The 71,445-nt window shown below is 32.9% G+C and overlaps 6 protein-coding genes and 1 long non-coding RNA gene across 16 annotated transcripts; 3 read left to right on the top strand and 4 right to left on the bottom strand.

Moving 5' to 3' along the window:
- Positions 1 to 7,179: 7,179 nt before the first annotated feature.
- On the bottom strand, positions 7,180 to 8,073 carry LOC105779282 (casparian strip membrane protein 3). Its single transcript, XM_012603040.2, has 3 exons — positions 7,872 to 8,073; positions 7,657 to 7,780; positions 7,180 to 7,516 (listed from the first exon to the last, which is right to left on the bottom strand). Exons 1-3 carry the CDS (start codon positions 8,069 to 8,071, stop codon positions 7,298 to 7,300), a joined length of 543 nt encoding a protein of 180 aa, XP_012458494.1. The 5' UTR covers positions 8,072 to 8,073; the 3' UTR covers positions 7,180 to 7,297.
- A 23,309-nt stretch (positions 8,074 to 31,382) lies between these two features.
- On the bottom strand, positions 31,383 to 36,592 carry LOC105779188 (KH domain-containing protein HEN4). 7 transcript variants are annotated; one of them, XM_052629680.1, is made up of 10 exons: positions 36,425 to 36,592; positions 35,179 to 35,771; positions 34,363 to 34,791; positions 34,009 to 34,266; positions 33,627 to 33,890; positions 33,426 to 33,493; positions 33,259 to 33,348; positions 33,083 to 33,145; positions 31,933 to 32,094; positions 31,383 to 31,591 (listed from the first exon to the last, which is right to left on the bottom strand). In XM_052629680.1, the coding sequence occupies exons 2-7, from the start codon at positions 35,749 to 35,751 to the stop codon at positions 33,330 to 33,332; spliced, it is 1,611 nt and encodes a 536-aa protein (XP_052485640.1). In that variant the 5' UTR covers positions 35,752 to 35,771; positions 36,425 to 36,592; the 3' UTR covers positions 31,383 to 31,591; positions 31,933 to 32,094; positions 33,083 to 33,145; positions 33,259 to 33,329. The 7 variants fall into 7 exon arrangements, with proteins under 7 accessions (XP_052485640.1, XP_052485637.1, XP_052485638.1 ...); XM_052629677.1 differs by lacking the exon at positions 33,259 to 33,348; XM_052629678.1 differs by lacking the exons at positions 31,383 to 31,591; positions 31,933 to 32,094 and adding an exon at positions 32,364 to 32,948.
- A 13,437-nt stretch (positions 36,593 to 50,029) lies between these two features.
- LOC105779190 (polypyrimidine tract-binding protein homolog 1) lies at positions 50,030 to 55,433 on the top strand. Of its 2 annotated transcripts, none has more exons than XM_052629676.1 (10): positions 50,030 to 50,308; positions 50,850 to 51,059; positions 51,817 to 51,879; positions 51,963 to 52,036; positions 52,201 to 52,296; positions 53,398 to 53,455; positions 53,529 to 53,633; positions 53,729 to 53,810; positions 54,446 to 54,511; positions 54,896 to 55,041. In XM_052629676.1, the coding sequence occupies exons 1-10, from the start codon at positions 50,126 to 50,128 to the stop codon at positions 54,904 to 54,906; spliced, it is 948 nt and encodes a 315-aa protein (XP_052485636.1). In that variant the 5' UTR covers positions 50,030 to 50,125; the 3' UTR covers positions 54,907 to 55,041. The 2 variants fall into 2 exon arrangements, with proteins under 2 accessions (XP_052485636.1, XP_012458404.1); XM_012602950.2 differs by having other exon boundaries at positions 50,032 to 50,308; positions 54,446 to 54,558; positions 54,896 to 55,433.
- A 1,965-nt stretch (positions 55,434 to 57,398) lies between these two features.
- On the top strand, positions 57,399 to 58,516 carry LOC128040585 (uncharacterized). The gene is made up of 2 exons (XR_008195355.1): positions 57,399 to 57,905; positions 58,006 to 58,516. It is a non-coding gene; the product is annotated as an uncharacterized LOC128040585 (long non-coding RNA).
- A 91-nt stretch (positions 58,517 to 58,607) lies between these two features.
- LOC105779197 (54S ribosomal protein L51, mitochondrial) lies at positions 58,608 to 61,255 on the bottom strand. Its single transcript, XM_012602959.2, has 4 exons — positions 61,089 to 61,255; positions 60,295 to 60,374; positions 59,063 to 59,169; positions 58,608 to 58,964 (listed from the first exon to the last, which is right to left on the bottom strand). The coding sequence occupies exons 2-4, from the start codon at positions 60,372 to 60,374 to the stop codon at positions 58,792 to 58,794; spliced, it is 360 nt and encodes a 119-aa protein (XP_012458413.1). The 5' UTR covers positions 61,089 to 61,255; the 3' UTR covers positions 58,608 to 58,791.
- A 5,684-nt stretch (positions 61,256 to 66,939) lies between these two features.
- LOC105779191 (putative F-box/LRR-repeat protein At3g28410) lies at positions 66,940 to 68,838 on the top strand. 3 transcript variants are annotated; one of them, XM_052629675.1, is made up of 3 exons: positions 66,940 to 67,316; positions 67,988 to 68,146; positions 68,358 to 68,838. In XM_052629675.1, exons 1-3 carry the CDS (start codon positions 66,987 to 66,989, stop codon positions 68,730 to 68,732), a joined length of 864 nt encoding a protein of 287 aa, XP_052485635.1. In that variant the 5' UTR covers positions 66,940 to 66,986; the 3' UTR covers positions 68,733 to 68,838. The 3 variants fall into 3 exon arrangements, with proteins under 3 accessions (XP_052485635.1, XP_012458405.1, XP_052485633.1); XM_012602951.2 differs by having other exon boundaries at positions 66,940 to 67,874; positions 67,988 to 68,047; XM_052629673.1 differs by having other exon boundaries at positions 66,940 to 67,874.
- Positions 68,839 to 68,911: 73 nt separating this feature from the next.
- On the bottom strand, positions 68,912 to 69,760 carry LOC105779195 (probable calcium-binding protein CML46). Its single transcript, XM_012602957.2, has one exon. The coding sequence runs from the start codon at positions 69,499 to 69,501 to the stop codon at positions 68,965 to 68,967; it is 537 nt and encodes a 178-aa protein (XP_012458411.1). The 5' UTR covers positions 69,502 to 69,760; the 3' UTR covers positions 68,912 to 68,964.
- Between the last annotated feature and the right edge of the window lie 1,685 nt (positions 69,761 to 71,445).

Raw genomic sequence — 71,445 nt, 5'->3', positions numbered from 1 at the left:
TTATGTTTCTAAAGAACGTTTTTGTTCTACAAATAAGTCACTGCTGGTACTTTAATGGCACAACGCACAATCATAAAGTATGATGGGTCGAGGGAAATACAAGAACATATCATCAAAATTACTAATATTACAACAATGTTAAAGACCTTAGGGATGATAGTGGATGGCTCTTTCCTAGTGCAATTCATATTGAACTTACTACCTCCGAATTATGGGATATTTCAAATTGACTATAACTGTAGCACCCCACACCCAACCTGATTGTCAGGTTTTAATACGAAACATCACATTCGTTGCCGGAGCAACTTGAACTAGCTCTTCTTTTAATAAAAACTCAAGCTTCAGACATTTATCATATTATTTACATCATTCATTTCAAATATAACAAGTTAAAGCAACCAAACATCTTAAAACTACTTGAAAACAAGTTTAAGAATATCAATTAAAAACAACTAATATTAGTTCCTATTCAACATCAATGCAATGTTATATTATTACCATAACTTACAATCATTCTTATTGATTCAAATTAGTTTCAAGTCAATTAAATCATGTTCAAAATATTTTCAAACAAGTTCTAGGTGTTCGGGGATGATCGAGACCAAATTCGGGTCTCTGGGGGTTTAAAATAAGTTAAAAAGGGGGAAGGCCCTGCTTTAAATACTTGTATCGGTAGAAGTCCCTGCAACTATTCATTTTTTACTACTAACTTACTTGTACTGATACATCTGACCACTTGTATGGGTAGAAGTTTGCCAAAACCCAAAAATGAATAATAAAAAACACGCTTAGTTTGACCCAAATACGATATCATATCCAAACATTACAAGACATATTTATCAAGTTCTAGACACCATTTTGAGCATGTTAACACCCTAAATCACCTATTTACAAGTATGATCAAAACCTTACTAACATCAAGCGTCGAATTCACTCTTAGCAAACAAGCAATGTCTTAAGCATAGTGTAAACATAGTAGATTATGCATGCATCCCAATCCCTAGTGCAACATATATATGAACACCAAACATATATGATTATGTTCATATTACAAGACATTAACATATTAAGCACCATAATATCAAAATAAGCTCAAAGACTAATCTATGATGCTAAGTACATGTCAAGTTGTTTAAAAAACATATCAAAAGCTATACAAACTTTGTTGAGTCGAGAATTAAGTCCTAGATGCTGTCACACTTCTCACATCCTCAAGATTTAATATTACCTGCGCACAAAAATAAACAAACTGTACGCTAAGCATTAGGGCTCAATGGTGCTAACATGATTTGAAACAAACTAAACAACTATAATCAAAAAAATTTAAGCATATACATTTATATGTATTTCAAATGCAGATCATAAAATGTCTACATATCTTGTTTCATGCCTTATTTATCATGCTTTCATGCTTGATTAGCATACCACATGTTGTTACTTTGGAATTCAACTATTATACCTTTTCAGTTACATGTATCTTTAAGCATATCATTTACACATATTCATTTAATATACTTGTATCATATCATCTCAATCATATGTATCATTTGGCATTTCATAATAATATATTCATTTTTTCTCATTTCATAATCAAACCCATTGATTTGTTTTATAACCATATCGACCCTTAAGGGCTTAGATTATCCAAATCGTATGATCTTTCACATGCTATCTTTCAATGCTTAAACATACATATGCTCAATGGAGTCACCAGAACACTTACTGGCATATGACATGTACCAAAATTGAAGACGAATTTGATTTCGTTGAGTACTCTTGATTCAAAAGGGCACAAGTACATAACTGAAAGTGGGGTTTTGAAGATTAGCAAGGGTTCTCTCATTGTGATGAAAAGGCAGAAAAAGACTACCAAGTTATATGTTTTGCAAGGTTCAACTATTACTGGTGATGCAGCCGTTACTTCCTCTTCCTTGTCACATGATGATGTTACTAGACTTTGGCATATGCGTCTAGGGTATATGAGTGAGAACGACATAGCGAAATTAAGCAAGCTAGGACTTCTTGATGGTCAAGGCATTAGCAAACTATAGTTCGGTGAGCACTGTATTTTTGAGAAGCAAAAAAGAGTTCGATTCACTATTGGAATCCATAATACGAAGGGAATGTTGGATTATATTCATTTTGATCTTTGTGGACATTTAGAGTGCCTTTGAGGGGTGGCGTTAATTCTATGCTGAAAATCATTTATGATTTTTCCAGAAAGATTTAGGTATTCTTCTTGAATAAGAAAAATGATGTGTTTTTCGCGTTTAAGGCTTGGAAAACTATGATCGAGAAACAGATAGGAAAATAGATAAAACACATCTGCACAGATAGCAACTTGGAATTTTGCTCTGATGAGTTTAATGAATTGTACAAATTAGAAGGGATCGTGAGACACTTGACAATTCGTCATACTACACAGCAAAATGGCGTTGTGGAATGAATGAATAGAACAATCATAGAAAAGGTTCGATATATGTTTTTTGATTAACTGGCCTTTGCCCATTGCCATTAAGAAAAAAAAACTCCACAAAAGGTATGGTCTGGTAATCTTGTTGATTATTCTGATTTGAAGATTTTGGGTGTCTTGCGTATGCTTATGTTGATAATGAGAAATTAGAACCTAGATCCATTAAATGTGTTTTTCTTGGTTATAAGGTTATTGTTAAAGGATATAAGTTATGGTGTCTTGAAAATGGAAAAGTTGTTAGCAAAGATGTTATTTTTTATGAAATTGTTATGCTGCCTAACTTATCTCTTAAAGACTTTTCCAATAAACACCAAAAAAGTCCAAGAACACATGTGAAGTAGGTAGAGCTATTGATTGATTCAAAATCTACAACAAAGTCTACTCCTCATGTTAGTACAAAAACTCAGAATAGAGTTGCTTCTTCACCACGATATTCTATTGCTAAGAATAAACCTAGAAGAGAAATTAAACCTCCAAAGAGGTACACCGAGACTAATCTAGTTGCTTATGCTTTAAACGTGACTAAAGATATAGATGCAAATCGAGAGTCATCTACTTATTCGGAGATAGTTAACTATGAAGATTCAGGAAAGTGGATGTTTTTCATGTAAGAAAAGATAAAATCGCTCCATAAGAACAAAACATGGGATCTAGTGAAGCTTCCTAAGGGTAAAAAGGTTGTTCGTTGTAAATGGGTGTTCAAGAAGAAAGAAGTGAGCCTAGGAATTGAAAAACTCATATATAAAGCAAGGCTGGTATTGTGGTCATGTGTGATTTGGAGCTTGAGCAGTTAGATGTAAAAATAGCGTTCTTACATGGAGAATTTGAGAAAGATATTTACATGTAACAACTAGAGAGTTTTATAGTCTCGGAAAATAAGAACTATGTTTGCTTGTTGAAAAAGTCCATTTATGGCTTGAAACAATCACCAAGGTAGTGGTACAAGAGGTTAGATTCTTTTATGACTACTCATGATTTCAAAAGAAGCAACTTTGACAGTTGTGTTTATTTTAAGAAAAATAATGACAGTTCTTTTGTTTATCTACTCATATTTGTTGATAACATATTAATAGCAGCCAAAGATGGAGAGATAAGTAAGGTCAAAATCCAGCTTAGTAAAGAATTTGAGATGAAAGATTTGGGAGTAGTAAAGAAGATATTAAGTCAGAAATGGTACATTGAGAAAGTTTTTCGTAGGTTCAATATGCAAAATGCCAAGCCTGTTAGCACTCCATTAGTAACCCGCTCCAGACTTTCATCAGCTTTGTCTCCGCAAATGATGCGATTGACTACATGGCATGTGTTCCATATTCTAGTGCAGTGGGATCTCTCATGTATGCTATGGTTTGCTCACGTCCAGATTTATCATATATAGTTAGTACAGTTAGTAGATACATGACGAATCCCGATAAAGAACACTGGAAAGCCATTTAGTGGATTTTCAGATACTTACAAGGTACTGCCAATGTTTGCTTACAGTTTGGAAAAAATAGAGATGGAGTCATTGGGTATGTTGATTCTGATTTTGTTGGAGACCTTGATAAAAGAAGATCTCTCACTGGGTATGTCTTTACTATTGGGGGTTGTGCAATCAGTTGGAAAGTCACTTTGCAAACTACAATTGCTTTGTCTACTACTAAAGTTGAGTACATGAAAATTACCAAGGCTTATAAAGAAGCTATTTGGTTAAAGGGACTCTTTAGTGAACTTAGTAAAGACCTTCAGATCAGTACAGTGTTTTGTGATAGTCAGAGTGTCATCTTCCTTACGAATGATCAAATATTTCATGAGAGAACAAAGCACATTGACGTTCAGTATCATTTTATGCATGATATTATTGCTCGTGGTGATATTGTTGTGAGCAAATTTAGTACTCATGATAATCCTGCAGATATGATGACTAAGTCACTTCCTAAAACCAAGTTTGAGTATTGCTTGGACTTGGTTGGTGTTCATTGTTAAAGAATACCCTTAAGGGGTTTCATGTAAGAGGTGGAGAACTTGTTTGTTGAGAGTTCATGGAGGAGAACATGTTCATTGAGAATTCGTGTAAATGTGGAGATTATTAGAGTTGTGTGATCTAAATTCTAAGAGATTGCTTGTAAGTCAAGTTAAAATACAAAATATATTTTCTTTCTAAAAGATTTAGTATTTATTAATATAATATATTTGACACTGATTAGAATTAGGTTTTTTCAACCTATAAATAGATATAGTTGAAACTCCTCTTGTATAATTTCAATTCGACATTAGTGAATTTTCTTTTCCTTTGCCCGTAGTTTTTTTCCAGAAAGAATTTTCACGTAAAATTCGTGTGTTCTATTTTTTTTTCTTTTTCTTTGCTATTTTTTTACATTGTCATTATTGACGTTCAATTTTTAACAGATAGCTTAGTTTCTTGCAAGTTGACAATGTGATCATTGAGTTTGATTGCCTCAATGTCATTTTTGGGCTCAACGGTGTCTCTACGTCTTATACTGAGATTGGACTGATTATTGCAGATTGTGTAGTCTTAAAATCTCATTTTTTTAAGTTTTGTCCTTCAATTGGACAGGTAGAATCATTAATAGCGCAGCTCATTTGTTAGCTCCAATAGCCTTTTGCTATGCGAATCCTTGTATCTAAGATAGTATTCCAAATTGCATCTCTCATGTTACTATTTCGAATACGTTTTTGTCTTCCACAACTCAGGTTTCAAACAATTAGGGCTAGATGTACCAGATAAGTCTATTGATTTGGGTCTTAAATATTTGATTGTCGATTGAGTTTTAACTTGATTGATATTGACATTGTTGTTAATATAGAAGAACATGCGTTGAAATGTATTATCCTCTTATTTAAGGGTTGGAAAATGACTACGAATAGTTCTAAACATTGTATCAAAAAAACATATATGGTAAAAACTTATAATAAAATCAATGTTAAAAAAATAATTATATGGCATAACAATATCTTTTAATTCAAATATTTAGCATACGAAGAACAATTCCTACTTTAATGATCTCATATTGATTGGAATGATTTTAAAATTAATTTAATATTTTTCGTCTTTTAATAACTTTTAGAATATATTTTTTTTGGTGAATTACAATAACAAGGCAAAGCCCGAATAACAAACGCGACTTGTGCGGTTCAAATTAGAGGTGTTCATGGGCTAGGCGGCCCGGCCCGGCCCGACGGCCCGCCCAAAATATGGGAGGGTTCGGATAAAAATATAGGCTCAAAATATGGGTTTGGGCAAAAAAACGAGGCCCGTTTAGAAAACGGGCCGGGCCTCGGGCACCACTTTTTTGCCCGGGCCAGGCCGAATATAATAAATATATTTTTCTATTTTTAAAATATTTTTTTGGTGTTTATTAAAAAAATGGGTCGGGCTCGGGATTAGGAATTTTTTCCTAGGCCGGGCCTGGACAAAATTTCAGGCCAATATTTCGGGCCGAACCGGGCTCGGGCCTAGGACGCATGCCAAAATTTTTTTTGGGCTCGGCCCGACCCATGAACACTTCTAGTTCAAACCCAAATCACATCTGGGGAAGTGAACACCCTTAACCATCAAGTCATCAAATGGGGTTCAACTTTTAGAATATATTTAATGGACACAACTTTTTCTTTTTAAATTAAAAATATTTTAAATTTAATGTTACTATATAAATATAATTTATATAAATTAAAATATTGTAATAACATTTTAAATACTTGTTATTAATAATAGGGCCCATGTATTTTATTTACGATAAAATAATACCGTGTGATTAAAGAGGTGATCCACTTGTCACAAATTGATTTGCAAGAACCACTTGTCACAATTTTAACTACTCCATATAAGATATATTTTATATTTGCTTCCAAACCTTACTATAGTATAATATAGAGAGAGAGAGAGAGAGATAAGATTAAGACGATTTTAATTAAATTAAAAAATCATTTTCAAACAAATAATTGTATGTTTTATAGTTATTGGTTGCTATTTTAAATTTCGAAAAATTAATTAAAATTATGATTAGTAATTCGGACTTAATTTATAATTAAAAGAGAAAATATTTAATACACTATTATTAGAATTTAAAACTTTCACAAATAAGATTGGGTTGATGACAAGTGTCTATAAAGTAAAATAAAAGATTTTAAAAAATAAGACATGTGGCAACTTTATAACTCTACATACAACCAATATATAAATAGCCACCTTAACTAAAAATGCTAAATTCACTAGAGTCTAAATAAAGAAGAATTAAACCATGAGGTTTCGGATAATATGTGCATAGCTCAAAAATAATGAAAATGAACACAAGTATCAGTGTTCCGTTATAGATTTATGTGCATGACCCACGGCATCTTGATACAACTTATACAGTGATTTATTCACAAAATCCAATGACAGAATACGAGTCCATCAAGTCAAGCTCAACTTATAAGAAGTTTAAATTTGAGTTAAAATTAGAGACTCAAAGCTCAACCAAGTTTCACTTAAGAAGCTTTGATTAGATTCCATCAATCTGATTTACATACTAATTTAATAAATGTATATATGAAAATAAAAAATTCAGCTAGGCACATGAAATTTGAATCAACCTTAAATATCTTTTGGGTGGAAACCTTAATCACTTGAGGTTTCCCTTGTACCAAATAAAAGAACCGTGGTCCTCAAATTCAGAAGATTCCATAAGCTTTTTAGTCATTATAAACGAAACCCAGGAAACTAAAAGTTACGCATAAAAGATGAGTCACACTGCTCATATTCATACATTCTTGCAAACACATACATACAACACATTGGAAAACAAGGCAAATACATATTCCAAATCACACCCATAATCAAAGGATCTAAGGACGTCGAGCAAGGGCGACACCTGCTAATATAATCACCAGTGTCATAAAGATGACTGCTACAAAGGATCCAATTAAAGAACCCGAAGAACGCTCGCAAAAGGAGTGGAATTGTCTGCAGAATGAGAACCAATTCCAATTGGGGTTCCCTATATGTGCTAAGTACACAATCGCTGCCGCCGCGGAGGCTCCCGCTGTCAAAATAACCAACATTGCCTACATCACACAATCACCTTCTTCCCATTAGAAAACTTAAGATATCCGACGGATGATATTATTTAATCTGAACTCCAATAGAAATGCTCGGTTATTCAGAAAGTAAATTAATATGTATCTCTAAAAGTTCAAAACATTACCATGTCGAAGAACATCAAGATGAGCCTAGTCCTTTGAGCACTGCTCCTTAGGATGTGGAAGAATGAGAAAGGGAGAGAAAGCAGAAGATAGGCGCTTACAATTCCATTGGCAGCCACAAAGAAACTGACATAAGAGACACCATAAATGTTATAAATTTCAGACACATAAACAAAACATGTTATTGATGCCTGATTGAAACAGAAAAGCCACACACATGAATGCTGGTATGTCTCTGTATCTGGCTTTGAACTGAGTAAAACTATTAAAGAAGGGCAGCCTTTGGTTAGTTGTGGCCATTGCAAATGCACTCCCCAAGGTTCCTATAAGTGCCAGTATCCTGAAAATCAAGTCCATTACTGATACACCTTTTTGCACTGCATGACTCTTTCGCTCAACACCATTACCCTTCGCCATTTTTTTTTTTTTGTTGCTGTTGTGGGGGGGGGGGGAGGTATATCAACTTTGGAATTTGGAAGTGTTTTTTGAGTTTGTAAGTATTGAAGTTGATGAACTTAGGGAGATATAAAGCTAGGGTATTTATAGATGCATGTCTTGAAAATGTGGTACTAGTAGTGTCATTGTCCTTAAATTAAGAGAAGTTATGTAAAACCAATGTGAGGAATAAAATTATGGAGTTACTTGTATTAAGAGTCAATTTTCATTTTGCCTTTCTATTTAAAAATGGGTAAATTAATTTTTGTATATTAGATTAAAGAGTAAATTATCATTTTAATAAAAATTTCATTCATTCATACTATTAAAATTGGCGTGAATAACAAAATAACTAAAGACAAGGACATTTGGTATGCCATATGTATTTCATGTTAGCATACGAGATCAATTTTTAATAGTAGAAATAAATAAAATTTGTAATAAAATGACCAATTTACTCTTTGATCTAATGTATAGGAATAATTTATTTATTTTTAAATAGAAAAATAAAATATAATTTAACTCATAATATAAAAATTTTATGATAATTTTTGATGTCACATTTTAGATTGATGTGAAAACTAATATTTAAAATGTGAGTGAATTTTGAAGGCACTAACTATATGTATGACAGTATGAGAAAGGTAAATCTTGTTGACTGAGAGAGAATGTCATGGTTTTAAGGAAAACTCACAAATCTCACATTAGCTATATATTAAAAGATGGTTTATTTGATTCACCAAAAAAATGGTTTATTTGAATATATATATATATATATATATCGTATTTAACTGTGAGCTATGATGAATTAAAATTAATACTTTTCAGCCAAACTTTTTAAACTTTGACATCCGTCTTTCTAAACATTTTAATTAATTAAATATTATAAAATGTATTTAAATTTTTTGTAATATATTTTTAAAAATTTATCCATAGAAAATTTTAAGGGTAAGTTAGCAATATATGCCGTTTTTAGAAAATAATTAGGGTTTTAGGTCGATTTTTTTAATATTTAGAGAAATAGGCTGATTTTGAAAAGAAATAGAAAACGCATCTTGTAAAACACGTTTTCAATTGAGATGGCAAAAAAACGCCCTACAAGATGCACTTTCAGCGCCCCTGTTGCCACCTCAGTTGAAAACGCGACCTACAAAATGCGTTTTTAGGCAACAGTAACTTTTCTCCAACAGTAAAAAAAATCCAACAGCAATATTATTTCCAACAGCTTGTTTATTTGCTATATAAACCAAGCCATTTTCTTCATTTTGCATTCAAATCTCATTTTCCTAATTCTCTCAATTCTCTCAACTTTTTAGTTCTGAATTTTTCATTCAATTTCTCTCAAAGAATTGTTCTTTTAATTTTACATTTCGTAATTTCTTTATTTTTAATTGATTTTTATACTAGCAATTTCGCTTATTCGTTTGGATGAAAAATATATTTTCGGCATCCAATTGCAAATGGTAAGAAAATATTAAATTTTTTAATTTTTAATTTTTCTATGTTTATATAATTAGGCCGAAGATTGAATTTTAGAGACGTACATACATAATTTAACTGCGAGGGCACCGTGTGTTATTAAACAACACTTGCAAGAGGCGGGATTCTTGCACGTGTCTCGTATGCTCGGGGGGACTAAATTGGATCTTGCACTTATCAGCGCTTTGGTGGAAACATGGAAACCCGAGACATACACCTTCCATCTTCCATGTAGTGAATGTACAATTAGACTCGAGGACATAGCTTTACAACTCGATTTACCGATAGATGGGCTAGTCGTTATGGAGGCAGTAGGCGTTGGCAATTAGAGCACGATTTGTGAGCAACTATTACAAAAGGTGTCAAACAAATCTTTTGGTAGCTGGATAGAGATGAAATGGTTGAAAGAAGATTTCAATTATATCGACAATTTCGCGAGTGTCGTTGAAAGAGAACAATATGCCTGAGCATTCATATTAAGGTTAAGTAAGGGTCTTCTGATGCCGATAAATCTTGAAATCTGGTACATTGAAGGTGGTTACTACAACTTGTCGACTTGAAAGAAACGGGCAACTTAGTTGTGGATCAACTATGTTAGCGATATCATATCGAGAGATGTGTCGAGCGATGCAACCACAAAAAAATTAAAATCAATGGTTGTATACTCCTTCAGTCATGGGCATGGTACCGACTACCATTTTTACGTCCCCAAGTAAATGCCCATCACTCTTTCCCACTCATAAGAAGGTAAAATTCATTTGATAATATAGTTATCATAATATTCTTTTCATTATTATATTTTTGAAACAACATATTATTTGAATAGGTGGAAAAATAAGGCGAGTCATATAGGTATAGCGAACGAGTTCGAAGATATTCGACTACTGCTAAATCAACGATTGGAAGCTGGTGTTAGTTTTTGAAATTTTAAATTATAAAATATTTACGTGAGGATTTGAAATTTAATATTAGGTACTTAATAAAATTTATAAATTTGTACTATAGTTTGAATTGATGTCATACATTGATCCGAGAATTGAAGAATGCATCTCGACTGAATTTTTTACCAATTGTAATATCTGACGCGTCAAGGTGCCATTAATAGTTTTCACGATGGTCGAGATGCACAAATCTGGTCGAGTGATGTGCCAGTTCGAATTTAGGCAAAATAATCTGTTGTCACCCTAGGACATCGAATAACTACATAAAGTCGGCTTGCGAGGGAGAATCGATGAAGATTGGAAGAAATTCCACGCCAAATATATCCACCTTTGGGAGCATAGGTATGATTTCATTCCTATGAGTGAACCAATTCTCACATCAGATTTGGCGACCTCTCTAGATTATATGACATGGTGTAGACATCACAGTAAGTCATATATATTGCCAGAGGAGGAAAGAACTAGACAAAGTTATTGTAGGAGGCCAAGGCGAACCCACATGAATCTTAGGTTGGGAGTACATGCCTTGATAGAGTCATCATCAGCTCTAACCCTACATGAGGTACCAAGGGGTGCACCACCTCCCAATCAGTATGGTTGATATTATTCTGGAGCTTTCACTAACCCCATTTTTTACACAAGCACCACAATATGCACCACCGTACCATGTATCAATACCTTTCACAAGTGTATTTTTTGCACCACCTCAATCTCTAGCACCATATAGAATGTCAATGTCGACAACAACACTGACGTATCTACTATCTCCAACAATTCCAACATTTTATTCACACTTAGGTTATGTGATACCATACACTTACCCGTCAATAATGTCTCAAACACCCTCAACATCATTATTCTACTAAGGTGGCTCATCTTCACAACCACATATTAGTACAATCAATGATATACGATGGCAACCTAGGGCGACACGACACTCAAAGACGGAAAACGAGATGAAGATGAAGAAGATGAGGAGTCGAAACCCCAACTATGAAGAAATCCTCCTCGCAACCAACACCTACTGGGTTGTGGTACACATTCGGCCCAACGATGCCGATGATTTTTTTTTTTTGTCATGTAAATCATCATTTACTTTGTTAACTAACCATTTGTATTGTATTACATTTTTTTCCATCCATAATGTACTTATTCCAATTATATAAAAAAGTTGATCTATTTTTTTTACATCAATAATATACTTAATTACAATTTAAGAAAAAAATTAAAAATTTGAGCTCTTGTATTTTTCATATCAATAGTATATACTTATTTATTTACAATTTACGAGAAAATGAAAAAACTATTTATATTATATTCTATTGTATTTTACATCAATAATATATCCATATTTACAATTTCCCAAAAAATGTGAAGCAATGAAAAATGAACAAATTGTTTGTTTGTTTCTTTCTTTTTCATATGTCTATCAAAAATATGAATAAATGTGTTAATCAGGTCTTGTCCTCAATGTTTCCCTAAGTTTGGATGTGTTGACTTAGTACGCCTTGGATTCCTACCATAACTGCATAACCTCGATTGGTCTATCCTCTCCTGAATATCCATATTGTCGCATATCCGAGTAGATTTCGCTCAACTTTTTGGCTTGCGACGCAACCTGATACTCATTACCAACTTGAATGGAGCGCTCAATACAGACAGCCACATACTTTCAATTGGGATCGGTGGGAATTGAAATTTCTATACTTTATATATGTGTTTTAGTTTGTACACTTTGTCAACATAGCTCATGCAATTTAGACATGTTGAGTCACATGCAGAAATTGCATGTGCTCATGAAAAACAAAGTGCTTGAAATCTTTCACTGTCACAAGTCCTTTATCCAAGGTATCACGGTATAATCCTCCAATAATACCATCATTGGGTCTATAGAACTCTATAACCTCGAAATATTTGATTTGGACGCGAGTGACACACTATAGACATAGAATTCGTTCTTTTTGTATTTTTTCTAATTTCTTTCATCACTTCCTCACACCAAACATGACTGTCATTTATTTGTCCAACATATTTTTTCGTTCACTTTGGAAATAAAGCTGCTAAGAGGAAATATGTTTCTTTGACCATTGAGGTTATCAACAAATGATGCGTCCCCTTCAATGTGAAATTTATGCATTCTGCTAGGCTCGTTGTCATATGCCCATATCGCAGACCTCCATCATATGATTGAATCCACAACACCTTAGGTATCCCATCAAGGTATGTTACCCCGTGATTATTTATAGCTCACAAGTTCTCCAACATTTTTTGGAAATGATGTTGAGTGAGCTTGTACTCTGTCGAAGAAAATAAATAGTATATCCATGCATACAAATATTGTATGTGTTAAAGAATGATATAGAAAATAATTGCAACTACATACCCATGTTAATAACATGTTTCCGCTCAGCATCCTTATGATATTGACCCATATAGTTAAACCCTATATATCGTACATAATACCTATAGTGTGCACAGCCTCAAAGGCTTTCACACCGTTCAATTGTGACCTGTATTTTGGGTCCCCTATTGGAAATGACGTATATATCGAGTTGCGGCACAACATGCCTTCTCAATTTAGTCAAGAAGAAATCTCAATTATCAATGAATTCTTCTCATGTTACTACAAAAGCTATTGGTAGGAGTTTTTATATTACCATTTTGTGTAATAGCCAATGATAATTGATACTCATATCTCTCATACATGAAAGTGCCATCAATTTGTAATAATGGCTTACAATATCGAAATGTTACGATGCATAGCTTGAATGTAAAAAATGATAGGAAACTCTTTTCCCTTGGACAGATCGATCGAGGAAATGTGTATGCTTCATTTGTAGATCGATTACGGTACTTGGGACGTATTGATTCAGTACTTAACACCATTGCCACAAATCAATATGATTTACCCCACTTGTTATGCATATTTTCCATAGCCTTCTATCTTGAGACTCATGCCTTGTTCTACGACACGGTGTAATCGTACTAACTACAAATATTGACAATCAAAACTAGCGAAGGAATCCTAGGACTCGCTTTCACCTTAGGTAAGATAATGTTAGATATCATGTCAGATATACAATTTGGGATGATCCTATGACATACCTACAACAACACAAGTATTTCAAAATGAGTAAGATAATGTTAGAGATCAGGTCAGAATCCAATCTCGGTTGATCATGTACGTACCTACGATAACACAAGTATGTAGAGGGTTATATTTTTTAATTGTCCATAACTCCGTCTTCTTTCTTACAGATGTCATAATTTTTCATGGACATCTGTTGTCACGCATTACGTACTTGGCCTCAAATTTTTCTAATTGGGATTTTGTAACATGGAAGTTGATCTCATGCTTTATGTTATACCGTTTCACTAAAGCAATAAAAGCATCTTTCAAGGAAAACTGAATTCTAACTTGTAAATCACCGACATTTAACGAAGAACTTGCATAACCTGGTCTTTATAAGGAAGTTTTGGAAATTCTAACCCACATTTAGCTTGGAGGTCGACATTATGCATGTGGGGTAGAGGTGTATATGGTGTGCAATCTGGATGGGTTCCTCTAGTATTGTTCGAACCTTCACCATCAAAACCACTCCCTTTTAGTTCAGTAGGAATCAGCTCTAGTTTAGAAAATAATGTAATTTTTGAGCCATCAATCCTGGCCTCCCAGATTGGGCCAGTATCGATTACAGATACCTTTTCGCTCTCAGCTCCCTATTCATTATCAACCCCAGTTGCATGCCTAGGGCTGGAAGTCATTTCACAGGTGCAGGTAGTAAGGAGTACATCATTCATTCTTGTAAACCCTACGTTAAAACCAAAATCACTTGTGGATTTCCTATTGGCGTAACTTGATGGCATACTCGTATAAGTGTTTCTAGCATAGAACATCAACGTTTGGAAGTTGAAATCAAAACCACTTACAAAATGTCGTGTCGAGGTGTCGAAGTTTGGGTTAGCAACTAACCTCAACTACTAGATGGGCTATGCGCCAAAGTTAAAATCGATGGTTGAAATTGATGAATGTCTTCCCATTAATGATTCAGGTATTTCATGATAGGAGCTTTGCAACAATGCTGTGAACCCATCGCACAATCATGTGGTTGGACTTTCTACTTCTTGTTCTATTCTAGGCATTAGCTAGACTTGTTGTCGAACTCAGAGCACCTTTATCGACGTCAAAAAAGTGGGCATATAACTCTATTATAGCTGATCCACTAGAGCAATATGAATCGAGCATCATCTTGACCTCTATGTTGCCTCTAAGCTCAATATCATATCTAATGAGGTTCAGTGACATTAGATATTTATATTTCAAGCTCGAAATTATTTTCCGGCTTGAACTTGCCATTTTTCTCTTAATTTTTTTACCGAAGCTCGTGGAATTTTATGCTCTATTTGAAAGCCAGTTCTGTAGATTGGGATAATGTAAAACTGACCCTAATTTTGGTGTTACAAATTTGATCGTCGTAATAGATAATTGCTGTATTTTGTCTACTCATCTTCAACCAAATAACTTATTTCACATGTTTAAAATGAAAATATTATATAGAAAAAAAGTATGAATTATCTAAAAACAATAACAACAAAACTTACTTGAACTAATTTACTTTTTTGGGTCGATTTTTGAAATCCAGGTCTTTAACATAAACAATCTTCTTCTTATGCAAATCTCTTTATGAAAACAATCTGCTCAAAATTTCAATATGAAAGTTCTCCAACAGAATGATGGCTCATTTTATAGCAAATATTACCCCCGGATATCAACCATAACTTCAAAATGTTGGAAAAGGTTAGACATGACAAGTTTGAAAAACATTTTTAACAACAAGTGTTTTCTTGAAAAGTCTAATAGTTTTTAAAATCATGTCTTATTAGAAGCATTTTTAAAAAAATTGGAATGTGATGTCTGAATTTTATTCGGGATTCTCTGGTTTGAGAATCTCTGGTTTAGGGTTAGGTTTACAGTTTTAAATCTCTGTAGAACGCGTTTTTAGCTGAGGTGGCAAAATTGATGTTGCTTTTAGCCTGCATAGCAGCCACCTCAACTAAAAACGCATCCTATAAGGCGCACTTTTAGAGTCCCTTCTGTCACCTCAGCTGAAAATGCCTTCGTCTTTCCTCCTATTTTCAACCCTAACCCTAACTCGTGAAAAAATTCAAAACTCGAGAATTCTGAGATAATTTTCAGACATTCCAAGACTCCCGGGATAATTTCAGACATTCTATCCTAGGAATCCTGGTCATGGGCTCCCATGTTTTTTTTATTTTTTCTCCTGAGTTACCTATATAAAGGGGGTTTGTTCCCCCTATTCCATCAACTCTCTTAGTCACCGTCCCTTGCAAAATAAAAAATTCTCTTCTAAATTAATTTTTTTTGTTGACTGTTGAAATTTTTGTATGAAAATTTTATTTGTGTTTGTGTTTGAGGGGGACAGTGTGATAGTTTTAAGGTGTGTTTAAATTCACGGTGATGCGGTGGCACTCAGAGACCCTCAAATTTCATCTTTTGTGTGGGGATCGAATCATCACCTCAGAAGTCCAGCGCATTGCAACTCTGGCTTCCAGCTCACGGTGGTTATACGGTCACGGGTTGAAGTATAACTAGGGCTCCTGGTTAATGGTAATTATACGGTCACGAGTTAAAGTATAACTGGGGACCCCAGTTGATGGTGGTTATGTGGTCATGGGTTCAAGTTTAATGCCACCAAAAGAGGATGTTTCATAAACCCCATGCATACGTTTGATACAATAATCATAGGGAAAAACTAATGGGTTTTCAAGTATAATCAACTTCTTCTTTTTATCCATCTCCACCAAATCAGTATCTTTAACCTCATTGTTCGAAACCTATAACAGAGTTGGGGCAAAAGGACTTCCAGCGGGAGGAGTGACTGTGGCGCTAAAGAAAAGCTGAAAGTCCTTTCGAGGTGGCAGTGGTTGTTGTGATTAAAAAACTCATTAATAACTACAACCGCTATCACCCCAACTCGAGTTTTAGTTTTCTCTCCATCGCCACAGTCACCCCCCTTGAAAAACCTCTTGCCCTCAACTTTGTCACAAGTTTCAGACAACTAGGTTAATGATACTTTTTTAGTGAAGATGGAAAGAAAGAATAAATTTATTATACTGGAAAATACCTTTGTTTTTCCCCATAATTATGCTCTCAAACTTATGTATGGGGTTTATAAAGCATCCTCTTCTGATATCATGAAACTTGAACTCGTGATCGCATAACCACCGTCAACTAGGCTCCCGAGTTATACTCCAACTTGTGATAACATAACCACTGTCAACTAAGAGCACTAGTTATACTTTAACCCGTGACCATATAACCACTGTGAACTAGGAGCCTGAGTTGCAATGCGATGGGCTTCTGAGGTGATAGTTCCATCCCGACACAACAGATGAAATGTGTGGGCTCCAAGCGCTATCACATCACCGTGAATTCAAATATACCTTAAAACTATCACAATGTCTACCTCAAATACAAATAAATTTTTCTCCTCAAATTTCCAACACCAAACACACACAAAAATTGGAGAGAGAAACAAAAAACATGTCCTAAATATGGAAAAAAAATTATCTAAAACCCTAAATATTTTTTAAAATAGGCATTTTTATCAAATTTGCCCAAATTTTAAAGAATAAAAAGGTAATGTTGAAAATTTCCAACCCAAGTTAGAAAGTGTCAAATTTAAAGGGATGAATAGACTATTATGGACGGCAAAAAATAGTATATAAAATAGTTTAAAACAATTAGTTATAAGTGTAGAGAAATAATCATAAAACAATTTATGTTGGGTTAAATTCTACTATTAGTTTTTATACTTTACGAAAGGTTCGGATTTAGTCCTTGTACTTTAATTTGGTCATTTTCAAGGTTTTCATAATCAAATTGGTGGTTGAGCTTATTAGGTCACTAGTTCATTGGTCCGACCAGTTTGTCTGGTTCAATCGGTTCAACTACTCAATTCAATTGGTCCATACCACTTCTTAGGTCAGTTGATTCAAAGCCCCTCTCCAGACTGGCACCTCGACCAGTTCCCTTCCAAATCGGTCCAACTGACCGGTCCGGTCGAATTCAAACAATCATGGTCATTTTTAATCCCTATCCTTTTCGATTTTATAAAATTCTAGTTATCACCAAACTAAAACTATTTAATTCATTAAGTTATGTTATTTCCAAAATTTGATGCGGTAAACATATTTTCATTTGTGGAATGTCATGTCATCTTGTTATTTCCACATATTACTCACTAAAAATTTAATTAATTGTCTAATGACTATCATTTGCGTCAAAAGTTAAAAATTTTCAAATTTGAAAAGTATAGCTGCTACTATTTGGGTGACGACTAAAATTTCAAGTTTTGGAAAGTAAAGGGACTAAACTTGATCAAATTACAATATAGGAACTAAATTCACAAACTTTGCAAAAGTATAGGGACTAATAGCATAATTTAATCATTTATGTTGCACGTAATGTTTTGGTAACTGCTTCATTACTAAAGCTGAAAGAAAGCAGCAGCTGTCGTAGTAGCTCTAACGTCATATGTTTAGTTTAATTGAAATTATCAACCAAACCAAAGAGTATATAATTATACCAAAAATGGTGAATAAAAAACTAAATCATTGAAGAGAATCTCCGCACCCCATTGGTGAGGAGCTAAGGAACCGACCAACAAAACAGGATTCATTTTGGGGCAGTTGAACTTGAATCTAAGAGTTGAGTTGGGAGCTTTTCTGAATCACTGAACCAATCCACTTCTTTCTCTTCCTCGTTTTTAAAAAATATTATCATCCGCGAAAAGGTGACAGCCTTGTTCTTTCTTTCTTTCTTAACTGTTGTTGGTTTTGTTTTGAGTTCAAATTACATTCCCTCAGATAAATATTAATTAATGTTATTCATTTTCTAACACTAAATTAACTCTATTTAATAATATTTTAACATTAGTTATCGGTGATTAATTAAATAATAACAGTAAGGTTTATGGTTTTATTTTTGATTTAGAATTTTAAAGTTTATGATTTTAGGGAAGTGTTAGATTAGAGTTTAAGGTTGAGTACAATTTAGAGTTTAAGGTTTTAAAAGTTTATAAAAAACAGGTTAAATCCCAACATTTAGTCTTAGAAAAAGGTAGTCAATTGGAATTTGGTTGTAAATTTTATCATTGAGACTTAGAGACCATGAGAGTAGACGAAAGCTTTAGGTATTTGATTTTATTTGTTTGTTTTTACAAGTTAAAAAAATGGAAAAGTTAAGCATATCTTCAAAAGTAATTAAGGAAATAGGTTTTTTGTTTTAAATTTAAAGAAATAGGTCGATTTTGGTACAAGTAGCAAAAAAGCTCCCTATAGGAAGCATTTTCTGCTAGCGTGGCAAGAGAGAGGGCAAGACGCGCTCCAACAAAAACACTAACTATATTCATTTGATTAAACTTAAAAGAAAAATAAAAGAAAATTTTGAAGGCAAGAAGTGTTGGAAAAAATTCAATTTAAAAACAGTTCCTTCTCAGCAGAAATTTAAAATTTTGAAAACTGAGCCGATTTTTTATATTTATAGTAATAATTTTTTCCCAAAAAGTATATGTGCTTTGTACAAGACAAATCTTTGACGTTCTCAGCTTTCAACCAAATGACATCTGCTATTTTCATACCACGAATCGCTTCGAGCATGCGCTCGAACAATCACGAATCAAACACAGAATTAGAAATGATTTTCTTTACTTTCAGAATCAGAAATGATTTTCTTACTTTCAGTAGGAAAGTAAATCTCACTTTATAGAAACTGGTAGAATTGTTATTCTCAGAAAATAGAATTTATACTTAGGAAATAAATTCTCACGATTTTTTAGTAGAACAAAAATATCTCAAAGTTGTGTATAACTTCTTGTATTTTTAGCTCTACCAATACCATCTTATTTATAGGAAAAGATAAAAGAATCTTGGTTGAATTAGTAGAATATAAATAATACTTATCTGATAGAAAAAAATAGTCCCTTAATACAACTAGGAGAGAGGGATGGCAAACCCTAATTATATATACTAGGGTTACTGCCCCTCATACATATTATGAGGGGTTTGGGGCCTCTCCTGTACTGGGTCCAATAATATGTGCTTCTTGAATTTTTAACCTAGCACTTTATAATCTCATCCAACCAAGTATAAGTTTTTCTATTTTCCAAAATAAATATTATTTATTAAATTAATTAATTTCCAAGTAAATAATTTTCTCAACCCAATTCTAATTCCGTTAAAGTCATGGCAACTTTACCGTAAAAGAGACTATGAGAAAATATATTTAATTTTCATATTCAACGGATTCACAATGTCCAATTAATTTAATTCTATTTTTGAACTTTAATTATTTAATTAAATAATAATTGAAAAACTTAAATTAATTCTTAGGCCATTTCCATACTTATGAGAGACCACATTCATTTCTGAATGTAACCCATTTCTCTAACTTATCATTTCCATTCCATTTTTGTTCATTTGATTCTACATGCAATTCATTTTTTATTTCAACGAACTAGCAGAGATTGGACATATATAATTAAGGCTCAAATGATTCATAGTTAAGTTCCAACTTTTCATCTATTAATTATAAACTCATTTAGTCACGATGTCATTCCACTATAGTATCGTGACTGAGCTCTTCTCAATTACATGACATTACAAAAGCTACTCGATCAGTGCTCGTCCAATGACCTCATCATAAGTGTGTTACCCTTATAAGATATTCTTAATCTCTTAGAGATAAATTCGTTCTCCCAATATGATCCTATTTTATCTCATAGTAACAATTACATTTTCCTTCATGAAAAGTCAATCAATATCAAAATCGTAATTAAGTCATTTATCACAAAGACAAACGACTCATAACCACATTTACTTTTCATCTATCATGTAATGTTAATGAGAGGACATCATTTACCCATTTCTTGGGCTGTGAATTTCACTATTGTGAATGATGCTACATGCTGCAGAAGTTATATATCTAATGCACCAGCCTTCAATTCCTTATCTATTTGAACTCAAGCTTTTACTTACATCAAAGTATATGAGTCACGCATACATAGTCCACCATCCACCAAAGATTAAGGTATGTCACACTATGAATGTCACAAGTGAATAAATTCATAAACAGATTCAAGATCTATTCTACTTGGGTCATGTCTGATGTATTGTCAATCCAATCAATCACATCTATGTCTCTCTATCTATTAGGAGTCATCTGCTCCGATGCTCAAGACAAAGCATCTCCCCAACTGGAATTGATAGATGGAATATTAATCTTTCAATTGGTTTGCTCATTTCCAATTAGACTAAGGACATCTTTAGGTTCATCTACTAATATAAGTTGTCTTTCTGTATTACAATCCAACCAAGTAATACCAATTAGTATTAGTTAAACATTAGATAATTAGTGAGCCAACATTTGCTTCCATTTTCCTTTGCATGTAAAAAAATTGAAGACAATATATAGATGGTATTAATGTAATTTATATTACACCAATATGTTTCAAAATATACACGTGTACATAGATGAAAATACTACACTTAGGTCATTAAATCTAACGAGAATCTCCCAAAAGGTGGACCTCATGGTGAGACCGTCAAGCTAATGTTCCTCAACCAATGGGTTGCCACTCTACAACCTTACATTGGCAGATTCACGAAGCAACAAGGGTGGGATGTCCCGTAGTAACCGATGAATATCTACCCTGCATTTTAGTAAGGGGGTGAGAAAGGAGAAGAAGATGCCCCGATGCCCCCATTTTGACTACTTCAAAAAGGCATTTGAAAAGACGTTTATTCCTTCTTGTGAATATACATCATATCTGCATAGCTTATTTTGATGGAATAATATGAAGTATAATGCTTTTCTATGATTTCCTCTATGTTTATTTATTTTGTAACTTTGTGAACTAGGTTGATTAGTTTTCAGATTTCTGAATTCACGATTCATCATTCTTAAGTTGTATAGTAGAAGAATTTGTTTCGCTAATTGATTGTCGTGTCTCACAATTGTTCAAGAGTCGTCTAGTACAAGCAAAGACTTAAATGTGGGGGAGTTTGATTTGTCGTAATCTGATATATCAAATTAGGCTCTCTCGAACACTTGATGAGTTTATCTTTTTTAATGCTTTTTGTTAATTGTTTTCAGTTTCTAGTGTTAATGGTAGTTTTTCTTACCTTTTGATCCTTTTAAGACCTAAATTGTCAAAATTATGCCATTAGAAGTCTAATGGCTTACTTGAGCGTATGTAGGGAAATAACTATATCCAAACCTTGAGGAAAACATCAACTCCTTTGAGTGTCATGACACCGATGCATGTGTGTTGCGACACTGACCCTCCATCACCTCAAGGGAGCAAAACATCAATGAAAAACCAACCTGGAGCAGTCTGCCAAGGATGTCATGACACTAGGTGTGTTATGTCGCGACATTAAGCCCCAATGTCTCAACTTCAAGCCTTCAGGCCCGCAACTCCAAGTTGATTGTTGAAGTGAAGGAGCCCAGGCTAAGCTAGCCCGTGTTGCGACATTAAGAACCTCCAAGCCAATATTGTGCCTACTATCGAGGATGTCATGATACCAAAGCTTGAACGTTGCGACACAGAAGTATGACGGGATGAAAAATACTACAAGGGCAATTTTATGTCAAACACCAACTCAAGTCAACTCATGCACTCCAAGGGCATTTTGGTCAAATTTTAGGGTTGTAAAATAGGTTTTATTAAAGGCATACTTGACGCCAAACATAAAAGGGCCTCATTTATGATATTTTTAGTTCTCTCTTTTATTCCTTTCACCATTTTTAGGTTTTCAGTTTTTTCGTTCCTAGCTTAGTTAGTTAGTAGTTGTTAGTTGTTCCTTTTTACCGTAGCTTTAACCTTCTTTAAAATAGACACAAAAAATTATCTTGTTATTTTGATTTCTCCTTAAAGTGTTCAATAGATTTTCTATTTGTGAACTTTCAAAAGTGTAAAAATCTCAACTTTGGTTTGCTTTCCTTACTTATATTAATGTTATCATCTTCATCAAAGACTCCTCCAAAGTCCCTAAGAACTCCTCAACTTTGCATTTTTATGTTTTCTTTGATAAGTCATTTAAGCATGAACTTGGCGGATATTTGTATGTCGATGATGAATATGCACTAAATCTTATAATCATTTGTTGACTGAAATGTTGCATGGCTAGTTTTTGGGTTAGGAACTAAATCGTAAAAATTAGACTAAATTAAAAACCAAGAATCGATACTTCTAAATGAACATTTAAATAGGTGAGAGCGAGAAGAAAGTCTATTGCAAACCTATTTGATTGTGTCGATTTAGTTTAGTGAAGTCGAAAGATAAATCGAACTAAACTATCTAATTAGGTAAAATGGTGGTTGAATGGAAAAATTAGACCAATTAGGAGTTTGAGCAATATAGATCCCTAATCCAATAATTAACTAGAAACATAGATATCAGCCAACCACTTTATCTCATTGAATTGATATTTGGACACTTTTGTCTGTTATTCGATTTAGTCATCCTAGGTGTACTTTAGTGTAATTACTCTTTGACAGTGATTTTTCATAATATAATGCTTAGTGATTAGCTAGCTACACTTCTTAGTTGCATATGTTATCACTACTAGTAACCTCATCCCCCGATCTCTCTTTGGTTCAATCCTCAGAATACTCTATATTCCATTATAACATATAAATATTACAACTACCTTGTCACACTTTTGTCAAGCCACTTTAATTTCTGATATTTTATGTTGATTCTCTACTCTGCGTTCGTAAGTTGTGTTGTGGTAAAAAATATAAGAAGCCCGGGATAAAAATTACAATTTGCCTCATTTTTTCGTGGTACATTTTACCATAAGAATATGAATCTTGGAAATTTTGTGATTCATGTCCGATCTTTTCCAACATTTTGAAAACTGTTTTATATTTGGTGGTAGAGTTTTCTATAAAATGAAGATTGATATGGAAAGGTTTTCACAGTTAAATTTCAAGCAGAATATTTGCATGTTGAAGAGAAGATTGTTGATGTTAAAAATCTAAAGTTGAAAAGTCGACCCAACAAAATAAATTAGTTCAAGTAAATATGGTGTCGTTGTTTGAATTTGGTTAATGAGTATTTTTTTTGTATAATATTTTCGTTTTAAATGAATATTAAGCATGTGAAACAAGTTTGGTTGGTGAAGATGAGTAGACAAATTAGAGTCGTTATTTATTACGATGGTCAAATTTGCGACATCAAAATTGGAGTCACTTTTGTATTAGCCCAATCTATAGAATTGACTTTCAATCGAAGCATCAAATTGAACAAGCTTCTGTTAAGAATTGAAAGGAAATTCTCGACTTCAAGTTAGAGGAGAATTTTGAGTTTGAAATACAGATGTCTAACATCAATGAACCCTGTTAGATATGATACATTTGAGCTCAAAGGCATCACGGCTATTGAGTTAATGCTTGATACACATTACTCAACTGGATGTTATACTAGATTTATATGCCTAGTTTGTTGATGCAGAAGAAGGTGGTCTGAGTTTGACAATAGTTCTAGTTAATTTGTTTAAGGAATAGGAAGCAAAAAGTACAACCACATGGTTGTGCGATGGTTTCACTATGTTGTTGGGAAGGTCGTATTAGGGAATGTTGGAATCATTAATGGGGATGCATTCCTCAATTCCAGTCTTCTCTTTCAACTTTGGTGTACAATTGGGGTTAGTTTGTAACCCGAACGCAGAAACCCCGGCATGATATTTTGTGAGTGCCTTTGATTTCAACTTCAAAATATTGATGTCCTATGCAAAAAAAAACTGGTATTATAATACCCCAAACCCAACCTAGACATTACGGCCAGATTATGAAGGTTACATCGTTACATAAAAACATTATCGATTAATTTTTGAAAACATAAGTATTCAGAAAATTATGTGTATCCTTTGACAAAAACTGCTTTTTATTTATTTTCTTAAAATAGACCCAATTGCTTAACCACTTGCTTCGTAAGACATTGTATCCAATTTCCAAAATCTTGTAGCAAAAAACATTTTAGTATTCCTAATTTATAAAATCTTAGTATTTCGTTAGTTATGTCGTCTTTGTTTAAAGATACCAATTATAAGTAATAAATTTGCAAAAAAGAACAAAATAATTACAAAAACCAAAATTAATGTCCCAAAACAAAGTTAACAATCTAAAAGTCCATAATTAAATCCCAAAACATGCTTAAACTGAAAAGTCTAAACCGAGCTCCGGAATCGCCGCCCAATCCTTAGTCTGAGGATCACCTGAAATGAATCAAAACAAACGAGTTAGCAAGAAGCCTAGTGTGTGACTTGGCCTACATGCAGAATGTTATAATGTTTACATACGCGAACATTAGAACAGAATTTTCATATTTTCAGAAACACCTATATCATATCAGAGCATATCCTACTCTTATCTGCTACACACCATCTCTGTCCATTCAATCACACCAATTAGGACTATAAGAGTCCATCCATCCAATCACACTGGTATGTGGTAGTATGCCACTCATAAAAGTGCAACAGAGCTGCCAAACAAAAATTACGGTTTAACCATTAGAATTGCAGTAATACTACCAGAATATACTTCATTCATCAAATCAAAACCCACCCCAATGTAGATGAAAAATCTTAATAACATACATATAAATCACATGAATTACATGGCATGCATACCTAAACATACTTTCACAGATAATACCATATCACATAACTTATTCAAAATTAAGCCTACTCAACATGCTTTCTAAGCATACCCATGTGTAACATACCGAATTTTACAATTTTATAGGCCTAAGAAAGCCCAAAGATCCAATTTTAGAGTCCCTTAATCGGCCCCTATTGAGCCTTCAAAATGGCCAAAAAGGGCCCACACAGCCTACCTATTCAGGCTGTGAAATCACACACGCTCATGTGCTCCACATTGTCTGGTACACAGCCAACCACATAGCCATGTGGTGCACACGACCTATTACATGACCTACTACACGACCATGTGATACTGGAAAGTTTTAAAAATAGCCCCTATTTTCGGGTTTTTCTGAGTTTCAGTCAAGGTTTCAGGTTAGTTTCACACACCTATTTATAGTTCTGATAAATCACATAATAGCACACTCCAAGTCCTACATATAGTACCAAAAACATATCAATTACAAACATAAATTAACCCAAAATTTCACTTAAATACACTCTTTTTCCTAAAAGAAAACAATCCCAAAATGACATTCGAGTACTTACTTCACAGAAACAGCATCCAAATCAGCAATTACTCTGCTGAAGGATTTCGATTCTCACACCCTTCACCTAATCAAAAACCACACGAACACTTATCACAATACAAAACGAGAATAACACTAACACAACCCCACCTTGCTCAAAGAATGGATTAAAAAAAGAAAATCAAAAAAATAATTCGACAAAACTTACACTACATTCAAACCACAATCCAAAAGCAAATACCAAGTACAAACACTAAAAGAAAGTGGACGGAAGCAAGTAAAAATTAACAACAAAAGGAAACTCAAAGAAGAGAGAAAATAAGATAGTATAGAAAAAACAATAGAAGGAAAAGAAACATGAAAAAAGTGGGGGTGAGTTGGATGGTTGGAGTTGAGAGTAAAATTAGGGATTTTTTTAATAATTCCAAAAATATAATAAGAATAACTTATGCACATCCTAACCCACCGGATATTATAAAATTCAAATTGAATTCCAACTCCAACAAATAGCAAATAACAAAAATATTTCACATTTGTACATAGCAAGATTCGAGCACAAGACTTAAAGGTAATTTGAAGCCTTACCACTAAACCAGCAGGCTTATTCTTATCAACAAACTCGCAAAATCAAAAGGTAAGCCCTAAAGCTCAAGTTGGGCATAATCCAAAATTAATAAGGAAAATCCAAAACAAGGGAATCGAACTCAAATCCTAAAGCAAACACCTAAAGCACTTAACCACCAAACCAAATCAATTTACTTAACATACTTTAACAATCCAAATTTAAGAAAAATTAGAGCATTACAGGTATGCCATCAAGTTACACAAGTGGGAAATCCATAAATAATATTGGTTTTAATGTAGGGTTGACAAGAACAGATTATGTTCTCCTTACAACCTGTACTCACGAAGGGACATCCAATCTGGTATACGAAATCGGAACTAGGGTTGAAAACAGAGATAAAGTTGAAACCAATTATGATCTAATATGGAAGTCAGGCCCAATGGTAGAAATTGCATTATTTTCTAAACCAATGGCAATTCCTACTGAACAAAATGGAAGTGGTTCTAACAGTAAAGGTCCAAAAAATAGTGGAGGAACCCAACCAGATTTTATGGCATATCAACCCTCACCCTATATGATTCATGTCGACATTAATGCTCAAGATGGGTCAGAATTTTTAGAACTTCTTCATAGAAGATTGGGCCATGCAAGTTTTTCTACAAATTTCAGCGATTTACAAGTTGAAATGGAGTTTTCCTCCAAAGATGTTGTTGCAGTGAAACGGTATAGCATAAAGCATAAGGTTTTTTTCCATGTTACAAAATCACAAGCGAAAAATCATGAGGCAAAATGTGCAATGCGTGGTAGTAGATGTCCCTAGAAAATCATGACATTGGCAAGAAAGAAGATGGGATTCTAGACAGTAAAGAAATGTGACGCTCCATATACTTGTGTTGTTGCAAGTATGTCATAGGATCATCCGGAATTGGATTCTGGCATTGTCTTACCTATGGTGAAAGCAAATTCTGGGATTCTTGTAATGATTTTGATTGTTAATTTTTATAGTTAGTACAATTACAATGTGTCAAACTACAATGCATTGATTGCAAAATAGAAGGCAATGGAAAAAATGCATAACGAGTGGGATAAAACATATAATGATATGTGGCAATGGTTGAAGGTATTGAATTAATACGTCCTAGGTACCATCATTGATTTGTAAACAAAACCTGCATATCATGGAAATCGAATGGTCCAAGGAAAAAGAATTTTCCATCGTCATTTCTGGACATTTAAGCCATGTATTGAAGCATTTCGGTACTGTAAACCATTAGTCTAAATTGATGGTACTTTCAAGTATAGGAGATATAAGCATCACTTTTTGTTGGTCGTTACACAGGACAATAATAACAAAATCATGCTTATAGCTTTTTCAATTGTTTAACAAGAAATTGTGGATGCCTTGGACTTCTTCTTAACTAACTTGAGAAGGCATGTCATGCCACAACCCTGTTGGATCTGATGCCCTAAGTGTAGCATTTTCATCTAAGTACACTTGTAATTTTTTTTGAACAGATTGGTTAATAAAATTATTCATGAATTACATTAATACTTTGTATATTTTCCTCACATGGTTTTTGCACGTAAAGCAAAATGGAAGCAATGTTGCTTATTGGTTGTCTAATGTTTAACTAATACTAAATGGTATTACGTGGTCGAATCGTAATACAAAAAAATAGCTTGTATTAGTAGACGAACCTAAACATGTCCTTAGTCTAATCAGAAATGAGAAAAACGATTAAAAGACTGATATGTCATCTATCAAGTCCAATTGGGGAGATGTTTTGTCTTGGGCATCAGAGTGAATGACTTTTAGAAGATAGAGACATAAATGTAACTGACTAGACTTACAGTATATCGAACAGTACCCAAGCAAAATAGATCTTGAATCCGTTTTTGGATTTATTCACTTGTGATGTTCATAGTGTACCATACCTAAATTCGCAGTGGTTGGCAGACTACGTATGTGTGACCCGTACACTTTGATGTAACTAAAAGCCTAAGTTCAAATAGATAGGAACCAAAAGTTGGTGCATTGGGTGTACGACTATTGTAGTATGTAACGATATTCACAACAGTGGAATTCATAGCTCAAAACATGGGTAAATGATATCCTCTATTTGGCATTACATAGTTGATGAAAAGTAAACGTGGTCACGTGTTGTCCGTCTTTGTGACGGATTCGAGAACTTAATTATGGATAACTTGATCACTATTTGATATGTCCAATTGGTCCCTCCGTTATTTGATTTATAATTAAGTTCCTGATTTTTGCCTTTATAATTAATAGGCAAAAATCAGGAACTTAATTATAAATCATTTAAGGCTTAACTACATATGTGCAATCGGTCTCTTCGCTAGCTTGTTAAAACCAGAAATGAATTGCATGTTAAAATAGAAATGAACGGAATGAATAGAAAAAGAGAAATGGGAAACATTCAGAAATAATTATGGTTTTCTCCAAAATGGAGAAATGAAATCATTTGGAAATAAATGTAGGTTTCTAAAAATGGAAATGGAAATGGAAATGGAAACTTGTAATCCTATAGGATTACTTAAAAAATGATGGAAGAATTAGTTTATGTTTTTGGACTGTTTTGAAACCCGAAAATGAAAATAAATCATTCAGTCATAGTGAACATGTTGAGTTGTGACATATTAAACAAAATTTCTCGAAATTTTACCGGGGGTAAAATCATCAAAATTTTACCGGGATAAAATTGTCAAAAATTTTAATGGAAAAATTTTACTGGAGTAAAATTGGGATGAGAAAATTATTTAATATGTAAATATTAAAGTTTATTTTTGGAAATAGAAAACTAAATTAGGTTGGATCGTATTACATAGTATTGGGTTAAAAAGGCCTAAGAAGTACTTGTAATTGGACCCGATGTGAGAGAGGCACAAAACCCCTCATATAAATTGAAAGGGGCGGCAACCCTAGTAAAAATACAAGGGTGGGTTGTTCACTCTTCTCCTACTCAAAGTAAGATGTTATTTTTCTATTTAAAATAAACCTATACAAATCTACAAGAGTTCTACCTTCTCTTCCTATAAATAGATAGCACTGGTAGAGTTATTTACACAACTTTTGAGACATTGTTATTCTGCCGAAAAATAGTGAGAATTTATTCTCAACTTTTAAATATATTTTTCAAGAATAAGAATTTTGTCGGTTTCTTTTAAAGAAGAGATAATTCTCATTTTCACCCTAAAAAAAACTTTTTCTAATTCTATGTTTTGGTTAAATTGGTTTGAGCCCACATTCGAAGTTGTTCGTGGTACGAGAATAGCAGAAAAGATCGTTTGGTTGAAAGCCGAAAAACATTAAGGATTCGCTTGTCAAAAAATACAGATGCGTATTCAGTTAAGGTTTATTGTTATAAATATCACAAATCGGATCGATTTTCAAAATTTTAATTTTCTACTATGCAAGAAAACCGTTTTTAAATCGGGTTTTTTCCAATAAACTCAATATATGCATCACTTCTAATAGGGCACCTGAAATACAGGTTGCAATTGGTCAACATGAAAGCCTATGGAATCGTACAAACTATAGGGATTGTATACATCGTATCATGGCAAATTACATGGGTCAATTCCACAAAGATGAGGAACGATGATATGTTATTAAAGTGGGTATGTAGTAAATATTCATTTTTTAGCATATACATTGTTTGCATTCATGGATATTCTTTATTTTCTTCGACAAGATACGAGCTAGTCCAACATCTATTCCATGAAATGTTGAAGAATTGGCAGGCAATAAACACAAAAGGTATTGATTGCCTCGATGAGATACCTAAGGAACAATGGACTTAATCATATGATGGAGGTCTATGATACGGGCATATAATAAAGAACCTAGTGGAATGCATAAATTCCTTATTGAATGGGGGGACGTGTCATTTGCCGATAACATCGGTGGTGAAAGAAACATTTGTTAGATAAAGGGTTGACACATTTGGTGCGAGGAAAGATATGGTAGAAAATGCAACAAGGGTGGACACTATGATGGTAGTGTGTCACTCGCATCCAAATGAAATATTTCATGTTACAACACTTCATTTTCTATGCACACATGCAATTGCTACACGTCTCGGAATATAATCTAAGTATGGTCTCTTGAGGAGATTTTGTCCCCACACTAAAAGCCATGTACAATTCATGAATGGGAAGGCGTCTCAACCGTACTTGGATGTATGGCCACCGGCCACCCACCAAAAGGCAATGTGAACAATCTCAACCTTGGTGGGATTCGAACCCATAACCTATGCCATATAGATCAATAGTTGGAGTATATGGTACCACTTATCGTCATATTGTCAATATGATGTAATATGTTATTATTCAATTACTTTTAAAGGCTAAAAACAAATTGCACTTTGTGTATATTTTTTTCCAAATAAAACTCTTTCGTCTTGGTAATCAGAATAAGGTTTGTTTCTGGTTAGAATCGAATTGCACTAAACGGTACAATCAAGAATTGGGAGACTAATCCATTCGATACATTATATGAAACCGTTTATTAATTGAATGGGTAGATTTTAGGGGTAAAATTAAAAAGAAAAACCTATTTAGTTTATACTCTTAATATTTTTAACAGGACGAAATATGAATCTTTGGCCTTATAGTCTCATGTTAAAGACAATCAAATCAAATTATATACTTACTATTATCATCTTACCCAATATCATAGTTTTTACTCAAAATAAGTAATACTGAATAGAATACTCATTAGTTTAGTGTGCACAGCGATGTATAAATGATTTTACTCCAAACAAAACGTAAATATTTAATAATAAAATAATTTAAATTTAAATTAAATTAAGATACTTTTTTATTTATATTTTTATAGATAAACGTTAAAATTAATAATTAATAAATATATATCGACCATTTATATCTATATCATCATTGCCGTCCACATCCAAATACTTACTACTGATAACAATTAAAACGTTCACAACATTCTTCAGTTCACCATTGAAACCAATCTCACCATCACAACATTCTTCTGTTGACCATCGAAACCAACACTAACTAGATTGAATAAGAATAGGGTACAAGTTCAGATTATTGAACAGCTCCACCAAACTGTTTTATATAAATGTTAGATTTAAACACAATACACACTACCAACCATAAATGCATGTATTTCTCGCAGGTTCAAATCTCTCTTCCCCACAACTAAAAATAAAATGTTTTATATCTTAAGTTCATCAACTCTCCAGCTTAGCAGGCATGTGCCCAGAACCTGCCACCAGGCCCGTTCTCATAAGAATATAAACACACTAAGCAGCGGAAAAAATGTAATAAACAATAACATTGGGAGATAAAAGCCATATCACTTAACCATAAAAAATTCATTAACTTATGTTACCCGGACTCTTCATTTTCACTAAAATATCCATCTCCTACATTTATTTGGACATGGTAGAGTATGACCCTTCAATTTATAGAAAGCTTTTTTTAAAAATTGGGTCTACCCAAGTCGGAAACAAACAAACATCCAACACTCACCCAAGTCCAGGTAACATAGACACAAGCTCCGTTTTCTCGAGTTACAAACAACAAGCAAAAACTTTAAGCTCTTACCTTCCTCTTGAGATCATTGCGCATGCCAAAATCCAAAAATCTACGGATTGCAGAAGACAAACAAGACATAGCCCTTTCTCATGCTTATGATCATTCTGCATCCAGCTCTGCAACTCCCTGAACTAGCAATTTTCCTAGAAACATTGCTATATACATATACCACTGAAAACCAATATGAGTCAACACCGTAACGGTAGACAACTCGATGCATCAATTCCCAGCATCATTAAGATAGTGCGTGCCAAAACTAGCCATACATTATTATACAATGAAGTTGTTACATGATTAAAAGGAAATGCACCATTGGCAGTCCATTTCTCTGAGGATTAAGCTGAGGGAAAGTTCTGTATTTCATTTTGAAGTTCTTTTTAGAGATGTTTTCCGAGGTATTCCCTCGAGAATTTTAAGTAGGAAAGCAAATGACAACTTGATTAATAAACATTAATCAGCTCAAGGACTACTGAGATGCTTTAGATGTTAATAACATATAATAAAAATGCCTGCAAACCAGATTGTCTTCTGCAATACTTTTCAGGGTAAACTGGTTAAGTTCAGGATAAGATCCAACCATAAATTCAGACAACTGAACAATTAAGAGAAAGCAGAAGACAAATTATAAACCAGGCACTAGGTACAACAGTCAGTGGATGGAAGAAGCAACAAGGTTTTGAACGACTAAACAAATGCAAAACTACTCAGCAGAAAAGACATCAAACAAAAAAGGAACTGTAAGGCAGCAACAGGCATTTCCGGCTAGCAAGGTTCTTGGGAGCACATATTATAGAGCTTGGTATTTTGGTGGCATGGACATGGCAAATTTCAAAGAGAATAGTAATATCTCCACATATATTTGGTCCTTCTAGGTAGTAGCATCAAGGTGGGCCCTGGTTCATCTGGTCTTCCGGTTTAGGCAGGCTTCATCAAAGTAGGCACTAGGCGGGCTTCAGGCATCGTAAATCTCAGCTGTTTTAATGGGAATGGATAGGCAACAAAGGGAAAACAAGTGCATCAGAACCCTAAATATGGAGATCGGAGAGGCTATGTTATCCAACTGTCATACACTAACATGTACCGGTCCAATCAGAGAATTGCCAGTTATAATAATAGACATAACAGAACCAAAGTAAAACTATAGTCTGTCAGCACGTACCAATCAAAAAGAATTTAGTAACCATAGTTTTTGCGCCGGGAAACAGAGTTATGGCTGGATAACCTGGTAAGAAAAGTTGGTGAGGATTGTTGCTGAATCCTAAGAGAGTAATCATATCTAATCAAAACCAAGCATGTCATAGACATGCTTGGGGAAGGATAAAGTGGCATTGTTACCCTTGAAGAAAACTTTTAAGTCATGTAGTTCACATATTTAAATATGATGCTTATAATAGTGCAATGCTCACTCATCTCAAAGCATTTCTCCTGTAGTAGATGATAGTCATGAATAGTAATATAGGCAACAACAAAGACGTTCCTTTTGAGGAAAGAAAATTTCTCACCCAGAGGGACCACTGCGTCCTGATGAATAACCTCCATAAGCTCCATAAGCACTGTTACTAACACCAATCTAGAAATATATAAAGAATCATTATTACTCATGAGCAGTGCAGTAAGAGGAGCAATAGGGCAGTCACAAGAGAACTAATAAAAGGATGACGTGAACAAGGCTCATGAAACAGTTACGTCCTCAAAAGAAATACCTGGGGAGCACCATAAGTTCCATAGCTTTCACTAGGAGCTAAATCACTGCTGCCATAACCACCAGAATAGGTATGCCCCCGTCCATGCCTCTTGCTCTCTCTACTTTCATAACTCAAACTATCTGTTCCCTCAGTTGGCATAGGGAGATATGGTAAAACTGGCACTAATGGAGAAACAACACCTTCCCTATCAAAAAAATTTGCTCTTAGCCGTGTTGTTATTTGTACAAGGGCATCCTTCGCAACATCAAGGTCTCCAGCAATCTGATAATAAAAAAACAGAGATGTTCACTTTATGCAAGTATTAACTAAAACAACTATGAACCAACAAATACAAAGTAATGATTAAGATAATACTGTCAAAACTATAGAAGTACTTCACCTGGACCATCTCATCATCTTCAGATGCAATCTTAGGAAGGTTTTCCTTAGACAAGATACGAATGTTAGCTTTTGTCATCCGCCTCATCTCAGTTACAATAGATCCTCCTTTACCAATAAGGCAGCCAATACGTGAGGTTGGCACAAGTAAACGGGTTGTGAATGATATAATTCCGGAGTCTCTTTCAACCTTCTCACTGCATCTTGGTTGCAACCTTGCAGCAGCTTCAATAGTAGGTGAAAATGTATCCTCAAAAAACTAATACATCACAAATTTTGGAACACTGTCACAAGCCTAGCACAAGGCATAACATAGAGGATTTCTAAAGAAATATAATCAAAGTTAAAAGCTGACCTCCTTGGCTGATATTGTTATTAAGCAATCATCTCCATCGCTGCTTGAGCTATCAACTTTAATGACTGCACCAGATTCCTGCCTGATCTGGTTGATTATTGCACCACCTTTGCCAATTACACCTCCAATATTAGCATTCGGACAAACTATACGAAGGGAAAATTCTTTTGATGATCTCTCATCTCTTGGAGCAGAGTACAATGAGCGTGGCCATTCTCCAGCATCACCTTTGTATCCTCCGTAAGGACCCACCAATGAAGCTAATGGTACAATCGGAGCACCAGCAGCAGGACCAAGCAGTGCACCACCAGCAGTATATGCATTGGACATGGCAGAAGCAAGCAAGTGCTGAGATCGTGAAGGATTCTCATGAAGGCGAGATGCAATTTGATGCAGAGCCTTCTTCACAACTGCAGCTTCCCCAGATATCTAAAGCCAAAAATACATATATAAATATCCAACTGTAAGAGAACATCATAAACAGTATAACCAAACAAACTAAAACAGAAATTAACTACAAAAAAATTGAAAAGAAACAAAAACTTGGAACATATTAGAATTATCTAGACATCCCAAAGAATAGGGACAAAAGACTTCAGTACTAAAGGCTGAAGTTTAAAGTGTTGAATTTTTCAACTCCGTTACCGGAAATGTTTACAGGCCCCTGCAGCCCTGCCACAGTAAAAACTCCTTGTAAATGCCCTCAATATCAATGTACAACTATGGCCCAAGCTTTGTTTTAGAGGGAAGGGGGGATTGCATAACAAATCAGAATTATCTAAAAATGCAACCTCAACTATCAAAAAGTAAAATTACCTGTACAAGTTCATCCGTGGGCAAGGCACAAGAAGGTAAATCATCCTTAAGAATGCGGATCTGAGCACCAGTTTCACTGCGTATGTTCTGAACAATCTGCCCACCCTTTCCTATGATACATCCAATCTGATCAGAAGACACAAGAAGCCGAGCAGTGATTGGGTGGCCTTCTGATTCTTCATCACCATGCAAATCTTCTGCAACAACTTTGTCATGCACCCGGAATAAAGCATCTTGAGCAGGAGAAACAAAACTGTCACCATCTTCAACAGCATTTGTCTCATCCCGTGAGCTGTAGATAGTAACCACTCGCTCCTCAGAACCAGGAACTGTCTCACCAATTCTAATCTTTGATTTAGTGTCTACTCTTAATTGCTTCACGATCTCCCCTCCCCTTCCAATAATGCTTCCTATCTTTCTTACAGGGCATAAATACCGATAAACAGTATCTTCCGAATCAACAATAAATTGCTCCCTGTCATCACCAGCATTTCTCCTTTTATTTGCTCCATTATCGGGATAGTCAAACTGAGAACGAGCCCGCTTCCCATAACTATTTCTCTGACCAGCCATATTATCAGCAGAACAATTACCTGTTTCAAAGTCTATCAAAAGCTTATTTTCACAAAATAAATTATGTTTGAATAAATACTAGAATTCAACCATTTGATCATTTTTAGTCAAATAGGATTTTTTTCAGAAAATTCAAGTGAAAGCAAATAGTAAAACTATATTGAAAACAGTGCAATTAAATAAATCCTTAACACCCCCAACAACTTAGCATTTCAACTACACAAATGCAAATGTGACCTACTAATTCCAACTTCGACCTACAAATTTATATTCTATAACAAACTAAACTCCTGCTTCTAATAACCCATCCTTAATATGACATATAATGAGGAAAAAGCAATATCTCATAGATTCTATAACATAAAAAAGAATATCAAATCAAACCCAAAAATTTCAACACCACGCATATAAATGGTCTTCTAAAATTGACCAGGAAAAAAGAAAACATTTTATCTCTTCAAACCCAATAACTTGAACCCAAAATCACCCCCTCCCCCCCCCCCCTCCCAAAAAAAAAGATTGCATGCAAAGAGATTATAAATAACAGCAGAAAAAACACAGATCTGATAAAAAAAGACTCGAAGTAAAAATAAAAATAAAAAGAACAGAAAAATCAGCAGGCAATAATGTAAATAAAGGGGAAATAATAATAGGCTAAGGATGGAGGTTTTACCTGACAAATGAAATCGATTCTCAGAGAAGACTATGAGTGTTTAGACACGAAAAAAAGAAAATATTTGTTACGCCTAGCGTCTCCTCTATTTTTGATTGATTCTAGGGTTTTGGTTGACCCATTCTTGCTTTTATTCTGTTTTCTATATGCGTTTAAATAATTAAAAAGAAGCTAGTTTCCACATCGTATGATGCACGGTTAATCCTGTCGTGTGCTATTGAAAATATGTTTTTTTTGGGTAAACAACTGAATTAGTAGCTATATCTTTACCGTGCTTTTATTTTAGTCATTCAACTATGTAAATTTTAATTTAATCACTAAATTATTTAAGTTCAATTTTTAGTCGTGTCTAAAACAGCTGGATAATGTGACTTGTTATTTCTTAGATAAATTACATGAATGGTCATTCAATTATGAGAGTGTTTTATTTTGATCACTCAATTATAAAAAATTTTAATTTAATCATTAAAGCTTTTAAAATTAGAATTTTAGTCACTATATCGTTAAGTTGATAACATTAGTTTGACCTAGTCCTTTTATTTATTAAATATTAAGTTTAGCTCTTTAACATTTATATCTTCTATCAATTTAGTCTTAACTCTAAAATGCCAACAAATTTAACTCAACATCTACAAAATTTGTCAATTTTATCATAATTATTGGTTTTTTTCTTTCTTTCTACCTATTCCTCTAGTCTCTTAGTCGATGTTATTCAACGTAGAAAAACTTAAAAGTTTTCAATTTCTTATGCCAGAAAAATCATAATTTATGGGTAAAAATTTTTAATATTTTAAATTAAATAGTGATTCTCCAAGTTGAAAATTTCAAAAAATTTAATTTCCGACATCAAAAACACCATAAGTCATCGAATAGATCAATAAATGCAACCTAATCTCATCAGTAACATTAATTGTCAACTTATATGTGATAAGGTAAAAAACATAATTTTATATAACTAATATTAAAATTTTAATTTGCAAAAACTAATTTTAATTTAACCATACCTTAAAAGAAAACATTTAAGAATTTTACTTTAGCCATGCATTCAATATTTTTATTTTTATTTTTATTTTTAAAATGAATAAGTTAAATTATGTAAAAGTATTATGCGGGCCTTATATTAGGTTAGATTGTATTTTACCTTTTCTACTAAAAATGGGTGAATTAGTCCTTAGACATTAGATCAAAGAGTAAATTGGTCATTCTGTTAAAAATTCATCTATTTTTACCGTTAAAAATTAGTCTTTATATGTTAATATAAGGTACACGTGACACATCATGTGTAATCTGCTAATTATTCTATCAATCGCATCATTTTTAACAGTAGAAATAGATGAAATTTTTAACAGAAAGGACTAGCTTACTCTTTAATCTAACATACTGAGACTAATTTACCTATTTTTTTAGTAATGAGGACAACATGCAATTTAACTTCTATTATAAGGTACCATAGTACTTTTATTGTTAAATTACAAATGTTTTGATGTAAAATTAAAGAAATTATTAAAATGAATTTGTTGGAATTAAAAGGTATATTCGATCCAAATAGCCAGCTATACCATCTTTCAATTTTTAACATTCTTTTTCCATAAATAGAATAAGAGTGTTAAAGTAAAAATAGCGGTGGCAGTAAGATTAAATACCATAGCGACACTGTAGCGTGAGACAAAAAGTAAGCTAAACACACCGTATCGCACCCGATCACCCATCCAGACCCATAAGTAGTACTATTCATATGTTGTGTGTTGTTGCTAGCCATATATACTTCTTTCACATTTGATTTATCTTTAAAGAACAAGTATTAGCATAAAGATTGTTCGGTTATTATATTAACTTGGTATTCATCAAAATGTTTTAAGAAAAGTTATTTAAATAGATCTTCATATATATTATAGGTATAGGGAGAAAAATAAGACTCTGATGATATATTTGCAATATTCAACGCAGTTTCTATCATTGTTCTGTTTTCTTATGGAATCTTCAACATTGGATTTATCTTAGGGCTTTGTCTTAGTGTCATGATTTTAGTTTTCTCAACAAATACTACAATCCCATTTTATATACATTTCATTATTCATCATTCATGCCGAGTCATTGCCTATTTCACAGGACTAGAACTTTAGTCTAGCAAATTACGCAGCCTTAGTTGATTTCTCAAATCCGTCTAAATCAGCATTACTCTCGAAAACTGTGAATTCTCGCAGAAATTCTCTAAGGCATCGAAGCAAAGTGGAAGCAAAAGAGAAAGAAACCATGAATGAACAGAAAAGCCACAGAAAAATAGCGCACACTAAGTGTTTGAGTAAATGTTCTCAATAATATTTTTAACTCAAGACTGAAGTGATTACAAATGAATGGGGAGGGCCCTATTTATAGTTGAGCTCCCCTAAATCCAACGGTAAAAATCGAATTACATTAATGGCTGAGATTAATTCTCATCTAAAATAAGAGAGTCTTAAGGGATTTAAATTTTATACATGTTTATCCTTTAAGATTTATAATGATTATCCTGGTATAATATAATTTACTCAAGTGTTTACATTTTAACCAGAATCCAATAAGATGGGCCTTGAGTCTCTTCAAAGTAATGGGTTAGTCCTGTAGGGCTGAATAACCCCAAGGGAACATGAAGGGTCTGAAATATGCGCATCAATTGCGGGCTCTTTTGTGCAGCCCGTGACATTCTCTTCCACCTATTCTCGCGACACCCTCATCACATCCTCAGAATGAAACTAGTCTATCTTCTCTTGGAATTGCCATAGAGCCTCACGTTGGATCTGGTGCCCTAAATGTAGTATTTTCATCTAAGTACAATTGTATTTTTTTTTGAACAGGTTAGTTAATACAATTATTCACGAATTATATTAATACTTTGTATATTATCCTCACATGGTTTTTGCATATAAAGTAAAATAGAAGCAAATATTAGCTCATTGGTTGTCTAATATTTAACTAATACTAAGTGGTATTACGTGGTCGAATCGTAATACGAAAAGACAACTTATCTTAGCAGATGAACCTAAACATGTCTTTAGTCTAATCGAAAATGAGCAAATCAATTGAAAGATTAATATGTCGTCTATAAATTCCAATTGGGGAGATGTCTTATCTTGGACATTAGAGCGGATGACTCCCAAAAGTAGAGACATAGATGTGACTGACTAGACTGACAGTACATCAAACTGAACCCAAAAAGAATAGATCTTGAATATGTTTATAGATTTATTTATTTGTGACGTTCATAGTGAGGCATACCTAAGTCCTGAGTGAATGTCAGACTATGTATGTGTGACTCGTATACTTTGATGTAAGTAAAAGCCTAAGTTCAAATAAATAAAGAACTGAAAGCTAGTGCTTTTGGTATACAGCTTCTGCAGTATGTAGCGTCATTCACAATAGTGGAATTAATAGCTCGAGACATGGGTAAATGATATCCTCTCATTGGCATTACAAGGTTTGTGAAAAGTAAACGTAGCCGCGAGTCATTCGTATTTGCGATAAATGACTTGATTACTAGTAATTGATTTTTCATAAAGGAAGATTTAATGATTACCATGAGATAAAATAAGACCATATTGGGAGAATGAATATTATCCTAAAGAGATTAAGGAGATCCTATGAGGGTAACATACTTATGACAAGGTCATTGGACGAGCAATAATCGAGTTGCTTTCATAATGATATGCCATTAGGGAGAGCTCAGTCACGATACTATAGTGGAATGACTTCATGACTGCATGAGTTTATAATTAATAGGTGAAAATCCAGAACTTAATTATAAATCATTTGAATCCTAATCACATATGTCCAATCAGTTCCTTTGTTAGCTCATTAAAACTAGAAATGAATTTAATATTGAATCAGATTAATTGAAATGGTAAAAATGGAGAAATGAGAAACATTTGGAAATAATTATGGTTTTCTCCAAAATGAAAATGAAATTGACACGAAATGATTTTATGTTTTCAAGTATTAAATATATTTTAATGCTTCTACAATTCAATGAGGGTTCTACTTTTTCTTCCTATAAATAGATGGCACTATAGGGTTATTTACACAACTTTAAGATATTGTTACTCTACCCAAAAATAGTAAGAATTGGTTCTCAAGTATTAAATATATTTTCTGGAATAACAATTATGTTGCTCTCTATTAAGAAGAGATTTTCGTTTTCACGCTAAAAGAAAAGAAAACTATTTCAGATTCTGTGTTTGATTCAAATCGTTTGAGCCCACACTCAAAGTAGTTCATGGTACGAGAATAGTAGAAAAGGTCGTTTAGTTGAAAGCCAAGAACGACAAGGATCCGCCTAGCCAAAAACACAGGTGAGATTTCAGTAAAGGGTTTATTGCTATAAATATCACAAATCGGTTTGGTTTTCAAAATTTTTATTTTCTATTATGTAAGAAAATCATTTTCGAACTAGATTTTTCCCAGCACCTTAGCAAGTTCCCAATTAACCTCACTGTTGGGAAGTCCCTTCCGACGAACAACGTACTCATGCCTTGGCCTATAGTACTTCTGTCAGATTACTCGACATCATGATCATATGAAATATTTACCCTAATTGGTGCTCGTTCAAAATTGCCTCAATTTGGATTCTCCGATCATGGAAAGACTTAAACATGCTAACATAGAAAACCAGATGAACCTTGAGTTTTGTTGGTAAATCTAGTTTGTAGACCATCTTACCTACCTTTGTGCAAACTGGTGTGGTGCAAAATCAAGTGCAATTTAGCAAGGACTGAGTCACCAACCTGAAACTGCATATCTCTGCAATTCTGATCAACCCATTTCTTGTTGCGCTTACTTACCTTGTGCAGGCAAGCTTTAGCTAAGTTATTATGCTCTTGTCAATCTTTAGCAAATCAACGAGTTGTTGGATTTAGTCTTGTATAACGGGTAGCAACAATATTGGGTGTAAGTGGTTGTTGCCCCATCAATATCTCAAATGGACTCTGATTCGCGGCCCCATTTCGCTGCAAGTTATAAGAAAATTGGGTCACATCCAACAACTTTGGTCAGTCCCTCTGTGTGGCATTTACATAGTGCCAAAGATAAGTCTCAAATAAATCATTTACTCTCTCAGTTTGCTCATCAATTTATGGATGCATGCTAGTAGGAAAGTTCAATTCTGACCCATCAACTTGAACAACTCTGTCCAGAACCGGCCCGTAAACCATCCATCTTGATTACTAACAATAGATTGTGGCACTCCCTAATATTTCACCACATGTCAAAGGAACAAACAAGTTGCCTCATCAACAGGGCACTCATTGGTTTTTGGAATGAAGGTTCCATACTTGGAAAATCTATCAACCACAACAACAAAGCTCGCAAACCCATCAGATTTAGGCAAACCAATAATAAAATTCATAGACACACTCTCCTATGGACGTTCCATAATGGGAAAAAGTTGCAATAAACCAGTCGACGTTTTCAGCTCTACCTTGTCTTGTTGGTACGCAAGTTCACATAGGTCTCAACATCATCACCCATATGAGGCTAACAGTATCTGTAACACCCCTTACCATATTCGACTCAAGGAACCTGATATAGGAATATTACATTTGGTGCCAAATTAATTTTTGGCTAATTACTAATATATTTGAACATAAAAACGGACGCTTGGAACATACTTAATATTTTTCCTAAGTACATGCCATTCGATTCAAAATTTGAAAACATACACTGTTGTTGCTTGAAGTTGTGATGAGATGAAAGTTTGCAATCTCAAATTCAACGCTTCAAAAATCATTGTACCTAATCTGCACACGGAAACAAACCGTACGCTGAGTATATTTACTCAGTGGTATTACTATAATTCAAATACTTAAAGTAAAATATTAAACTTGTATTTTCAATCATAAGCCATTCTCTCTCAGTGGATTACTTATTTGTTCATCTTTTAATTTCATACTACCAACTAGCTTAATTAGCTTTAATCATTTCAATTTGCATTTCAAACTACTATATCATTATTCATTTTACAAAGAATCTTTTGTTCATATATCTCATTCCAATAATTCATTCCATTTCATATATAAATCATTCAATTCAACAATTCATACAATATCAATTCTGATTATCAAATTGTTCATTACCTCTATTAACAACTCATAATCTTTATACTTATAATCTTTAATAACCATTTCTTGCACAATTCTTTTATAATCAATTTATAGTTATTGTCTTTTAATACTCGATTCATACATTAAATCCATTAATAAATTTCAAGAACTTGTATTCAATTAAATTCAAGTATTATTTCACTATTTCAAATCATTTTATTTTCACTTCTCATTTCAATTCAATTTAGTTCAATTCAAATCACTTTTAATTTCCAATTTGTTCACATTCAATTTCAATACCCATAAACATTTTTGAATCAATTTCATTCAAATCAATATTATCATTTCAATTGCTTACCTAATTTTACTACCATGCATTTTAATTAAAATATAACAATTAATAATAAATAGATTTGAATTATAGTAGTACAAACCGTGATTCTCGTGTCTACTCCTTGTCCACTTTTTCTTTTTCTTTCTTCATAGATGTCTCGGGTGCGATATTAGCTAGGAAAAATTAGGATAATTTTCATAATCATTAATACAATATTAAATTATATCTAATATTTAAATTTTCCTATTCAATTTCTACCGTAAATTCAATTTGGTCTTAATTAAATTCACTTACTTTCCTATCTTAGACATAACTATCTAAATTCATACTTTATTTCTACTCAAATTTCAACCAAACTTAGACATAGCTATCTAAATTTCATCATAGATATCAAATTTTAAAATTCTTGAAATTTAGTCCCTATTATGCAAAACTTATAGCTTACTTTACAATTTAATCCTTTAATCATTTCTAACTAAAATTTCTATCAATTAAACCCCTAATTCATCAATTTGTTCAACATGAACTATATTAACCTAAGAATTTCCAAAACTTCAACTTGATTTCAACAAAACTTTGTTCCAAAGCTTCTAAAACATCAAAATTAAGTAAAAAGGACTTAATTGACTTACCAATTAAAGTTTTAAGCTTCAAAACCCTAATTTTCCTATTCTTTTCTTTTCTTCTTTCCTTTCCCTGTTTCGAATTGGTCTCTGTTTCTTTTCTTCTTTGTTTTGTTTCTTTTCTTTTCTTATTTTAATTTATTATATATATATATATATATTAGTTAACAACAACAATAATAATAATAATAATAAATATCTATTTACTTAAAAAGTAATTAAATAAATATATTATAAATGTATGAATACTATTATTACATTTGTATATTTTTATCACCATACACTTGACTTTAATCTAATTCAATTCATAATATGATATTTATAATAAATTAATTTAATAATAAATATCTTTAGTTTAAAATATAAGTAAATAAATAATTATATTACAAATTTTACATATATTTATTACACATGTGTTTTATCATCACCATACACTTGTCCTTATTTTATTAATTATAATATAATTATTATAATTTAACATAATTAAATTTATAAATAATTTATTTATTTATATTAATTTAAAAAATCTTAGATTTTTGTTTTGTTTGCCGCCTCAACTTATGCTAAATGAGTTATTTTTCATTTTGGTCCTTTTTATTTTCTTTTAATCTACAATTCAACTTTTACTCTTTATTCACTTTAGTCCTTTTTCCTTATTACTCTTAATTAAGCTAAATTCACCTAATTAGAACCTAATTAGGCACACCACTAGTCTCATAAATTTTTCTAATAATTATTTAGGAACTCATTTCACTAAGACAGATGCCCGATATTGCACTTTTTCGATACCCGTGAATTTTGGGTCATTACAGTATCGGTCCTCCAAGAGAGCCAATGTGTGGTGCATACTTAAATTGTGCATATACGTCTCGATAATCTGATCTTCGGTCTGATTATATAAACATAAAAAATTAATAAAATTAATAATGTTAACAACTTAATAGTTATTAATTAAAATTAAAAAATTTAATAATATTTTTTTACCATTTGCAATTGGATACCAGAAATGTGTTTGTCATCTAAAAGAATAAGAGGCATTGATATTTTTAAAATTATAAAATCAAATAAAATTAAAGAAATTACAAAATATAAAATTAAGACAACAAGAATTTGGGAGGCATTGAATGAAAATTTGAGAATAAAATAGCTGAGAGAATAAGATTGAGAGAATAGGATTTTAATGCAAAAGAAAGAAAATAAGTTTGATATATGTAGCAAATAAACTAACCGTTTGAAAAAAAAACTATTAGAAATTAGCCGTTGGATATTTTGACTACTGGAAAAAGTTATTATTGGACGAAAACAGTCTTGTTGGACGCGTTTTTTATTTTTCTCTCTAAAATCAATCTTTTTTTTTTTAAATTTGAGAAAAAAAATCTAATTTCCTAATTAATTTTTAAAACTTTTAAATGCTAAAAGAATGCCATTATCTTCTTTTATTAATGGCCTTACGCTATTATTAAACAAAATGGCTAAATGCATTTTGTTGGAATGACAAAATGTGATTGTTTTTTTTAAAGATAAATTTATTAATTCATTCAATGAATGGAACCATACAATTTAGGAGAAAAACAAAACACTCATCGTAAATGGGGAATGACAAGCTCTATCAACACAACAAAGGCTTTAATCTCAGCATCAATAGAAATATAGAATATAATGATGTTGACAATTGGCTTTGTCACAACTCAGGCACGACATATCTGAAGTGACTACAAACACTTAACACGATATGAAAATCAACCCTGAATGGTCCAAAGAGTTGAACAAAAATCGACAAAAAAATCGAGCATTTACCAAACTATAGAGGACGACAACAAAACTATCCCTAAAATCATTTGTAAAATTAAGATTACGTGAATAAGCAATACTAAAAACCGTACTACAAGAGCAGACAAAAACTTCTAAAATTGAAGACTTATTAAACATTGGAAAAACAAACAACAAAAAAAAAGCATATAAAACTTAAGACAGCACAAGTTCAAATTGACTCGTGAAATCATTTATTATTTTGAAATATTCTCAAAACACATATTAAAAAACTGATGAAGAGCCACCCACTTTCCAAGAAAAACTACTGGTGACCGGTAGAATTTTAGCGAACAACAGGAATCGTCTTCTATTTATTACAACTTGTGAAGACAACAAAAATACCTACAAAATAGATTCTCAAACTAAAAAAGAGAAAAGACATGTGAAGTAAATGAGAAGAAGAAAGAAAGAAAGAGTTAATGGGAGAGGAAAAAAGTGAGTGATAGCTAACCCGAAAACTGACACCATCATCGCTGAGCAAAACAAAAGATAAAACACAAAGCGCTTCCAAAAATGTCATTTTTATTTAAATGCCATTTTCTTTTGTAAATTTTTCTTTTAAAATGCTATATTTATAAATGAAAGGAAGTTACCTTCCCTGTCTATATAGTAACTGCCAGGGACAGTTTTTTCTATATATAACTTCCATTTTTGAATGTCTATTTTATAACTACCAAATACCAATCGGTAATTTTATTATAATTTCAAATGGATCCGACCTAACTTTGATTATATCCCAATGAATCCAACATTGAAGTTGGTTATTTTTAGCAAATCAGATTTGTAAGAGGGCCAATTATAGTAATGAGAAATTAGATATTTTAAAATATTTATTGGGATCAAAATAAATTCATGTTTATGTGTTTATGTTATTTCTATCTTTCAAATATTTATAAATTTATGTAAGTTTTAACCGTTAATAAATTATGGGTAAAGTACCTATTTAGTCATCTAAGTTTATCCGTGTTCTTATTTTGGTCACCCATTTCAAAAATTTGTTATTTTAGTCATTTCCGTTAGATAGGTTGTCAATTTTAGTCACTCCTATTAGATAAGTTATCAATTTTAGTCGCTTCACCGTTAAATGCCTTTGGTCACCAAACAAAATGCTGACGTGTTTGTCTTTTGATTGGTATAATAATAAATTTAGCCCTTAACACTTTGCATATTCTATCAATTTTGTCCTAATTATAATTTTTTTAAATAAATTTAACCCTCAATATTTGTACATTTTGTCAATTTAGTCCAAATTCTAAAAATTCAAAAATATAACTTGAAAATATATGTTATTTATTATAAAAGACATAAAATATAAATATATTAAAAGGTTTTAAAATTAAAATATATTTACATAATTTTAATGCGTGCCGCAATCTTATAGGCCCAAAATTTTACTGGCCAAAGACGACTTAAAAGTTATAATCTAATTATATATTTTTTTAATATTTAATATTTTGTCTTTTATAATAAATAATATATATATATATTCAAGTTCTTAAAATTACAACTTTTAGAATTTGAATTAAATTGACAAAATGTGTAAACATTGAGGTTAAATTTGTTAATTTTTTTAGAATTAGGACAAATTTGATAGAATATGCAAAGTGTTAAGGGATAAATTTGTTAGTATGCCAATCAAAAGACTTCCGTGTCAGCATTTCGTCTAATGACCAAAAGCATTTAACGATAGAGTGACTAAAATTGACAACTTATTTAACTGAAGCGATTAAAATAACTTATTTTTTAAATGAATACCAAAATAAAAATACTGGTAAACTTGAGTGACTAAATAGATAGTTTACCCATAATTTATTCATGCTGATGTTTCCATTTTTGTGTATCTATGATACTGAATTTTTTTTTGCTTATGTTCGTGTTTTATTATTATTTTTTTTGTATTCATGGTATTATAGATGTAAACTTTTCCATTTTGATGAATAGGTTAGTGTCCTCAAAAATGACAATTCGAAAATTTATTTTGGAGGAGCTGATTCCCCTTAACAATAAATGGGTTAGGGTATATGATACCACTTGAGCTGCGTATCTCAAGTGGTACCATATACCCCAACATGTGACCTATATACCAAAGGTTAGAGGTTTGAATCTCATTAAGGTTGAGACACTTACGTTGTATCTTGGCGGGTGGCCATATGTTCATTTACTATCGAGGTGCCCCCTCTGTGAATCGTAAACGGCTTTTCCCCCGGGGGTTTCCACCCCGAACCCTCTTTCAGGGAACAATATATTCCATTGTTAAGGGATTAGATTGGCGACCCCGAGGATGACACTTCAAAAACTTTTCTCGAAGGAGCTAATCCTCCCTTACAATAAAAACCTATACGAGGACATATGGTTGAGGCGTCCCCTCCATGAATTGTACGTGACTCTCTGTAAAGGGAGACAAAACCTTCCCTTAATGAATAATACCTTTCATTGTTGAGGGATCATGTTGACATCGCCGAAAACGATACATCAAATATTTCTTCCGGAAGAGCAGATCCCCTTCATCGATTATGAAAATTTTTAAACCTTTATGTTTCACTTAGTAATACATTTTTTGTGGAATTTGATACATTCTTGTATTTATGCTATATTCATATATGTCATTTCATATTTCAATTATTTTTCCTACTACTTTTGTACAATGTCTTAGCTTATCGCATGTTTTATATAATTTATTATTGTAATTTAATTTTAATTCTAACTTCATTTACTTGAGAATCGGATGATTTCATTAAATATATTATGTTGAAAACAATTTCTGTTAATTTTCTTATGCATAGCTTAAGGTAAATAATTAAATTTAAAACCAAACATAAAAATACAATTTATTTTATCAATTTCTTGAGTGAGCTCATGTGATTTTATTTTGGCTTAATATATGGGTTTGTTATTTTATTATTATGATATTTATATTTATTTTTGTCCAATGTGATAGAAATTATTTTAATACTTATAGAAAGCAATGTTAATTTTTAAAGTTGAATTGAGTTTTAGAGTTAATTTAACAAAAATTCATAATTAGTTAATAATATCGAAATTAACTTTTAAGAAATTAACCAAATTAAAAAATTACTAGATAACACTTTATTTAATAAATTAAATAAATTCACAATTAATACTAAATTTAGTCTATTAATAAATTTATGAAAAGTCAAACCTAATAATATTAGTAATTAATATCCATCAAATCAAATTTAAAATTGAATTAAATTGTAAAAGTTAACACCATAACTTTGTATACCAAAGATGTATAACTTTTGCAAAATAAAAGTAACATATTGGAAAAAACTCACATGTATTACATTTGAAAATTGGGTAAACTAGTATTCACCCAACTATTAATAATTTTTTTAGTTACTCAACTATTAAAAGTACAAAATTACAAAATGATCACCCAATTATTCAACTTTTTTCTTTTGGTCACTAGTTGTTAAATTACTAACAAAAATAAAATTGTCACTTTTAAAATTGGCATAATAACAACTTTGGCACTCAACATTATACATTATGTCAATTTAGTATTGATTCCAAAAATTAACCTTCAACATTTTCACATTATGTAATTTGGTATCTTTTCTTTTGTAGTTTCACTTATATTTATGACATTGAGGGATTAATTTTAAAAGAATGAAAAAGATGAAAATTATTACCTTAGATTTTTGGATGTTTCTATTTTGTATATTTCCAATCAAATTTAATTGATAATTTTTTTAACTTTTAAGTGAAAGCACCACAATAAAAAACATAATTGGAAGAAAAAAAGACCAAATTACACAATGTGTAAGCGTTGATGGTTAATTTTTTAGAATTAAGATCAAATTGACACAATGTACAAATGTTGCGGGTTAATGTTACTATTATGCCAATTTTAAAAGCTCACACCATCTTTCCATCATCCATGGTGATAAAAAAATCAAATAATTATGATACTATTTTGTAACTTTTCATAATTGGATGACAAAAAAAAATCTTACCATTAGTTGGATGACTTTAAGTATAGTTTACCCTAAAAATTTTGTTAAATTCAAGTAACAAATGATGAATTAAACATTTTATTTTATCTTTGTAGAGTGTGCCTCGTATTTTAGATGAAACAGAGTTGACGCCGTGACGAAGAAGAGCCGTTGTCCCAACGACGCAACTACGACTTCCTGAGGAGAAGTAACGCCATGCCTCGACGACACGATAATGAACATCTCAACGAGCCAATAGCAACTTCATGACATGGCGATTTGTTCTCCACTTAACCATGTTTTTTCTCTTCGTTAAACTCTATTATATTTTCCCAATCTAACTTTAATTATTATAGAGATGCTTTAGTCATATTTGTACATAAAATTGAGCCTATAAATAGGCCCCTTTAAGAGAGGGTTTGTGTGAATTTTGATAAATCTTTATATTTAAGGTTCGGTGTTTATTTGTTTCTCTATTTTGTACTTTCCTTTTTTTAATTTTTTGTAAAATTTCTTTGCCCATAATTTTTATTCTTTTCAGATGAATTTTTTCACATAAATATTTGTATCCAATTTTCTCAAATTTAATTTATATTGGTTGCATAATTCGAATTCGACCTAGCAATTTTGAATGTGAGGTTTTTTAAATGAAGGACAAATTAGTAAATATAACATGTTACTTTGAAAGTTTTTGTTAAGACATGGACAAATCAGTAAATGCAAGGCTACAGTATTTGTCAAGTCGCACCAAAATTCCATCAGCGTTACGTCAACAATATAAAAAGAACCCCACCAGAACTGATTACAGGAATAAATCTCCTCCTCCTCAAAGATATAAAATTTTCCCTAGAAAATTCCCGTATTTTTCTATCTAAACAAATACTCCCTCCTTGCGAGAGCCCTAGATGTCAACATCAAGCCAACCTCAGTTCCGTTATACCCAGACGCCATCGAAGGTCCTCCATCTCCGTAATCTCCCATGGGAGTGTGCGGAAGAGGAACTCGTCGAACTTTGTAAACCCTTTGGGAAGATCGTTAATACTAAATGCAATGTTGGCGCCAATCGAAACCAAGCTTTTGTTGAATTCGTAAGCTTCTAAATCCATCAATAGTTTTTTTTTTCTTTTTTCTTTTTGTAATTTATATACTGCCTTGTGTTAGGTTGAGGTCAATTATTTACTGATACTTTCTTGTGTAAATTTGAATTGTAAATTGGAAAATTTAGTCTTTTTTGGGTGACAGTTTGTTTTGTTTAGCATGGCAATAATAATTTAATTTTCGGCTGATTTTGTTCTTTGCAATGTAGATTTGATGGGTCGATGGCAGAATTGAATTTTTATTTTTATTCATTTTTGTGTGTTTTAGGGATGATGGTTTTGTTCCACTGTGTTAGGTTAAGGTTAATTACTAATGCGCAAGATAAAGTTTTATTTTTGTTTTCTTTTCTATCAAATCACAAATATAAATTTGGTGGGTTAGTTGGCAATTGGAATTTTTGATCGATGATGGTTTTATTTTTTAGTGTAAATATTTTATGGGTTAATTTCAATTAGTGAAGTCTAGATAATCTTTTTAAAGGGTGATCAGTGATGGTTTGATGTTAAGAAAAGGTGTTACTTTTATTTGCAGGCAGACTTAAATCAGGCTATTTCAATGGTTTCATACTATGCTTCATCATCAGAACCAGCACAGATTCGTGGAAAAACTGTGTATATTCAATATTCAAACAGACATGAAATTGTCAACAACAAAAGTCCTGGAGATACCCCTGGAAATGTGTTGCTGGTTACCATTGAGGGTGTGGAACCTAATGACGTGACCATTGAGACCATTCACTTGGTAAGTGATTATTTCTGGCACATGCATTTCTTCAAATAAATGCGACCAGTTGTTACAGATTTTCTGTTATTCTGCTAAAAGATTAGGTAGTTTAAGGTGTTAAAGCCTTTTTATGCTTAGTGGCTTCTGGTATTTGCATAAGGAATTGGAGTTTTGGATGAACCTTGCTCCAAGGAGCCTATCGGTATGAGTAAATGAAGATATCTTGTATTTATAGTTATAAATTGACCTGTTTTTAGTCCGTCTAAATCTTGTGAAGCTTTGTTTTGAACGAGAATACTTGTTGCGATTGTGAACTATTAAAATAGAAAGTTCATGAAGTGTCCTTCAGTCAACAGATTGATTGATGGTCTTTTTAGGTAATATACCTCTGAAGTTAAAGGTACCATACAGTGAAAGTATCAGTTTTAACTATCATAATATACAATGAATTAAACTATCTTTTTTTTCTTGTTCTTTTACATAATAGCATCATTTTAATTGAAATCAGTTGTATCATAGATGGTTATGCCCCTTATTTAAATTCCTTTGTTGGAGATAGTTTGGAGATATTGTCATGTACGTCATACTCCTTTCTAGGGTATATCCTGAGGCATGTATGCTCAGGTGTCATTCTGAACTTATTTCTCGTCCATTTGCATATGCTAACAGTGATTTCTCCCATTATGCTATTGCTTGTGATGTTTGCTAGTGTTCTTTTTAATTTATATTTTTGAATTTATGATCTGTGATTGTATCTAATTGAATTTGGTTTCAGGTATTTTCTGCATTTGGTTTTGTGCACAAGATTGCTACTTTTGAAAAGGCTGCTGGATTCCAGGTGAGATGTCAAAAATATGCATTTGAATCTTTGGAGATTGCATATCTTCCAATATCATACTCATTTTATGGTAAATTTGGCAGGCATTAATCCAATTCACTGATGCTGAAACTGCATCTTCGGCGAGGAATGCATTGGATGGGAGAAGTATTCCCAGGTAAGTACTATAGCCTTGCATCCTCCTTCTTTAACACATATTCTCATTTTTCTCATCTAGCATCACTTAATTCTCTTCTTCATATTTATTGTACGATATGTGGTTCAGGAATTTCATAAAATGTGGTTGTGTTGTAATGTTTTATCATGATATTTTGAATTTAGGTACTTGCTTCCAGATCATGTTACTTCTTGTTACCTGAGAATCTCATATTCAGCACACACTGATCTGAATATCAAGTTTCAGTCTCATCGGAGCAGGTAAAAGTGCATCCAAAATATCATGATATTTTCTATTTAAAGTTCATCAATGTTTGGTCGTGTTCATTTCTGAAATCTGAAGTAATGATCCTGCGAAATATTTATTTTGGCATCTGATATGTTTCTAATCAATGTGTATGCTTTTTGTCATCTAGGGTGTTAGTGAAGCCTGGTAGTCAGCACACAGATGTGTTGTCATGGCCGCTTAGTAATTTTCTTAATCTTTTGACCACAGTTCCCTGCATTTTCAAATCACATTATAGTTGCAGTTGTTTATATGTTGATTGTGGAATTACGACTTTGGGGGCTTCATGAGTAGGGGGAGCTTTTGCTCCTTCTTTCATACAAATAAATTTTGTAATTGACTGATCATTGGAGCATATCATGTAACATGCTAGTAAAATTAATCTGATATGATGTTTGAATATTGCTTTTAAACTTGTTTAGTGTTTCCCATTGTGAACCATTCAACTGTTGTATGCTTGCAATTATTTATTCTATTAGCTGAACAATTCGTTGTCATGGAACCTGAGTTTTTTCAAGTATTTTAAAGTCATAACAATAGTCTCTGCTATGATGTTCATTTTTCTTATATAATAAAAGTGGGTCAGCATGCAAATTGGCAGAAGCTTTACTTACTTGTGGGGGATAGAGACTTGTGTATGTTATTGTAATTTTTATTAATAACATTCATTTGTTGTATTCCATAAAAATATTATCTATGTTGCTTCTCTTTGAACATTAGGAATTGTTTCTGGAAGCATTGGTCGAATTCAAGGCTGTAGCATTCAGAGAATGAGTTTTAATTTTGCTAAGAGTCTTCAATTGGCATGTATTTGAAAGCTTTGAGTTGCTATTTGCTATATGGTTGGAACCAACTGGATGCAGTTAGAGTGATTGATCTACTATTCCTGTCAAACAAGATGGTTCTTGACTTGAACCCATAGTTTTTCATGTCATCTGATCATCTCGATTACATTTGCAGTATCATCTCTTTGTTACCATAAATCATTTATCCTTACTAGATGCAAATTTCTATTTGACATCAGGTGATGCATTTGTACTTAATGTGATCTGATTTTGTTTGCTCATTTTATGCAGGGACTATACCAATCCTTACCTTCCTGTGAATCCTACTGCAATGGAAGGACTTATGCAGGTAGATTTTTCAGTTACAAACATTTGACCTGTTTTATAACGTTGGGTGTTCATTAATTTGTGGTAATCTCCAGCCTGTAGTTGGTCCGGATGGAAAAAAGCAAGAACCTCAGAGTAATGTGCTACTTGCTTCAATTGAAAATATGCAGTATGCTGTGACAGTTGATGTTCTTCACACGGTAGGATGTTGTGTTGCTGCCCCATTGGCATGCCAGTACTGGATTCTTGCTTGAAAATTTTCTCATATTTTTATTCTACTGGTTACATATTGTAGGTGTTCTCAGCATCTGGCATGGTCCAAAAGATTGCCATATTTGAGAAGAATGGTGGAACACAGGCACTTATTCAATATCCCGGTATGCTTTCATTACATGAATTCTGAATTTGTTTATTTCCGTCTTCAGTAATCCATACATACCTAATGATTTGATACCCAATTATCCTTCCATGCAAAGAGGACTTGGACAATTGAGTTTTTTCTCTTTTTTGGTCATTCTTTCCCTACTTCACGAACCTTTCCTACATATGGTATTTTAAAAAAAATTTATTTCAGTATTAAGGTGGGCACCTAGGCACTAATGAAAGACAGGACAGTATATGTGCCTCACCACTCTTTGTGAAGGGAATTTGTTAAGATGCATCTTCGGCACCTTTGCAAAAAGCAAAAGCAAATCAGATCTAATGTCTTCTCTTTTAAAGTTTCATGCAAAGTGCATTGATGTGTATATTATATAATAACTATAATACCATTCTCTTGGCTTCGCTTTGTTCGGTTTCATTTGAAATTTGTTCTCTTTCTGATGATTGTGGGATACTTTTTTCCACACCTTATCTCAAAGATTTGAACTTTGAGAGCGTCCAGGTCTATGGGATGTGCCTTGGGGACCATTAGACATGTAATGACCTGCAAATTACTTGGTTTTGTAATTCATGTTTTTACGTTAGAGAGTATTTTGATCGATTTTACTGATGTTGAATGTATTATATCCAGATGTTACAACCGCAGCAGTTGCCAAAGAATCCTTAGAGGGACACTGCATATATGATGGTGGCTATTGTAAGCTTCATCTATCATACTCTCGTCATACTGATCTCAATGTAAAGGTATAAATATGTGCTTTTTGAGTTAATGTAGGAAAAATAACTTAGGACTTCATTAGAAGATAAAGGGAATCTGTTCTTGATTGGGAAAAAAAGGGGATCTTGTCCTTAAATTGTATGCTTCTTGACTATGTTATTCGAATTTGGATATAAGCGTCAGATAAGTGTATGTGTCTGGCACAGGTATGCTCAATTTTTTAATAAGTTTTTCCCTATATTTAAAGGGTCCCTGGAGGATCCCTACATTCATATCCAAAAATGTGACATGGGTACTTAAAGAAAAATAAAGAGTCATAGCAATGTTGTCACATGATTCTGATGAGTTCATCTTTTGCCGCAGGCATACAGTGATAAAAGTAGAGATTACACAATCTCAGACCCGAGTTTGCTTGCAACACAAGTTCCGGGATTGCCTGCTGCTCCAAATGCTTGGCAGAATCCTCAGGGTGTTCCGGTGCACCATGGTACTGACTATTCGGCTTCAGCTGCAATACAGGGTCAACCTCTTGCTGGACAACTTCCTGCTTGGGATCCAAATTTTCAGGCTAGGCTGCCATATGGATCAGTTCCTGGTCAAACATATCAATCGTTGACAGCCCCTACATACGTTAATGTGGCAAGACCTGCAGGTTCATCACCCCTTTCACAACCTGGTGCATCTTCCATGCCCATGCAGCAGCAGCAGCAGCCGCCATGGGCTAATGTTAGACAAGGAGGTGCAGCGGAGCTGGGTCAGCCTCCTTATTACAGTCGATGACCTGTGTCTATTCTATAATGAAATTAAATGATCCTTTGTCTATCTTATATTCCTCATAAGGATTCGCCAATTGGGTCTCTTAAGTTATGACTGAAATTAAAATTTTTTTATTGGATTAGAAGTGTTGTTTTTTTTGTTTGTTTTGGAAACCATCTCCACCATTGATGCAAAAAAAAGAGGTAACGTCGAAAATGCAATGGTAAGTTAATGTACAAGAGATGCATTCATGCTAAAATTGAAGTTGTGATTTAGAAATGATGGAGGTGCCTGCAATGTCAATTATCCTGACACCCTTTTTCATCAAGTATTTGTGTCTGAAAATCCAGAGATAAAACTCTCATGAACTCTTCACATGGGGGATTTTGTGGGACGGTAAACTTTGATATACCGTGAGTAGGTAAAGTAAGTGGTTGTAAATGCGTTTAGAGTATTTATAAAATAGTCGAACACCAATCCCCATTTAAAGTATAACATATTATAGCAGCACCTGAGATCTCAAAATTCCAGCGAACTTCACAAGTCAAAGCTCATTTTGTGTATTGATGAGCGTGTGTGAAGAAGAACTAGATTGGATGAGTGCATTACCAGATGCAATTCTCCACAAAATTCTGTCTTTGTTGCCAACCAAACATTCAGTTCAAACCAGCATTTTGTCCGAGAGATGGATCCACCTCTGGAAGTTTACCCCCGTCATTCACATTCTAATGTATAGTCCTTACAAACACATCACTCCATCTGAATGTACTTTCATACACATACTTGGGCCCAACACCAAGCTCCGAAACTCCATAAGTTCAGCTTCCAGTTCTCCACTGGACCCTTGCGGGATCATTACCCTGATGTTCAACACTGCATTGAGTTTGCCATTTCAAGACAGGTTCAGATTCTTTCAGTTTCAGCTCATTTATGCACAGAAGTGCTTGAACTAGGGGTGAGCATTCGATCGAATCAAATCGAAAATTTTCGAGTTAATCGAGTTTTCGAATATCATTTTATCATCCTAACTTTATTTGAAGTTTTCTCGAATCGAGTCGAGTGAGATGGAATTCGAATCGAATCGAATCGAATATATTTGTTCGAGTTAAATTTTAAAAAATAATTTTGGGTTCTTGTAACCATTGTCACCCATCGTAATAAATTTTGTCCACCTTAATCAAATTTTATATTAACTTTCATTACCTCATAATTTATTTATTAATTTTTTATATACTGGTTAGCTTCTTTGTTTGCTTAGTTGTTTCAATTATCTTCAGATTCTTGTCACTATGTATTTTGGAATTAAAAATATATTAAATGTAAAAATATGATTTTTAATAAAATTTATTTTAAAAATAAAATGTGAAATTGATACCAATATAAAATTTTAACACAAATATTTTATGGCATAATTAATAATTCAATTTTAATATAAATAATCAATATGACTAAACAATTCAATAATATAAATAATATAAAATGTGAAATTTAATTTAATAATATAAATAGTAGATATAAATAAAATTATTGCTATTTATGTTTAGTGATTTTTTTGGATAATTTTGATTTTTTATTTGAGAGTAAAGGGTGAGAAGTAAAAGTTTAGGGGGAAAATAAAAAGTTTTGGGGAATAAAAGTTTGAGAGAAAGTAAATAGGGGGAGAGTAAAATTTTGGAGGGAAAATATTTAAAAAAAAATTGGAGGGGGGAGGGTTTGTGGTAGATGGGAGGTGAGATGGGAAGAGAATAAAAGTTTTAGGGGAAAAGTGAGAGGGAGTAAAAATTTTGGGAGAAAATAAAAGGTTTTGAGAGTTTTTGGAAGTAAAATTTTGAGAAAAAGTAAATGGAATAGTAAAATTTTGGTGGGAAATGGATTTTGGGTAGATTGGGGGGTTAGGAGGGGAGTGGAGTAAAAGTTTTGGGAGGAAAGTGGGAAGGAGTAAAAGTTTTGAGGGAAAAGTAAAAAGGTTTGGAAGTTTAGGGTAAAAATGTAAAATATTATAGTTTGATATTCGAATTATTCGAATTATTCGAATTTGAAAACTCAACTCGATTCGAACTCGAAATTCGAATTTTTTTTCGATTTTTTCGAGTCGAATCTAATTTTGCTCAACACTAGCTTGAACAACACTATGTTTAGCCTAACATGTTTTATTCCCATGATAATGTCCGATCATTAGAACAAGTTTCCTTGAAGTGTGTTCTTTTCAATCCAAACCCACCATGTGATCTACCTTTTGCTTCACTCAAAACCCTTTGCTTCTTTGATCGTGCGATTGAGGATGAAACTTTAAAGGCGTTGGTTTCTAAGTTCCCTGTTCTTGAAGGCTTCACAATTGACCGGTGCCATAGATTACGTAACTTTAAAGTTTCTTGGTGTCAAAGTATGATGCATAGTTGACCATGATTTGAATCTAGAAATTGATGTGTCAAGTTTGTCTACTTTTAAATTCTGTGGAGATTTAATGAAGATTTCTTTCACTTCTTTGCCTTCCATTGTTGAAGCCACCGTTTTTCAATGGAGTTATAGAACATATGGGCAAGAATTTTCCATTAGAACATGGTTAACAAATCTTGTCCATGTAAAGGAACTCAGTGTGAATTCTTGGTTTTCTCAGGTATATTTATTTCTCAGTAAACATTTGTTGCTTTGTTTTAAATGGATTTTGATTGTTTAATTGAAGTCTCATATCCATTTTTTGTTCTTTGTATGGAAAGTTTCTTGCTAGAGAACATTAGGTAAACAAAAATGGATGGAAGATTTTCAAAAATCTTAAGCTCTTTTCTTGGTTTGGTCCATCGGCAAAAGAGTGTGAGCTCATGGCGCTAATTGCCTCCTTGGGTTATTGCCCCTCTTTGGGGATGATTGAAATAGATGTGAGTAATTACTCAGTTTCCCTAATTCTCATCATTCTATTTGCATATGATTCTTGATGGATTTGCAGTTTAGATCTTCGTATTGGGAAGAAGCTGGTGGGAGTAGACCAGCTTTTGCTTTGGAGCCTCCTTTTGTTGAGCTGAAAAAAGGAGATGGGACAACTAAAAACAGAGTTTCTGCATAATGTGAAGGATATTAGTGTACATAATTTCTTTGGCTATAAAAGTGAGATTGAATTTATTAAGCATCTGTTGCAGCAGGCAGTTGTTCTTGAGACGTTATCTTTAACCTATCATAGACTTGAATTTGATCCTGAATTTAGTGATAGATTAGTTGAAGAGGAAATTTTTAGCTTGCGTTCATATATTGTTTCATTAGACAAATTATTAGAAGTTCAAAACCTGAGAAGGTTGAATGCTATGATGTTTGGAAGAGGTACAGATGCTTTAAAATTATTAAATATTTGGGTCCAATCATCTATTACGACATCATTTGCCTTTGTTCATTACACAACAGTTTCATTCACCTCCAACGAGTGAATGTTTCAGCAAAGTTGCCATCATGACTACACAGAACAATAAAGAAACATACAGACAAAATTGAGAAGAACTTGGTACTATTGTGTCTCAAAATTTCACATCAGTTGTCCATGTACCTTGCACACTAGGGTGTTTAGTTACATGCCTTGTCTTCAATTTCACCACCTTTCTTCCCAATGCGTTTCTTAGCCTGGTTGCATAAAGAAGGATATCTTCAGGAGTCATATTCTTCACGCATACCACCCGCTCGTTTTTGTTCTCTGAGAAATTGGCAAGATACATGTTTTGAGACATGGTTAAAAACAACGCATACGTGAATGCATCATGTCTGAAACTCATCCAAGAAAGAGTAACTTACTGTAAAAGCCTTTCAAATGTGGATGCTGCCCACGAATGAGTTCAGTAACCACCTCAAGCTGAGGGTTTTTCTCTTTAAAAGTTGGTAACTCTGACTCCATAAATGCCCTGGCATAACCATGTCAAAATTACCATGAGTTTGAAGAATTCAGAATCCATTTAAAGGAGAGAATTCATATTTGTACATGCTTCTTGGTATTATTAATTATAACAGAGTTGAACTTGAGACTACCATGGTATATGAGTCAAAAACCAAATGTTAACAAAGTATGGCCTTTTCATTTACCTTACTTGAAAGGCATCCCAATATTGTATCATTAAGTCATTAGAAAACTTATTCATGAGATAATGACTAGCAAAAGCAGTCCGTTAGATTTTACCATCCCCACAGCAAATTTCTTTTCAAGAATTTCTCACGTCAATCCCCCTCCAGAATAGCCTCAGTCACATGACAAGAGAAAAGGGAGGGAAATGTGCTTCTCTGTTTCTATTTTGGTCCCCAAATACTTGGGTGGATGAATAATGACAATGTTCAATTTTTCACTACTCTTTCACCGGGTCGCACTAATTATCAGTGCATACACATGCAGCGATGACTTGAGTACCCTAATGTAACCTAAAGTGCTAAGCATTCAAATATACTTGTACAAATATTAAAGAAAGCAGCCTATCTCAAGATGAACTCCAACATCATCCAAGATATCCTGCTTAATCTATGATATCCCACTACTTTGGTGATCATATATTTAATCACCTACAGCTAGATTCAGATCATCCATAATTTCAACTATCAAACCATCACATTATGCGCAGATGAAAGTGACACAGCTTAATACTAGCTTGAGAAGCTGATTCATTCATTATTTGCAAATTACTCAGAAGTGGTTCAATAGTTTAGTTTATATATAGATACGAGTCTCCACAGCATAAACAAGAATAATACCTAAAGTTGAAATGCAAATCTTAGCACAAACTCTTGGCCAACAGATCAAGAAAACATTTAACAAAAAGGTACCTGCTTTATTAGGCAAACAACGACGAGAAAAACACATTGCAATGTTGGAATTGAAAAGAGAAACGAAACAAACATTAAGATTTCGAAAAAGTACTTTACTCCAGAGGTGTTAAGCAAATATACCAAAAATAATATAAGCCAGAAAGTTTAGAAGATAATACTCAAGAGGTTTATATAAAAGTTAACAAGTGGAAAAAAAAGAAGAATTAAAATCATACCTGATGCCCCTACTACTACCTCCCCAATCACAATAGCTTACAATCAGCTTTTTAAGTTGCCAAACTCCTCGCAATGCCATCTTCATTTTCAAAACATAAAAAAATTATTAACCAAGTATATGTTTAACCCCCCCCCTCTCTTTTTATTTTCTAAATAGCAATACATATAAAACAAATGAATTGCACCCTTTGTTTTTGCCAATTATTTCCATAAAATTAATGCTAACTTAAATACTATAATTCAACCATAAGACATTAATTTTTTCAGAAAATTCAAGAAAGTGAAAGCAAATAGTAAAACTATTTTGAACAATACGATTAAATAAATACTCAACACGCCTACAACTTAGCATTTCAACTACACAAATTCACAATGTAACCTACTAATTACAACTTCGACCTACAAATTTATATTCTATAACAAACTAAAATCCCGCTTCTAATCAACTATCCTTAATGTAACATATAATGAGGAAAAAGAAAACAATATCTCAAAGATTCTATCACAGGGAAAAAAAAAACAAATCAAACCCGAAAATTTGAACAGCATACATATAAATGGTCTTCTAAAATTGACCAGGAAAAAAGAAAACAACAACATTTTCAAACCCAATAACTTGAACCCAAAATCACCCCCCAAACAATAGAATGCATGCAAATAGATTATAAATAACAGCAGAAAAAACATAGATCTAGTAAAAAGAGACTCGAATTAGAAAAAAAGAACAGAGAAATCAACTGGCAAGAATGCGAATAAAGGGGAAATAATAATAGGCAAAATATGGGGATTCTACCTGACAAATGAAATCGATTCTCAGAGAAGACGATGAGTGTTTAGACACGAAAAAAAAAAAGAATAGAAATATTTCGTCACCTTTATTTTTTGATTGATACTAGGGTTTCGTACTCCTCTTAGACCCTATCTTGCTTTTAGAGTTTGTCACTGGATCGTTAAGCTCAAGTCGAAAGTTTGACGTGGCTTTTTTATTTGTTTAATAACAATTTTAGTTTTTTTTTATATTTATAGATTTTATTAATTTAGACTTAATTTTAAAAAAATTAATTCTTCAATTTAATTCTAATTATTAATTTTTTCTCTCTACCTCAGCCATAGTTATTCAATACAATTTTCTGCATCAAATCATAAACTATCGATAATGTTTTTTTATTGTTTATTATTAAAGAAGAAATATTTTTTTATCTTTTAGTATAATATATGTTGTAGCACTATCTGCAAGATACATATTTTCATCGATCTTGGGTCCAACAAAGTTACAGTGAATATCATTGTTCTTAAATTAAAAGAGAAATGAAAAGAACAAAAGAGAATAATAGAAAAGTGAAAGGATAATTCAGCTTTTACTTGCAATACAAAAAATTTATACATGCTCTTTATTTATAGAATCTCAATTACTATATGTTATAAAAATATAACAAAAATAATTAAGGTACACTATAAATTATTTAAGGATTGCAAGAGTTACAAGAAAATAAATTATTGGGGATTATGGGTTTTTATAAAATAACTCAAAAAAATAATTAATTACTTAAATAACTTATTTTTTTGATAAAATACGAAAATAATCCAAAATCTATAGTAAAAGTTGGTGGAGCTAAAGTGTTTGGTGCCACCAATATGCCACGTCAGTAATCTGTATTAAAAAAATATTTTTTTGGTGAAGTTATGTAGAATGATGCTACTTGTATAAAATATTAGAAAAATATTATCATTTTTGAAAGTATAGGGATTTAAACAATTTTACTTTTTTTTTTGTGGAGCCAAATAAATTGGCCTTACTAAATTCCAAGACACTACCCTGCTTATTTCACTATTGAAACAACTTAAATTTTTATTTTTTCATTCGTTACTTTTCTGATTCTTTGTCCTTTTTCATCTTTTGGTTTTTCTTTTAAGTTTTATTTATTTTTCCTTTATTTATTTTGTTTGTTTGTTTTATTTATTTGTATATTATTGATTTTATAAAATTTTAAATGAATATTTCAAATGTTTTATAACATTATTTTTAAAATTTTAAATATATATTTTTAAAATTATTATTATTTTAAATTTAAATATTATTTTTAAATTTTAAATATTATTTTAAATATTATAAAATATTTAAAATATATTATTTTTAAAGATATGACCTTTCAAATTTATTATTTTTATAATATTTTAAATGTATATTTTAAAATTTTAAATATATATTTTTAATTTTAAATATAATTTTAAATTATTTTTAAAAATTATGATTTTTAAATTATTTTAAAGATATTTAAAAGTTTTTTAAAATTCTATTTAAATTTTAAAAATAATATATATTTTAGAATGGCTCTACCACTTTATTACAAGTGTTATGTTTTTTAATATAAAAATTTAATATTTAATATTTTATTTTGGTGGAGCCATTTTTTATGGCTCCACCTCTTGGTTCTCTAGCATATATAGAGAATGGTAAAATTGTTATGTTTAGTAGGAGAGTTCAAAAATTCTGTTGAAGATGAATAATGAGGTGTTTTTTTTGTGTAAGTTCTTTTTTATGGTGAAATTGTAGGAGGTGATGTTGGTTGTGTATTTCAAGGTCGGCAAAGAGTAGGGTTGCGATTTAAAAAAAATATGAAGCTAATAGAAATGAAGAGAAAGATCAGTGCGAAAATAGCTATCCGTTGTAGAAGGGCGATATCCATATTATTTTACAAGTTTCCAATCTCTATAGATCCGTTCAACTTTTGTGAGATGCAACTGTTAGATGATGGTGACTTGGGCACTATGATGGAAATATGGTGGTCGACTGGGAGTGAGAACCCCCAACTAGTTGAGTTATTTGCTAAGTTAGCAGACTTAAAGCATGTTGAGAATGTTAGTCTAATAAGTCAACATCGCGAATTTGACTTTGATCTTAATGTCGGATAGACAGACCAGTTAGAATCCGGAGGGACATCGCAGATACCTGAAAATCTAAATTATAGTGGAGTTCGTATAACAACCCTATCCCCGGTCCCTATTTACAAATACATCCGGAGGTGATAATAAGCACAGAGGCAGATGTCGGAGAAATGACCAATAATGGTGAAAATTCTGATCAGGATGTTTAAGATTTTATTGACCCCGATGTTGATGAGGTTCCAAACGATATCAATAATGAAGGCCCGGATGAGGTTGAAGATGTTTACGACCCTTCATTTAGTAACTCAAGTCGTGGCATTGTTTTACGAAATGAACCTAGGGGTGACATGTTGAACGTAGATCCAGATGCAACGCATGCATCCGAGTTCCTTAAGTACGTCGATATAGTATCTGCTCATAGATTGACGTTAAATTCGCAGTTGGAGGAGTTGTTCGTTGGATAACGGTTCGAGAACAAGGCAGACTGTGTGTTTTCCATCAAACAGTACATCATGAAGTTGTCGATTGATTACAAAGTTTCCGAGTCTACACCGACATTATATGTTGGGGAATGTTGGAGAGCCAACGATAGGTGTGGTTGGCGGGTTCGGGCTACATTTATACAGAGGATTCAACTGTGGCAAATACAAAAATTAGAAGGGCCTCATACATGCACTAATGCACGTATGTCTCAAGACCACTGGAAATTGGATGCCAAAAGTATTTGCAACTGCATCATGCCACTAGTGAAAGATATCTCAATCATTCCTGTGTCGAACATTGATTGAGCACATGCAAGCCCAATTCCAGTACAGAGTGTCGTACACGAAAGTGTGGTGCGCGAAACAAATGGCTATGCAACAATTATACGGCGACTGGGATGAGTCAAACAATAAACTTCAAGGTTGGGTTTCAGCGATAGTGGAGTACATCCTAGGAACTATCATAGACTTGCAAACGTTGTCTTATAGAGGCTCGATTGGACAATTGGAACTGGGGAGAAGAGTTTTCCGCGACTATTCTGGACTTTCGATCCATGTGTTAGGGCCTTCTCCCACTGCAAAACTGCTAGTGCAAGTTGGTGGAACGTGGCTTTATGGAAAATACACGCGAATACTTCTGATTGTGGTTGTACAAGACAGTAACAAAAATGTACTATCGATCGCTTTCGCCATCGTGGAGTCGGAGAACTCCGAATTGTGGGCATATTTCATTCGAAACTTGCGGAGGCATATTGTCAGGTAAGACAACATTTGCATTATCTCCGACAGATCGAAGGGCCTTGTTGCTACGATTTGGCAATCCAAAGTTCCGTGGAGGTCCGTCTACTATATTCGTCACATCACTGTCAATTTCCATAATGAGTACAAGAACAAAGACTGGTGCAAACGAATCGTGGACATGGGTAAAAATATCGTATTTAAATTCGTATTTGTAAATATTTGAGTCTCTTTCCTAATTGGGATGGTAATATGTTTTATCGAAATACAAACGTAGGATACGAGCTGGAAGCACACTGATTCAGACATAAGTTGGCGAGGTTAGATACTGATATAGCGGGGTCTAAACCTTTTCTCAGACAGTGGTTGGGTAGCATGGAGCCATGACAATAGGCTCAATGTTTTGACGAGGGGTATTAATATGGTCATATGACAACTAACCTTGTTGAGGCTGTTAACTCCGTCTTGAGATGTATGCGTCACTTGGGAATTTCAGTAGTTTTTATAGCCACATTTTACAGGCTATCAACGTTAACGCCAAAAATGAGGTTCAAACAAACAAAATAGTCAGAGGCAGGACAAGTGCACGTCGAAAAAATCAGGGATGATATGAAAGAGAACGTTCAAAGGGCTAAGTCGATGAATGCCAAACTATATTTCCGAAACTTGGAAACTTTTCGAGTGATAGTACATCAATCGTCGGTCGAGGATCCCGTCACGGTCCTACGGAGTTGATCTCTGAAATAGGCGGTGTGAGTGCAGGATATTCCAAACACTACAGTACTCGTGTGCGCATGTGGTTGCAGTGTATGCTACCTACAGCTTAAATGTTGAACAATATATTGACGATTTGTCACACTTGAATGTATGTTGCGTATTTAGGGTAATGAGTTCCTCGTATTAAGGGATGCATCGACATGGGAAATGCAACCACCTGCGTTCAAGATGTTGCTAGATCGGTCACTACGTAGGAGAGTCAAAGGTCAACCGATAGCAATAAGGATTCAAAATGACATGGATATAAGAGAACATGTCAATCCAAAGCGTTACACCATATGTAGAACAATTGGCCACAATCGGAGCAAGTGTCCCTATGGAAACGTCTATACTGGTCAAACTTCACGGTCTGAAAGAAATTAAATGTTATACCCAATGTTTGCATTTTATGGTCATTTGGAAATAAAGTTTGTATTGTTTAGTGTTAAGCTTTTATTTAAAATTAACAGTTGCAACTTTTATACTTTAAAAGATATTATAAATTATACAAAAAAAGACTAATACTTAAGTTGTGGAATTATAAACCAATACAATAAATATTACATAACACTTGAAATTTACATAACTCAAAATTGGAAAGAATCGAGAGTGGTATCGTTGTTCGAGGTATAGCGGTTTACGGGCCTTCATTGACGGGGTGGATATTGGAGTGTACTGTACATCAGGAGGATCGACAGTTGAATTGAACGTGGCCTGAGGCAGGGTGGAGTACATGTTCTTACCAAACATATCAAATGATATCGGTGGTTGCTTTAGGTGATATGAACTCGAACCGCCCATGTCTGGGTGATATGAACTGCTCCGCGACTCATCACAAAAAGCGTCCACCCATTGGTCTGATGTGTTCAAAGGTTGGTCCTCCGAGTTAAATCACTTTGAATTCAAATCATTTCAGGTTAGGTTTGAATTGTTGATTTTCATGATCAAATTGAATTGTAATGAGTTTAGATTCAAATTGCTTAAACAAAATTTTCTTAGCTAGAGCAGTGGGTGCTGTTGCAAAATTGATTGCAAAGGAAGGGAAATTAGCCACATTAAAATTAACTTTTAGTGAGGTCTGATTGCAAAGGAAGGGAAATTAGCCACATTAAAATTAACTTTTAGTGAGGTCTGTTTGATATCCAAAAACTGCCCAGCAACAATCAGATAGATAAGGAATGTTGGGGTTTGACCAGAAAAGTTTGGGTAGAGCTAGATCTAAATGTTGGCTATGTAAGCGTCCTGTAGTAAGTGTAGTAGTTATGAACCCTATAGACTATCCCTATGGGGGTGGTGAAGGGAGGGCTTCAATTGGTAGGAAAAATCCTGCAACCCCTTCGAGTTATCGAGTTTTAATTAGAATTAAAATATTACATAAATCATGTTTTTAAATTTCTTAATATTTTAAAATAGTAAAAGATCAATTTTTTTTTAACTTAAGCTTTAAATGATCTGAATGAGCTTGAACAAATAAAAATGTTTTTCAATGTTGGTCTAGCCATGTGTAGATCAACTTAACCTATTATCTATCATATATATAGTTGGTACGTATTTTTAAGAATTATTCCAATTCAATAATTTAAGTGTTAAATTTAATTGATTCAAAGTTAAATTCAAGAAATTTAATTTTATTTAAAAAGGTGTTCTATAATTAGTTTGACTTTAACAATGAATTATTAAAAAAAAAAACTTATTATAAAATTGTCAACACCAATCGCTTTTGTATGTATAATAAATGATATCAATTAGCAATACAAGCTGACATCTTACATCCCAACAAACTTTTAAAGTCAACTTTTTTTCGTTCTTTCTTTCGTGGGTGAATCAACATGTCTGAAGGACAAGATTGGATCAGCGTATTACCAGATGAAATTCTCCATCACATTCTGTCTTTCTTGACAACCAAACAATCGATTCAAACCTGCATCTTGTCCAAAAGATGGATCGACCTCTGGAAATTCACCCCTGTCATCGACATTCAAATGGCAACTCCTTACCATGAGACCACTCCATCTGAACGTACCTTCATACACAACACTTTGACCCAACACCAAGCCTTCAAACTCCATAAGTTCAGCCTTGACTTCTCCTACGAAGCCTTATACGCTGTCGCTAATGTTCAACTTCAACACTACATTGAGTTTGCCATTTCAAGACAGGTTCAGATTCTCTCAGTTTCAATTGAGTTACTCTTTGAATACTTTTGTTATGTTTTGCCTAACGTGTTTTATTCCCATGATAATGTCCCATCATTAGAACAAGTTTCTTTAAAGGGTTTTCTTTTCAATCCAAATCCACCATGTGATCTACCCTTTGCTTCTCTGAAAGCCCTTTGCCTCTTTGATTGTGCGATTGACGATGGAACTCTAAAGGGCTTGTTATCTTACTTTCCTGTTCTTGAAAGCTTGACAATCGATTTGTGCCATAGATTACTCAACTTCAAAGCTTCTTGGTGTCAAAGTATGACGCTTAAACACCTTGTAGTTAGATGCATGGATAACCCTGGTTTCAATCTAGAAATTGATTCGTCAAGTTTGTCAAGTTTTAAAGTCGATGGAAATACAGTGAAGATCTCAGTCAGTTCATTGTCTTCCATTGATGAAGCCAAAATTTTTCGATCCAGATATTATCCATATATGCAAAACTTTGACACTAGAACATGGTTAAGAAATCTTGCCCATGTAAAAAAATTTGGTGTGAATTCTTGGTTTTCTCAGGTAGATTTATTTCTTAGTAAATATTCCTTCATTATTGTTCTGTTTTTTTTTATTGAAATATTGATTGTTTAATGAAAGTCTCATGCCCTTCTTTTGTTCTTGGTATGTCAAAGTTTCTTGCTAGAGAATATGAGGTGAACAACAATGGATGGAAAATATTCGAAAATCTAAAGGTATTTGCTTGGTTTGGTCCATTGGGAAAAGAGTGTGATCTCATTGCACTAATTGACTTCTTGGTTCATTGCCCTTCCCTAGAGAAGATTGAAATAGATGTGAGTTCTGTGTTTCCCAAATTTAAACGGTATTAAAAGAGAATACTGTTGATGTATGTGTAGGATGACATGGGGGAGATGTCCTAAAACCCAGTCATTACAATGTTATTTTACAGTTTCACCTGTCTCCCTCCATCACCTCAATAACATTCTTACATCACAATTGAAATCCTTGATCTACAACACTAATTCTCATTTGATGGATTTGCAGTTCAGATTTTCCTTCTCGGAAGAGGCTGGTGAGCATAGACCACCTTTTGCTTTGGAGCGTCCGTTTGTTGAGAACAGTGGAGATGGGCAACCAACAGTTGGATTTCTGGATAATGTGAAGAAAATTATCATACATCACTTCTTTGGCTATAAAAGTGAGATTGAATTTATCAAGCATCTAATGCAGAAGGCAGTTGTTCTTGAGACTTTATCATTAACTTACCATAGGCTTGAATTCGGCCCTGAATACGTTAGTCGTGGATATACTAGTTGCCCTCCTAAAGAGTTGGTTCAAGAAGAGATTTTTAGCTTGTCTACAGCTTCCTCTAATGTTCATATATCGTTTCATGATACTTATCACAAGTTAGGATTCTAGAAGCATCAATTGAATAAATAATTTCCATTGATTTGATTGTAAATTGTTGATGTCTGCAACTGCAAGCTATTTTTTTTTATTAGAAAGTATCAGCTACTTCTTCCCAGTTTTCAGGTTTATTAGTTTCTCGGTTTCTAATCACATTTACACCCGAAAAAAAGAAAGCAAAATCAACTATATATAAAACAATATATAATATTTAATGATTAAAAAAAAGAACAAAGAAACTGATTCAGCAAAAACTGTTCTCCATGAATTTTACAAATTCCTGAAAATCTATTCTGCCATCACCATCTTCGTCAAAGGTATTGATCATGTTGTTGCAGTTTTCCAGCTTTAAACCTTGTTTCAACCCCAAAACACACAGAACTCTCTGCAATTCCTCTGCATCAATAAACCCATCTTTATTCACATCAAAAACATCAAAAGCTTGCTTCACTTCTTCCAAGCTTGGCTCTTGTTCAAACAACCTTGAAATCTCCTCACAACCGTATGATTCATTCAACTGTTCTTCACTTTCTTGGCTGCAAAAAATCCCCAGGTTCCCCATCAAAATCTCCACTTCTTTTCTACATAATCTCTCACCACCAGATAAAACTTCCTTGCTTGAAAACCCAGATTTCTGGTCCTTCAGGTCCCAATCTGAAGTCTGGGATTGTGGAGAAAACGACCAATATCTTGAGACATAGCTTTTAACGGTGTTATAGCATGAAAAACCATGGAACAACAGTATCATATTGGAGTTTGAGTTTGCAGATGATGTTTCCATTGAAGCAAGTAGATTGGCTGTGTGATTGGGTAAAGAATATGGGTTTATATTTCTATGTTGAAAGAATGATATTGAAGAGAAAAGAAATGAAATGAAATTGATTGAAATGTGAGGTCTTGGGTGGGGTATTTTAAAGGCATGGAAAACCTTGCTAAGTTTTCAGAGGCGGTTTGATCTGAAAAGGGAAGTTGCCTGTATGGTTCAACCACTGACGATTGACCGCCACCATGAAATAAATTAAGAAAAGAAAGGGCCTTTTTCTTTGCAGATAAGCATGAAAGTGTAAATCAATGGAGGTGGTAAAAGAGAGGAAATTTCGAATATCCTGCATTATGGGAGTAGCTAGAAATATTTGGTCAACTTGTACCTTGTCTTGGTTCGCTTAGGTTTTTTTTTTTCATAATTCATCCAAATAAATGGATTATTTACACAAATATCCAAGTGTAAAATTCTGTATGAAAATGTTCCCATCTTACCTCCGGTACTACGTACCCTTCATCATCTCGTAATCATCACCCCCGGTCCATAAAAATGACCTTTTTTTTGTGTCAATATTATGTTCGTCGGCATTGGTATGTATTTTTTTCAAATACATTTAAAAGATATGGGTATTTCAAGATTTAAAGAAAAAAATATTTTAATAGGTATCAGCATTAACGTTGTCGGCACTAATTTAAACTTTTAAAGAAAATTTGTATTTTTCTTTTTTAGTGTCAACATTCTCTTTACCACACTGGTGTGATTTTTGAAAAAAAAAAATTGCAACGTACTCTAGTTGCCGAAACAGATGAAAAGAAGAGAAAAAGCTGAGGAAAAATAAAAATAAAAGAAGACGAGAAAAGACAAAACAAGTGAATGCAATTAAATTGCATGAAAACCAGTAATTCCATTAATTAATTAAGTCGTCGAAAAGGCAATTAGAAAGTTTTAAAAGTTTGCATTAATTAAATTGCATGGAAATTATTAATGGAAATATTTGCTTTTTTGGCTTAAGGAGTAAAAACTTCAATTTATTAAAAAATAATTAAGTTTTGTTTTTTTATGCATTCATTTGAGTATTTAAACTTTTAAAATGTATAAAAATACCTTTAAACTTTTTAAAAAAAGCAGTGAAGCCCTACTTTTTTTATACTTAATTAGGTACTTGAACTTTCAAAATATATAAAAAGCTCTCAAACTTTAAAAAAAATAATTTTGTACTCAATGTGTACTTGAATCGCCTCTAATTTTTTCAATTAAAGCCACTATGTGTCACAACCACAATGTGACATGTGACAAAAAATAATAAATAAATAAAAATTAATAAAAGTAATAAAATTATTAAATTTTAATTAAAATAAAAATTTATAAAATTTATAAAAAAATTATAAAATTTTATAAAAATCGAAAAAATATAAAGTATATAGAAATATAGAAAAAATTTATAGAATTTTATAAAGTTGTAAGAAATTTATAAAAATGTAAAGAAATATAAAATTAAGTAAAAATTATAAAATTATTGTACTAAAAGAAGCATTTTATAAATTTTTATAACATTTATTGATTTTATTTTTATCATTTTTGCCACATGTCACGTTGTGTTGTGACACAATGGCTTTAATTAAAAAAATGGGGTCGTTAATTTTAAGCATCAATAGTTAAAGTTAATGGTTAAAGAATTTTTTATTTTTATAAAAGTTTACAATTTTTATAATTTTTATATTTTTATTGAAAGTTAACAGTTTTTATAAATTTTATTGATATTTATTTTTTATAATTTTTTAGTCACATGTTATACTGTGGTTGTGATGTGGCTTTAATTGAAAAAAATTAGAGGTAGTTAAATTTAACTGTCAACTATTAAAGTTAATAGTCAAAGGGCCTTTTTGATGCATTTGACAGTTCAAGTACCCAATTGAGTGCAAAAAAAATTCAGGAGCTTAATTGCTTTTTTTTTAAAAAGTT

This window comes from Gossypium raimondii, chromosome 4 (assembly GCF_025698545.1).
Source record: "Gossypium raimondii isolate GPD5lz chromosome 4, ASM2569854v1, whole genome shotgun sequence".
Taxonomy (NCBI): domain Eukaryota; kingdom Viridiplantae; phylum Streptophyta; class Magnoliopsida; order Malvales; family Malvaceae; genus Gossypium; species Gossypium raimondii.
Note: the sequence above shows the minus strand (reverse complement) of the source record. Positions and strands in the feature narration are given on the sequence as shown.

What these genes read in the sequence shown, in the direction of transcription:
- LOC105779282 (XM_012603040.2), bottom strand. Translation starts at nt 8,071, where the DNA reads ATGGCGAAGGGTAATGGTGTTGAGCGAAAGAGTCATGCAGTGCAAAAA. An exon ending in AGAGACATACCAGCATTCAT is followed by an intron (nt 7,781 to 7,871) that starts GTGTGTGGCTTT and finishes CTCTTATGTCAG; the next exon opens with TTTCTTTGTGGCTGCCAATG. An exon ending in TCTTGATGTTCTTCGACATG is followed by an intron (nt 7,517 to 7,656) that starts GTAATGTTTTGA and finishes TGTGTGATGTAG; the next exon opens with GCAATGTTGGTTATTTTGAC.
- LOC105779188 (XM_052629677.1), bottom strand. Translation starts at nt 35,751, where the DNA reads ATGGCTGGTCAGAGAAATAGTTATGGGAAGCGGGCTCGTTCTCAGTTT. An exon ending in AAGATGATGAGATGGTCCAG is followed by an intron (nt 33,891 to 34,008) that starts GTGAAGTACTTC and finishes TTTTATTATCAG; the next exon opens with ATTGCTGGAGACCTTGATGT. An exon ending in GGACGCAGTGGTCCCTCTGG is followed by an intron (nt 33,146 to 33,425) that starts GTGAGAAATTTT and finishes TTTTCTTACCAG; the next exon opens with GTTATCCAGCCATAACTCTG.
- LOC105779190 (XM_012602950.2), top strand. Translation starts at nt 50,126, where the DNA reads ATGTCAACATCAAGCCAACCTCAGTTCCGTTATACCCAGACGCCATCG. An exon ending in GATGGGAGAAGTATTCCCAG is followed by an intron (nt 52,037 to 52,200) that starts GTAAGTACTATA and finishes TTTTGAATTTAG; the next exon opens with GTACTTGCTTCCAGATCATG. An exon ending in CAGTTGATGTTCTTCACACG is followed by an intron (nt 53,634 to 53,728) that starts GTAGGATGTTGT and finishes TACATATTGTAG; the next exon opens with GTGTTCTCAGCATCTGGCAT.
- LOC105779197 (XM_012602959.2), bottom strand. Translation starts at nt 60,374, where the DNA reads ATGGCATTGCGAGGAGTTTGGCAACTTAAAAAGCTGATTGTAAGCTAT. An exon ending in GGTAGTAGTAGGGGCATCAG is followed by an intron (nt 59,170 to 60,294) that starts GTATGATTTTAA and finishes TGGTTATGCCAG; the next exon opens with GGCATTTATGGAGTCAGAGT. An exon ending in ACATTTGAAAGGCTTTTACA is followed by an intron (nt 58,965 to 59,062) that starts GTAAGTTACTCT and finishes CCAATTTCTCAG; the next exon opens with AGAACAAAAACGAGCGGGTG.
- LOC105779191 (XM_052629673.1), top strand. Translation starts at nt 66,987, where the DNA reads ATGTCTGAAGGACAAGATTGGATCAGCGTATTACCAGATGAAATTCTC. An exon ending in TGAATTCTTGGTTTTCTCAG is followed by an intron (nt 67,875 to 67,987) that starts GTAGATTTATTT and finishes GGTATGTCAAAG; the next exon opens with TTTCTTGCTAGAGAATATGA. An exon ending in TAGAGAAGATTGAAATAGAT is followed by an intron (nt 68,147 to 68,357) that starts GTGAGTTCTGTG and finishes ATGGATTTGCAG; the next exon opens with TTCAGATTTTCCTTCTCGGA.
- LOC105779195 (XM_012602957.2), bottom strand. Translation starts at nt 69,501, where the DNA reads ATGGAAACATCATCTGCAAACTCAAACTCCAATATGATACTGTTGTTC.